Source organism: Electrophorus electricus, chromosome 1 (assembly GCF_041902795.1).
Source record: "Electrophorus electricus isolate QZ-2024a chromosome 1, ASM4190279v1, whole genome shotgun sequence".
NCBI classification, from domain to species: domain Eukaryota; kingdom Metazoa; phylum Chordata; class Actinopteri; order Gymnotiformes; family Gymnotidae; genus Electrophorus; species Electrophorus electricus.
Window position 1 is genome coordinate 30,065,511 of NC_137497.1, and position 72,089 is coordinate 30,137,599.

The 72,089-nt window shown below is 37.4% G+C and overlaps 3 protein-coding genes across 3 annotated transcripts; all 3 read right to left on the minus strand.

The window, feature by feature from the left end:
- Nucleotides 1-2,978: 2,978 nt before the first annotated feature.
- On the minus strand, nt 2,979-11,063 carry LOC145659635 (choline transporter-like protein 4). Its single transcript, XM_081722393.1, has 19 exons — nt 11,054-11,063; nt 9,966-10,014; nt 9,650-9,723; nt 9,454-9,532; nt 8,861-8,960; nt 8,474-8,562; nt 6,866-6,927; nt 6,484-6,606; nt 6,222-6,321; nt 5,827-5,919; nt 5,521-5,623; nt 4,983-5,242; nt 4,733-4,827; nt 4,543-4,646; nt 4,202-4,275; nt 3,873-3,943; nt 3,663-3,757; nt 3,346-3,430; nt 2,979-3,064 (listed from the first exon to the last, which is right to left on the minus strand). Exons 1-19 carry the CDS (start codon nt 11,061-11,063, stop codon nt 2,979-2,981), a joined length of 1,752 nt encoding a protein of 583 aa, XP_081578519.1.
- Nucleotides 11,064-19,310: 8,247 nt separating this feature from the next.
- Nucleotides 19,311-31,269, minus strand: LOC145659651 (choline transporter-like protein 4). The gene is made up of 15 exons (XM_081722395.1): nt 31,260-31,269; nt 27,875-27,944; nt 26,930-27,042; nt 26,548-26,670; nt 26,286-26,385; nt 25,891-25,983; nt 25,585-25,687; nt 25,047-25,306; nt 24,797-24,891; nt 24,607-24,710; nt 24,267-24,340; nt 23,938-24,008; nt 20,040-20,134; nt 19,702-19,786; nt 19,311-19,470 (listed from the first exon to the last, which is right to left on the minus strand). Exons 1-15 carry the CDS (start codon nt 31,267-31,269, stop codon nt 19,385-19,387), a joined length of 1,482 nt encoding a protein of 493 aa, XP_081578521.1. The 3' UTR covers nt 19,311-19,384.
- A 27,072-nt stretch (nt 31,270-58,341) lies between these two features.
- Nucleotides 58,342-66,600, minus strand: LOC145659654 (choline transporter-like protein 4). The gene is made up of 22 exons (XM_081722402.1): nt 66,591-66,600; nt 65,498-65,546; nt 65,182-65,255; nt 64,986-65,064; nt 64,400-64,499; nt 63,970-64,101; nt 63,691-63,751; nt 63,388-63,499; nt 63,211-63,294; nt 62,276-62,388; nt 61,894-62,016; nt 61,632-61,731; nt 61,237-61,329; nt 60,931-61,033; nt 60,388-60,647; nt 60,138-60,232; nt 59,948-60,051; nt 59,608-59,681; nt 59,281-59,351; nt 59,071-59,165; nt 58,732-58,816; nt 58,342-58,486 (listed from the first exon to the last, which is right to left on the minus strand). The coding sequence occupies exons 1-22, from the start codon at nt 66,598-66,600 to the stop codon at nt 58,401-58,403; spliced, it is 2,103 nt and encodes a 700-aa protein (XP_081578528.1). The 3' UTR covers nt 58,342-58,400.
- Between the last annotated feature and the right edge of the window lie 5,489 nt (nt 66,601-72,089).

Below are 72,089 nucleotides of genomic sequence, written 5' to 3' on the forward strand. Positions count from 1 at the left end.
TGGCACTCATATTAAAAATATGTATACAAATTATTTTCACATAAGTATGTAATATTAAATTCCTCCATTTAATATTTTTTAAATCAAAATATAATTAGTCAAAATATAACTAGTCAAAATATAATTACAGATGTCTTGAATTAGCATTATGTCTACTCAAACTGTAATTAGAGATGTACTGAATTAGCATTGTGTCTACTCAAACTGTATTTAGCCATATCTGGAATTAGCATTATGTCTACTCAAACTGTATTTAGAGATATCTTGAATTAGCATTATGTCAAATCACTTGAACCACTCTTCATGAAAAACATCAAATATAAAAGAAAAATGCTCAGTTCTGTCCAGACCCAACAAGTGCCTCACATATTCATTACTTAAAAATCCAGTGGACAAGCAAAAAAATTAAAATGCCAAATCTGAAGTGCCAAAATGTGCCTCTTACCTGCTGTCACATACTGTCAGTATGTAATAGCACCAGAAATCTTGTATACTGTTTGCTTAAGATGCTTGGTAACTGAGGACATGCTATTCTCTTCTGCACATGCCAAGTAACTTATTGGTGTGGTAGTTAAGTAATTTAAAAATGTTTTAGCTTCAAACATGTAATGGAAAGTCTGCGCAGGCCTTTGACATGTTACACAGAGAAATGACAATGATTAATTTGGGAAAATATCAGGAAATATAATTAATATATTACAAAATATAATAATTTCTATATCCTGAAGTGTGTGGTATCATCTAATTGAATCTAATGTGAAGTCCCTTGTAGCCAAACTAACATATTTGGACACAGCAAATTCAACACTAAGTGCCCTGATTCTTCAATACTTTTAGTTTTTTTATTATTATTTTTTTTTTACATGTTTCAGTTAAAGACATGTTTCAGTGAAAGAAAAAAAAATAATGTAGAGAGCAACTACGTCAGAACTACATCTCAATAATTCGAAGCTGTCTACACAAAGTCCTACTCAAATGCTTTACAGTGTTGCCAAATATACACTGCTTTGATTTTCACTGATATTTTGAACATCAGTGACCAATGACATTTACTGTGGGACCAAAATCAGACTTTGTACTGTGTCATTTTATGTATGTTGTCCATAATCAGTATTTAATTTTGTTTTGGTGTCAGTTATGGCCAGAGAAATCCAAAACCCAGTTCCTTTCACTGACATCTGCAGAATACCTCTGTGTGTAAGTCTGGTGAAGAGATGTTGAAATGAGGTGTGGTGTGATCCAGATAGTAAATGGAGAATCTAGAAAAGCACAATAGTTGGTTAGGTAGCACATTTTAGCACATTTGGATTCTGTTCATTTTAGGTGAACTGATCAGAAGGGAAACACCTTTATGCTGGGTAAAATTTTAAAATTGTGTTACATGCTGGAAATTAAAGTTCACAGCCATATCCAAGTTGTAAATACAATTCACAAGCTGAAGCTAACTATATCTTAGTGCACAGTACAACTAGCCACAGTGATATTAAATATTTGAATTCTTTCAAAACAGATGAATATATGGCTTTCTTCTTATAATTCAGTTTCTACCTTATTGTCATTTAAATTAGCCATTGATATTGCTGACAATTTGTTTTTTTTGCAGCATTGTAATTGTTTTATATATATAATGACTATCCATTACAGACCTTAAGGTTCCTTTTTTTTGTAAGAAGATACAATTAACCACTGGTAGAGACTGAGGATCAAACTTGTCCAAACAGGATTGTAATATAAGCATTCACATGGGGTTTTGTCACAATGTCCTTCACCATAGTATTTTTGCATTTTTCTTATTGCTGTTTTATGTTACATTAATAAATTATACATATATTTACATTTCTACTGTGAATCTTTTAAAGGGGGGCATGCCCATTGTAATGTCTCGTTTGTTTGGCCTAGGCCAAAAACTATTTTTCTGTTGGTTTTACTCTCATTTACCATTTTCAGCATTGGAAACAAAATGACTTTGTTGCATTTGGTGTTGATATTATTATGGTAGGCTTTAGTGGATGTACTAGTGTATATGTTAACAATTAGATACACACCACCAGCTGTCCTAAATCTTTGTGTTAAATATTTTACAGTGATACAAATGACCTAGATCCCTTCTAAAGTTCCAGTTATTACTGGCAACTATACCTTTGTCTTTAATTGCAAACCTGTCTTAATTGATTGGTATTAATCCTTATGAGAGAAAATCCAACCAGAAATGAAATATATTGGTTTAAAGTGAAAGTAATGAATGATGTACTGTACATTTTTAGTGCTGAGAACCAGTCTGTATAAATCATTTGAACTGGACATTTTTTCAAGGCATTGTCTTCTGTAAAAATTGCATTGTGTGAAAATCAAAATTACTCTAAGCCTGTTCAGAATGGTGCATGTATTGGTCATAACGGGCCATGTGGATGAGCTTATGACTTCATACGTGTGAAAAAAGAAAGGAAAATAGATTTCTGGGATTTTATATTCTTATTGTTTTTTTATCAACTGTTGTATCACATCATAAATGTATTCTATATGTTGTAAACGTTCACATATTTCATATATAAAATAGTATTCAGTTAATAAAGTAAGAAAATTTGCATTTAGCTCAGTCATTCCTACTAGTTTGTATACTCTCTATTATACTCAGAAATAAAAAAATAATATCGTAGCATACCATGGAATGTGATCTTTTATGCATAATCAGGAGTTGGCAAAGAACTAAAACTTCTCATAAACCCCACATTTAGGCACAAGCGTACTCCTACTCAGTGTTTACCAGAACATCCAGTGTGTGTCTGCTGTTTGGTCAAAACCAAATCAGTCCTGATAGAGGCCCCGTCAGCTGTCTTCTGAACATTACAGTAGCGATCAGAATGCTGAGCAGTTTTACAGCAACAAACAAAAAAAGACTAACATAAATGCTTGTTTGGTTTATTTATAAAAAGTATGGAAAAGGATGTGGTCGAAAGCTGTCTTTTTTTTAAGGCTCTTTAGGACTTATTGAGGATTCGCCACAGAGACCCGGACATGTAGTATGGTCTCAGCATGGTGCCCTCATTACGCTCCAGATCCTCCACTAGAGGAGACAAAAACATTACAGTGGAAGTGAAAACAATGTAGTCCTGTTGATTGGAATATATAGTAGCTTAAGACTGAAATGTGAGCTAATAATGTTTTTTATAATTCTACTCTCTCTGAAGTAAAGGGACTGGACCATGCAAGCTTTCAACTGTGTGCCCAGTGTCATGAACTGGTGGAATGAGTGTATGTGTGTGTGTGTGTGTGTGTGTGTGTGTGTGTGTGTGTGTGTGTGTGTGTGTGTGTGTGTGTGTGTGTGTGAGTGTGTGTGTGGCTTACAGAAGCAGAGAAAAAGGGTGTCCACACACATGCTGTACACACTGAAGAAGCCCTGAGCGATCAAGTAAGCTCCTGCCATCACCGTCTAAAAAAACAGCAGTAGTAGATATATACGCTGGGCCGTCAGTACTATAACAGGCACTGCTCTACAGAATAAATGTGTAAATCCTGGTTATTTATAAAGTGACTTTACAGTTGCTGTCATTAAACCCATTTATACAGTGTACTGAATATGCTGATGTTTTGATCTCACACAGAAGCAAGTGTCAGCACTTGAGTTTGTTCTGAGGTTATCCGACAGTGGAGGCAATACATACGATAACGGGCAACCAGTAGTAATGCAGCAGCTGAATCTGGAAATTGTCATCTGGCAGCCTGATTCTCCCAGAGAAGAAGAAGAAAGCCAGCAGACCTTACAGGGAATGTAGAAAACCCCCAGAGTTACCTTTTAAAATGTGTTGTACCTTTTAAATGTGATGAAGTGTAGTATGGGTAACATACACATGACTTCACACTGTATTTCTCACCCACTAATCCGACCACCAGCACCTTGCCGGAAAACAGCAGTGTGTCTGTAACACAGTCCAACACCACCACCCTGTGGACAGAGGGACATGGTCAAGGACAGCGTGCTAAACTTGAGCTAGAACAATTGGTACTCATATTAAAAATATGTATACAAATTATTTTCACATGAGTTTGTACTGATAAATTCCTCCATTTAATATTTTTGCCTTCAAAACAAGGAAATGGAAGTAATTTGTTCCACAACAGCAACATTAAATCATTCATATTCACACACAACCCCATACGTTCAATTATATGTACGAAACATCTCCTCTGTCTGAGGACTTACCGGTTAATATTTCTCCTCAAGAGCATATAAGCATTCTTGCCAGACACATGGAAATTGTTTCCATGTATAGCAATCTGTATATTATCAACCACAAACAGCATGTTGAGTCAGATTGTACACTCAGTAAATTTCACTAGTCATATGGACACAATTACATACTTTGATGCTATTACCACAAAGTGAAAAAAAACCCATATCATACTAATATACACCATACAGTTTTTCATTTAGTTTTTATCTAATACTCATACTAACGCTAGACAACCGATCACTGAAGACACATAAAAACAGTTATTTCAGCATCGATCATTTTTTTGTGTGCAGCTGGATATGAGACACACCATGATATAGGTGTTTCTGTGGAAGAACTTGAGGAATTTATCCAGGAACCAAAAGCAGCATTTGAGGGACATCATCACAAACTGACAACAGAAATTCCGGCAGTCTGTGGAGTAGACAATTGTGTCACATTACAGTTACAGACAGGAGAAAGCAGGACTAAGGTCATGAAGGTTTTATATATATTGTTACCTCTGAACCTATGGTCAAGATATTCCAGTAACATCCGAGGGACCTGGAATATGGTAAGGATGACAGCACCCAATGCTAAAGAGCCGACATGACACCTTGAAAAAAAGCAGTTTAGTAGACTTTAGAGGTGGGGAGCAGTTAGGACTCTGTACTAGGTTAGTAGTCACCAAACCAAGGGAATGTACTTTCGGGTGTGGCTGATATCAAAGCAATCGGAGCGGAGCAGGGATGAAACACGAGTGCTATGTACCCTAGTGTCCGGATGAAGGCTTGTAAGAGAGGGTACGGGGGAATGTCTGCTGGTTTACTGAAGGCCCAGTAGAAGGATGCGAAGGTACCGGCTAGTGTACACTGGCCCAGGGCGATGATGAAGTTCACGCACCAGAGGAAAGCCAGCAAATTATAGATCTGCAGGTAGGGTGCGATCCTTGAGAACAAGTCCGTGTCATCGTATTTAAAAAACACACAGCGCACAGATGGACAATCAGGATGGAGAGAAGCACTGAATTCCTGAAAAGAAACAAGAAGAAGACAACAACAACAGTATAAATAAAAGGAAAGAGATGTGAAATGAATCATTACCAGGCTATTGGAACATGTCAGTAATCTGAATGCGTCTAAAATAAGTCATTGTGAAGTATGAATATCATATGAATATCATATACATTCACCATATTATGTCTGTATGAAGCTGCAAATAGCGATATGTGAATGTTATACTATATATTTGAAAGGGAACAATATTACAGCTTGGATATATCGTGTGTGGGTGTGTGTAGGCGACTGACCTTGGGAATGCAAATCTCTGAGCCTGTGATAGAACTACAGTTGGCTATGGAGGAGTTGAGAGCAGCGACATGGTATACAGGAGCACCTGAAGTGGCCAAATACCTGAGGGCAGTAATGGTCAAGGACACAGCCTAACACACACACTCTACACACAAAATACTGACACAAGCACATTTTCAACAACAAACTACCAATACAATCCAAGCTACAGCACTAATTCAGTGGCGAGGACAGATATACAGTTACTGCCTTGCTTTGTTAGCAGGAAGTGAAGGTAGGTGAGAAGAGGAAGTGGCAGAGGATACAGGCTAGTGATTCCCCAGTAGGCCATGCTTATCACCACCAGCAGGAACGTCACCAAGGGGTAAGCCAGTGTGGTCGTCACACAACTCACCGCCCTACACACAGCACAGAGCACAAAAGGCCTCATGTAGCCTTAAGAGCACAAGAGAGCCTTTATACAGGCTGCCCCCGCGAAGTGGCTTTATATGAGTAATAATGTAGGAATGCCGAGACTGCACTGATTTGAAGAAAAATGTTAATGGGTTTCTTGTATCCAAGGTGATTTTCTGTTTATAAACAACAGCAACAACAACAAAAACAAGAAGGACATAGCAGATGGCTGACATTTGTTTAAAGAAATGCTGGCAATGGATATATTTACTACCGCCTATGTGTCTGAAGGCCTAAAAAGCTCTACCTGTTGGACTCTTTGATCAGTGCCAATGCAACAGATATTCTCCTCCCCCGATGTGTCAGGAAGAGTAAAATTACGAATTCCAAAAGACACAGGCTCACCACTGCCACATAAACACAAACACACAAAAATCATTCACATACAGCAACAGTATAAACCAAAGCCATGCGTCCATTCTCAGAAAAATTCCTTTCTTTACAACATGTTTGTTTCTACTTTATATACTGTCAATACATGTCTTGTGAGAAAATCTGATAGCCCTTACAGAAGAACAGCCACGTCTCTTTCACTTGAAGGTAGACAGAGAATTCTGAATTATAAGTAATGTCACCGAGGGTGAGTTTGGAGTGTCTGTAGTGGTTATATTCCCGGTAACAGTAGTAGATACCTGAGAAAGACAGAGTAGACAGCTTACATCCTCATTCACTAATCTAACCCCCTGCAATTTGTCTTTAAAATTAAGGGTCCCATGCAGAGTTCATACACTATAGGGCAGCAAATCAGTGCCAGTCATAGAACCATCCACAGTAATTTGGTATTTTCCTTGTTTCAGTGCAGCAGGAGACCATTCATGAAGGGCTTAATTATTACCCAGTGAGCTGGTCGCTAATGGCAGGTATGTTAAAACATGTATTGTACAGGCTTACCATACGCTGCAGCTACGAGCACTCCCACGATGAGAGCCAACAGTAGCACGAACATCAGATATCTCATAAGCAGGAGGAACATGAGGCTAACAACCATAGCAACCACCAGACCTCTGAGAGAGAGAGAGAGAGAGAGAGAGAGAGAGAGAGAGAGAGAGAAAAATATTTACTTAAAATGCATACAGAAAGTTTCAAATTTGTTGTGTATTACTCATCTTAAAATTGATTTAACTATTTTTCCTCATCAATCTAGATAAAATACTCCTCAACAAGAAAACAAACATTGGTTTTTATAATGTTTTGTACATTTATTTAAAATAAAAGTCTGAAATACTGCATTAACATACATATTGAGGTCTGTTGTTAAGACAGTTTTTATTGAGCTCTGTTGAATCCTACTTCTATCAATGGTCCCTGTAATTTTTTTTTTAACTTCATTAGGGTTCACCTGTGCTTCACTGAATTGACTGAACATAATCAGGGAAGGCAGAAATCTGTCTGTTTATGGACTCACAGTTCATAGTGTCTGAGTGAAGTTTGAAACCACAAACAGTCTCCCTAGATCTCGCTGGCCAGTATTATATGTAGTATTGTATTGCATATAGTATTGTATTCTATGCAGATTGATGAAGGAAAATCAACTGAAATCTTTCTGTATATATATATATATATATATACACACACACACACACACACACACACACACACACACACACACACACACACACACACACACAGACACACACACACACACACACACTATACAATGTCTGGGTGTAATACAATCTTGTATAAAACTAACTTACATTAATATCCAATACCATGATGTAGCAAAATCCTCAAAAATCCGTAACCCCACTGACTTAAAGTTGAATCCTGAAACAAGAGAGCTGCAAGCAAAAAATACTGGTCAGCAAAAGCAGCTTATAGATCAACACCAACCATCCATGCATATGTGTGTGTGAGTGTGTGTGAAGGATTACTCCATAGCACTCTTTATGTGCTTGACTGTTTCATCTACGGAAGCGAATCCAGGGAGAGAGAAGTCTGGAGGAATGTCCTGTAGTTCAAAGCTAGGCAGGCATTTCCCTAGTGCTGAGGGGAGAGAGACACAGAGAAACAGAAAAATAATATGACTGTAAAAATGAAACCTACTGACTTATGATGGCGGTAAATGCACAGTCCTGGTGGTTTGGTTATGTTTTAGTGCATAGCATAGTCAAACTGTTACAAAACAGGATGGACAAATAGACAGGTAGTTGTAAAGGTAATCCTGCTGTCTGTACCTGGTTTACTTGGGGTGTAGAAATACGGACAAAGCTCTTGATTGAGGATGTCTTGAACACTCTGTAGTAGAAATGCATGTGAAAATCTCATTAACATACTGAATCCTATGTATGTGTGATTGGCTTAACCAATGAATTAATTCCATCTACTTGGAACAAAGGGTTGCATATTGCAAAGACTTCTGATATGACAGATTCTGTTCTGTCAAGAGGGTGGTGAGGATTTATTTGCCAGCGATAAAGTTGGTTACATTGCTCATTTGCAGTGTGAGGTTTTACCAATGTGGTTTGGGCAAGGTCAAGTCTAGGATCACAATACTGCTGCTGAAAGAAGTCTTTAGGTAGGGCATCTGGGGCATACGCCTCTGGGGGCAACTTCCAGAACTCCGAAGGGCATTTTTTAACACAGACCTGCAAGCCAATGCACAAACACACAGAGTGAAGGAGATCTTATTTGAGCAGCTAAACACAGTGTTGCTTTTCATATTTATATCTACACTTCATTGTTCATTGCATGATACAGCAAAAGGCTCCTAAACCAAGCAACAAAAAGATACCCAAGCCCCCAGACTTACAAACTTGCATTCACATACTACATAATAAACTGTTTTGTAATAAATGAGTCTCATGTGCAGATTTCTAATAGGCTACATTCAAACGTGTTCAGCCTCTGTACAATTTCAACAGGAAATCTTTGTGGAAATCTCACTTGAGTGGTTGGACACTGGAGACCCTCTAGAGTGGCATCCATTTCTGTGGTTGCTCTGGCACACTTCAGAACGTCAAAGTAGAGGACATTTGGTTTGTCACTGAAACACAAGAGGATGCTGGAAACAAATGCAGCTTGACACATGAATATTAGCCAATTAAAGAAACTATTTTTATTCAGTTTTTTGAGGATGTGCATCAGGCTTCAGTGGTGTAGTCACACCATTACTCCCCTAAGTGTTCTTTCTTCTAGGGTGAGTTTGATTGGGGTAAACAATAAACTCCGTAGTGTTGTGACACTCCTAGACCTGAGTTTGGACCCTTTGTTTTAGAGGCAATCATTAAACATGTGTGATTTGATTGGGTCCACTTGTTGCTGTGAATTGCCAATCATGAAAATATTTAACCTAAAATCTAACCCATCTTGCACTGTTGCTCTTTAATGTATCCACATGATTTGAACCTGCACAGCTCCACTGTAATGCTAGTTCTACTCATTTGAGAGAATATTGACAGTGTTCCTTACATACTGAGTGTGCTGTTTTGGTATTCCTGTGAAGACATAAATACTAATCCAGTATGTGAGGGACTTACAAATTGACTCCAGATCCACAGAACATCCCAGTGGAATTCCGGGGCAACAGGACATGACGAGGGTCTCCATACAACAAAGCTGTGTTACAACCTCTGTTAGAAGGATATCTCACAAGCCATACATGTGTAAAAGACCTTTCTTATAAGCCCAGAATAATCATTTTTCCATGAAAGTGTAGTTGGAAATGTTTCTTACCCAGGATGCCAATAAGCATATAGCTGACAATGGCAGCCACAAAAGTCATACAGCAGATAATGTCTGTACAACTCCTGAAGAAAAACAAGAAGTATTGCTACACACTTGTATCATTTCAATTATGTAATAAAGTTATTTAGCTAAGTCAAATGAGTTTCAAATAAGTCTTAGTAGATCTATGGCCTTCATATATTTCTTGTATAGAGCTAATAACAGACATTCTGTGATCCATGATGTGTGTGCTTTAAATAGTTTACTAAAGTCAACTGATATGAAGGAGTAAATGGGAGGAACATTGAGAGATTTAAGGACTCACCTCTTGCTAACTGGTCCCCTGAAAAAAGGCTCATATGGGAAAGGTTCCCCTGAGAACATAGAATATAATGAGTTTAAACCTATGAAAAACATACATTCAGTCAGGTGTGTCTGAACTTTTGACTGGTACTCTATATTTTGTCTAACACATTTTATATACAGTTACATATTTTTATGACACCTTCTGTACACATATGCTTTTGATCTGATACATAGTTACAGATCGTACACTACATGAATGTTTTTAATATGAAGTAGACCTAGCAAGTATGTAAGAGCTATTATAATTTTAACATGAAATGTACATGATAGTTTTGTACAATGTTTTTTTGTTAACCATTGCATATGGCGTATGGGATTCTCATAAAATCTTTGGCATATGGATGGATATATCTGAAAAAACAAACAAACAAACAAAAAAAAAACACCTCACCATTATAATCCGGTTTCCTGACCATCGTACTCTTCCTCCTTGCACTTTCGATCACACAGAGTCCGCAATGTGTAATGTTACAGTAAAAAATATTCTTACATATGATACTCTGTTCTTATGACGCACACATTCCAGGTTATGGACACATTGTGACGTGTCACAGCACGTTCTCATTCTCAGCTCATCAACAAAGGCATCTTGGTCGCGAGCACCTGCCTTCCATGCTGTGCGATGCTCACACTCTGCTTGCTATGTCATGCGTCGGATATTTAGGCCTATACGCTTAAACTGTCCAAGGTTACTGTGCTTTTAACGTACTAAAAAAAGCTAAACAAATAATAAAATCATCTTTACATAATAATGTAACCTTAGGCTTGTCACCAAGATATAACCTGAGGCTAAATGACACGTCCCCCGTCCCCTCCCAAAACTACGTCTATGCGGCTGACAAATAATTTTTTGACAATTCTGAAAAAAAACTTTAAAGTCTGTAATGTATGCCAGAATAAATGAATGCTCCCAACTCCAATTTTTATCAGGAAGGACATGGACCCTGATTGATTGTTTATTTGAGATAAATAAAAGTCTGCAGTCAGTCTGCGCTTAAAAGAAGACTCTCCCGCCCCCAATCGAGTAACACTTTTAGTACATTTTACCGTCATTCATCGTCGAATCACAGGACGATCGCCGTGTGATTCGTCTGTTCGTCTGTCACTCAGAGCTGATCCATTTCTACGTGTGTTATTGATGAATTTGTGTGTCAATCTGTGTGAAACTAAACAATAAACAATCATGAAATCATTACGGCGTTCCCTTCACGTCGGATACATTTCCAAAAATGTTGTAAAACAAGTTTACAGCTGCTGAAGTTGCAGCAGTTTTGGAAAATAGCGGCGAAGGTAACGGAGCTTTAGAGCCTGAGGGTTTGATTCCTTTGATGAAGAAGAATACAAAAATAAAAGATATCGATGGCTAAATTTATATGATTTTACAATGTTGCTAACGAAACAACAGTGGATTAAGATAGCTACTATATATACTGCTTCTGTGAAAAATTAATGAAATTGATTTCTGATACACTTAGCACAGTAAAAATAATACAGTAAAGTACAGTGGGAAAACAAATCACACACACACACACACACACACACACACACACACACACACACACACACACACACACACATATATATATATATAATTATTGTCAAAGGTTTGTTTTTAAGCATGACAACAAAGAAAGTAATGCTTTCTGAAATTAACTTAAATTTCTTCTTTCATTCCAACAGATGAGAGGTTATTTTAGCCTTTGACTGAAGATAAGGCACATGCACTACACAAATTTTACTTCCTCAGCTCTAGTATATTTGTAGAGAAAGACAAAGAGAGAGTGTGTGTTTGTGTGTATGCATGTGTGTATCTGTCTCACATCTGTGGCCCTTTCATGCTCGGCAATCGGGCCTTCTACCAGAGGTCTGGAAGTTTTAGCTTTGCTGCTCCCAGGTTTGCACTCTTGTGGACTGAGATTGACAATGTCATTCTTGAGATCTGTTGAAGCTACTCCTCGAGCTTAGGAGTCACTGCCCCAGGTTCCCCTATCACCACTGGGACAACCTTGATGCTAACCCTCCACATTCTCTCTTCTTTCAGTCCCTGGTATTTTTGCAATTTCTCATATTGCTTCCTTTAGATGTTTCTATCACCACTACTGTTTTCTCTATCTTGTCCACTGTCTCAAGCATGACTACTGCAACAGCATATACCAGTTTCTTGGTTCCAGTTACACTGGTTACTGGTAATGTGCATATTGCAGCTTCATATCTGTTAGCACACTGTCTGATGACAACCAGTGACATCACTCGTCAACTTTCTGGAATTTCCAGAGCGACATTTTTGGGGTTTTTCCTTCAATTTACTTCAGTGAACATGTTATTTTAGTTTTAATTTACATGTGCATTTATTGTAGTATCTAAGATAATGTGAACTCTTTAGGGAGGTCTATTAGGTGGTGCTTGGCCTTTAAACCTATGACAACAAAGGAGACATTCTTATTTTTGTGACATGCTTTAAGATCTCGCCTATGGTAACTTTACCCTGGTAGAAGTATTCTATCGACTTTTTCAGCCATCAGCAGTAAGTCGTAGTCAGTGTCTCATTGACAGTCTTTGTGCTGCCTGTACAGGATGAAGCCCAATGACTTGCTAGAAGAGGTGCAGCTGCCTGTCCAACATTTTTCCTTCCGGAGCCCCGTCCTAAGCTCCGCCCCCACACTTCCAGAGGTGGCTGCAGAGCACAGCCAATCCAAGGACAGTTCCAAGTCCAATGTGTGAACAGCACACGCTTACACAGTGCCACTTTCGTACCCGTCCCGTTTGCTTCCATCTGGGATGACCGCAAATATTTAGCCAAATCACTTGAACCACTCTTCATTAAAAACATCAAATATAAAAGACAAATGCTCAGTACTGTCCAGACCCAACAAGTGCCTGACATATTCATTATCTAAAAATCCAGTGGACAAGCAAAAAAATTAGAATGCCAAATCTGAAGTGCCAAAATGTGCCTCTTACCTGCTGTCACATACTGTCAGTATGTATTAGGACCAGAAATCTTGTATACTGTTTGCTTAATTGAATCTCATGTGAAGTCCCTTGTAGCCAAACTAACATTTGGACACAGCAAATTCAACACTAACTGCCCTGATTCTTTTATACGTTTAGATTTTTTAATTATTATTATTATTTTTTTGACATGTTTCAGTTAAAGACATGTTTCATTGAAAGAAAAAAAAATAATGTAGAAAGCAACTACGTTGGAACTACATCTCAAGAATTCGAAGATGTCTACACAAAGTCCTACTCAAATGCTTTACAGTGTTGCCAAATATACACTGCTTTGATTTTCACTGATATTTTGAACATCAGTGACCAAAGGCAGTTACTGTGGGACCAAAATCATACTGTGTACTGTGGCATTTTATGTATGTTGTCCATAATCTGTATTTAATTTTGTTTTGGTGTCAGTTATGGCCAGAGAAATCCAAAACCCAAGTTCATTTCACTGACCTCTGCAGAATACCTCTGTGTGTAAGTCTGGTGAAGAGATGTTGAAATGAAGTGTGGTGTGATCCAGATAGTAAATGGAGAATCTAGAAAAGCACAATAGTTGGTTAGGTAGCACATTTTAGCACATTTTTTTTTGTAAATATTGATGAAGTATCACTGGAAAGGTCTTCACACTGGAACAGAGCCCTAGCATTCCCCAATTCAGTTTCAGTGGTTCAAGGGAACAACCAACCGGCTCTTGTTATTTAGTGCTACACCTTGTTTACATCTGAAATTTACATCAAGGTTCTTAAACGTGGCTCTCTATTTTGGATTCTGTTCATTTTAGGTGAACTGATCAGAAGGGAAACACCTTTATGCTGGGTAAAATTTTAAAATTGTGTTACATGCTGGAAATTAAAGTTCACATCCATATCCAAGTTATAAATACAATTCACAAGCTGAAGCTAACTATATCTTAGTGCACAGTATAACTAGCCACAGTGATATTTACTATTTTAATTCTTTCAAAACAGATGAATATATGGCTTTGTTTTTATAATTCAGTTTGTACCTTATTGTCATTTAAAATAACCATTGATATTGCTGACAATTTGTTTTTTTTTTGCAGCATTGAAATTGTTTTATATATATATATAATGACTATCAATTACAGACCACAAGGTTCCTTTTTTTTTTAATAAGAAGATACAAATAACCACTGGTAGAGACTGAGGATCAAACTTGTCCAAACAGGATTGTAATATTAGCATTCACAAGGTGTTTTGTCACAATGTCCTTCACCATAGTATTTTTGCATTTTTCTCATTGCTGTTTTATGCTACATTAATAAATTAAACATATATTTACATTTCTACTATGAATCTTTTAAAGGTGGGCTGGCCATTGTAATGTCTCGTTTGTTTGGCCTAGGCCAAAAACTATTTTTCTGTTGGTTTTACTCTCATTTAACATTTTCAGCATTGGAAACAAAATGGCTCTGTTGCATTTGGTGTTGATATCATTATGGTAGGCTTTAGTGGATGTACTAGTGTATATGTTAACAAATAGATGCACACCACCAGCTGTCCTAAATATTTGTGTTAAATATTTTACACTGATACAAATGAGCTAGATCCCTTCTAAAGTTCCAGTTATTACTGGCAACTATACCTTTGTCTTTAATTGAAAACCTGTCTTAATTGATTGGTATTAATCCTTATGAGAGAAAATCCAACCAGAAATGAAATATATTGGTTTAAAGTGAAAGTAATGAATGATGTACTGTACATTTTTAGTGCTGAGACCAGTCTGTATAAACCATTTGAACTGGACATTTTTTCAAGGCATTGTCTTCTGTAAAAATTGCATTGTGTGAAAATCAAAAGTACTCTAAGCCTGTTCAGAATGGTGCATGTATTGGTCATAACGGGCCATGTGGATGAGCTTATGACTTCATACGTGTGAAAAAAGAAAGGAAAACAGATTTCTGGGATTTTATATTCTTATTGTTTTTTTATCAACTGTTGTATCACATCATAAATGTATTCTATATGTTGTAAACGTTCACATATTTCATATATAAAATAGTATTCAGTTAATAAAGTAAGAACATTTGCATTTAGCTCAGTCATTCTTACTAGTTTGTATACTCTCTATTATACTCAGAAATAAAAAAATAATATCGTAGCATACCATGGAATGTGATCTTTTATGCATAATCAGGAGTTAGCAAAGAACTAAAACTTCTCATATACCCCACATTTAGGCACAAGCTTACTCCTACTCAATGTTTGCCAGAACATCCAGTGTGTGTCTGCTGTTTGGTCAAAACCAAATCAGTCCTGAAAGAGGCCCGTCAGCTGTCTTCTGAACATTACAGCAGCGATCAGAATGCTGAGCAGTTTTACAGTAACAAAGAAAAAAAGACTAACAAATGCTTGTTTGGTTTATTTATGAAAAGTGTGGAAAAGGATGTGGTCGAAAGCTGTCTTTTTTAAGGCTCTTTAGGACTTATTGAGGATTCGCCACAGAGACCCGGACATGTAGTATGGTCTCAGCATGGTGCCCTCATTACGCTCCAGATCCTCCACTAGAGGAGACAAAAACATTACAGTGGAAGTGAAAACAATGTAGTCCTGTTGATTGGAATATATAGTAGCTTAAGACTGAAATGTGAGCTAATAATGTTTTTTATAATTCTACTCTCTCTGAAGTAAAGGGACTGGACCATGCAAGCTTTCAACTGTGTGCCCAGTGTCATGAACTGGTGGAATGAGTGTATGTGTGTGTGTGTGTGTGTGTGTGTGTGTGTGTGTGTGTGTGTGTGTGTGTGTGTGTGTGAGTGTGTGTGTGGCTTACAGAAGCAGAGAAAAAGGGTGTCCACACACATGCTGTACACACTGAAGAAGCCCTGAGCGATCAAGTAAGCTCCTGCCATCACCGTCTAAAAAAACAGCAGTAGTAGATATATACGCTGGGCCGTCAGTACTATAACAGGCACTGCTCTACAGAATAAATGTGTAAATCCTGGTTATTTATAAAGTGACTTTACAGTTGCTGTCATTAAACCCATTTATACAGTGTACTGAATATGCTGATGTTTTGATCTCACACAGAAGCAAGTGTCAGCACTTGAGTTTGTTCTGAGGTTATCCGACAGTGGAGGCAATACATACGATAACGGGCAACCAGTAGTAATGCAGCAGCTGAATCTGGAAATTGTCATCTGGCAGCCTGATTCTCCCAGAGAAGAAGAAGAAAGCCAGCAGACCTTACAGGGAATGTAGAAAACCCCCAGAGTCACCTTTCAAAGTGTGTTGTACCTTTTAAATGTGATGAAGTGTAGTATGGGTAACATACACATGACTTCACACTGTATTTCTCACCCACTAATCCGACCACCAGCACCATGCTGAAAAACAGCAGTGTGTCTGTAACACATTCCAACACCACCACCCTGTGGACAGAGGGGCATGGTCAAGGACAGTGTGCTAAACTTGAGCTAGAACAATGAAACACATAAAAATGACTGATCAAAGTAGCCCTTTCTTGGCACTCATATTAAAAATATGTATACAAATTATTTTCACATAAGTATGTACTATTAAATTCCTCCATTTAATATTTTTTATATCAAAATATAATTAGTCAAAATATAACTAGTCAAAATATAATTAGAGATGTCTTGAATTAGCATTATGTCTACTCAAACTGTATTTAGAGATATCTTGAATTAGCATTATGTCAAATCACTTGAACCACTCTTCATGAAAAACATCAAATATAAAAGAAAAATGCTCAGTTCTGTCCAGACCCAACAAGTGCATCACATATTCATTACTTAAAAATCCAGTGGACAAGCAAAAAAATTAAAATGCCAAATCTGAAGTGCCAAAATGTGCCTCTTACCTGCTGTCACATACTGTCAGTATGTAATAGCACCAGAAATCTTGTATACTGTTTGCTTAAGATGCTTGGTAACTGAGGACATGCTATTCTCTTCTGCACATGCCAAGTAACTTATTGTTGTGGTAGTTAAGTAATTTAAAAATGTTTTAGCTTCAAACATGTAATGGAAAGTCTGCGCAGGCCTTTGACATGTTACACAGAGAAATGACAATGATTAATTTGGGAAAATATCAGGAAATATAATTAATATATTACAAAATATAGTAATTTCTATATCCTGAAGTGTGTGGTATCATCTAATTGAATCTAATGTGAAGTCCCTTGTAGCCAAACTAACATATTTGGACACAGCAAATTCAACACTAAGTGCCCTGATTCTTCAATACTTTTAGTTTTTTTATTATTATTATTTTTTTACATGTTTCAGTTAAAGACATGTTTCAGTGAAAGAAAAAAAAATAATGTAGAGAGCAACTACGTCAGAACTACATCTCAATAATTCGAAGCTGTCTACACAAAGTCCTACTCAAATGCTTTACAGTGTTGCCAAATATACACTGCTTTGATTTTCACTGATATTTTGAACATCAGTGACCAATGACATTTACTGTGGGACCAAAATCAGACTTTGTACTGTGTCATTTTATGTATGTTGTCCATAATCAGTATTTAATTTTGTTTTGGTGTCAGTTATGGCCAGAGAAATCCAAAACCCAGTTCCTTTCACTGACATCTGCAGAATACCTCTGTGTGTAAGTCTGGTGAAGAGATGTTGAAATGAGGTGTGGTGTGATCCAGATAGTAAATGGAGAATCTAGAAAAGCACAATAGTTGGTTAGGTAGCACATTTTAGCACATTTGGATTCTGTTCATTTTAGGTGAACTGATCAGAAGGGAAACACCTTTATGCTGGGTAAAATTTTAAAATTGTGTTACATGCTGGAAATTAAAGTTCACAGCCATATCCAAGTTGTAAATACAATTCACAAGCTGAAGCTAACTATATCTTAGTGCACAGTACAACTAGCCACAGTGATATTAACTATTTGAATTCTTTCAAAACAGATGAATATATGGCTTTCTTCTTATAATTCAGTTTCTACCTTATTGTCATTTAAATTAGCCATTGATATTGCTGACAATTTGTTTTTTTTGCAGCATTGTAATTGTTTTATATATATAATGACTATCCATTACAGACCATAAGGTTCCTTTTTTTTGTAAGAAGATACAATTAACCACTGGTAGAGACTGAGGATCAAACTTGTCCAAACAGGATTGTAATATAAGCATTCACATGGGGTTTTGTCACAATGTCCTTCACCATAGTATTTTTGCATTTTTCTTATTGCTGTTTTATGTTACATTAATAAATTATACATATATTTACATTTCTACTGTGAATCTTTTAAAGGGGGGCATGCCCATTGTAATGTCTCGTTTGTTTGGCCTAGGCCAAAAACTATTTTTGTGTTGGTTTTACTCTCATTTACCATTTTCAGCATTGGAAACAAAATGACTTTGTTGCATTTGGTGTTGATATCATTATGGTAGGCTTTAGTGGATGCACTAGTGTATATGTTAACAATTAGATGCACACCACCAGCTGTCCTAAATCTTTGTGTTAAATATTTTACAGTGATACAAATGACCTAGATTCCTTCTAAAGTTCCAGTTATTACTGGCAACTATACCTTTGTCTTTAATTGCAAACCTGTCTTAATTGATTGGTATTAATCCTTATGAGAGAAAATCCAACCAGAAATGAAATATATTGGTTTAAAGTGAAAGTAATGAATGATGTACTGTTCATTTTTAGTGCTGAGAACCAGTCTGTATAAACCATTTGAACTGGACATTTTTTCAAGGCATTGTCTTCTGTAAAAATTGCATTGTGTGAAAATCAAAATTACTCTAAGCCTGTTCAGAATGGTGCATGTATTGGTCATAACGGGCCATGTGGATGAGCTTATGACTTCATACGTGTGAAAAAAGAAAGGAAAATAGATTTCTGGGATTTTATATTCTTATTGTTTTTTTATCAACTGTTGTATCACATCATAAATGTATTCTATATGTTGTAAACGTTCACATATTTCATATATAAAATAGTATTCAGTTAATAAAGTAAGAAAATTTGCATTTAGCTCAGTCATTCTTACTAGTTCGTATACTCTCTATTATACGCAGAAATAAAAAAATAATATCATAGCATACCATGGAATGTGATCTTTTATGCATAATCAGGAGTTGGCAAAGAACTAAAACTTCTCATATACCCCACATTTAGGCACAAGCTTACTCCTACTCAATGTTTGCCAGAACATCCAGTGTGTGTCTGCTGTTTGGTCAAAACCAAATCAGTCCTGAAAGAGGCCCCGTCAGCTGTCTTCTGAACATTACAGTAGCGATCAGAATGCTGAGCAGTTTTACAGCAACAAACAAAAAAAGACTAACATAAATGCTTGTTTGGTTTATTTATGAAAAGTGTGGAAAAGGATGTGGTCGAAAGCTGTCTTTTTTTAAGGCTCTTTAGGACTTATTGAGGATTCGCCACAGAGACCCGGACATGTAGTATGGTCTCAGCATGGTGCCGTCATTACGCTCCAGATCCTCCACTAGAGGAGACAAAAACATTACAGAGGAAGTGAAAACAATGTAGTCCTGTTGATTGGAATATATAGTATCTTAAGACTGAAATGTGAGCTAATAATGTTTTTTATAATTCTACTCTCTCTGAAGTAAAGGGACTGGACCATGCAAGCTTTCAACTGTGTGCCCAGTGTCATGAACTGGTGGAATGAGTGTATGTGTGTGTGTGTGTGTGTGTGTGTGTGTGTGTAGCTTACAGAAGCAGAGAAAAAGGCTGTCCACACACATGCTGTACACACTGAAGAAGCCCTGAGCGATCAAGTAAGCTCCCGCCATCACCGTCTAAAAAACAGCAGTAGTAGATATACACGCTGGGCCGTCAGTACTATAACAGGCACTGCTCTACAGAATAAATGTGTAAATCCTGGTTATTTACAAAGTGACTTTACAATTGCTGTCATTAAACCCTTTGGTATCTAAAGAAAGAACCATTTATACAGTGTACTGAATATGCTGATGTTTTGATCTCACACAGAAGCAAGTGTCAGCACTTGAGTTTGTTCTGAGGTTATCCGACAGTGGAGGCAATACATACGATAACGGGCAACCAGTAGTAATGCAGCAGCTGAATCTGGAAATTGTCATCTGGCAGCCTGATTCTCCCAGAGAAGAAGAAGAAAGCCAGCAGACCTTACAGGGAATGTAGAAAACCCCCAGAGTTACCTTTTAAAGTGTGTTGTACCTTTTAAATGTGATGAAGTGTAGTATGGGTAACATACACATGACTTCACACTGTATTTCTCACCCACTAATCCGACCACCAGCACCATGCTGAAAAACAGCAGTGTGTCTGTAACACAGTCCAACACCACCACCCTGTGGACAGAGGGGCATGGTCAAGGACAGCGTGCTAAACTTGAGCTAGAACAATGAAACACATAAAAATGACTGATCAAAGTAGCCCTTTCTTGGCACTCATATTAAAAATATGTATACAAATTATTTTCACATAAGTATGTACTATTAAATTCCTCCATTTAATGTTTTTATATCCAAATATAATTAGTCAAAATATAACCAGTCAAAATATAATTAGAGATGTCTTGAATTAGCATTATGTCTACTCAATCTAATTAGCGATATCTTGAATTAGCATTATGTCTACTCATACTTTAATTAGAGATATATTGAATTTGCATTATGTCTACTCAAACTGTATTTAGCGATATTTTGAATTAGCATTATGTCTACTCAAACTGTAATTTCAGATGTCTTGAATTAGCATTATGTCTACTCAAACTGTATTTAGAGATATCTTGAATTAGCATTATGTCAAATCACTTGAACCACTCTTCATGAAAAACATCAAATATAAAAGAAAAATGCTCAGTTCTGTCCAGACCCAACAAGTGCCTCACATATTCATTACTTAAAAATCCAGTGGACAAGCAAAAAAATTAAAATGCCAAATCTGAAGTGCCAAAATGTGCCTCTTACCTGCTGTCACATACTGTCAGTATGTAATAGCACCAGAAATCTTGTATACTGTTGGCTTAAGATGCTTGGTAACTGAGGACATGCTATTCTCTTCTGCACATGCCAAGTAACTTATTGGTGTGGTAGTTAAGTAATTTAAAAATGTTTTAGCTTCAAACATGTAATGGAAAGTCTGCGCAGGCCTTTGACATGTTACACAGAGAAATGACAATGATTAATTTGGGAAAATATCAGGAAATATAATTAATATATTACAAAATATAGTAATTTCTATATCCTGAAGTGTGTGGTATCATCTAATTGAATCTAATGTGAAGTCCCTTGTAGCCAAACTAACATATTTGGACACAGCAAATTCAACACTAAGTGCCCTGATTCTTCAATACTTTTAGTTTTTTTATTATTATTTTTTTTTTACATGTTTCAGTTAGACATGTTTCAGTGAAAGAAAAAAAAATAATGTAGAGAGCAACTACGTCAGAACTACATCTCAATAATTCGAAGCTGTCTACACAAAGTCCTACTCAAATGCTTTACAGTGTTGCCAAATATACACTGCTTTGATTTTCACTGATATTTTGAACATCAGTGACCAATGACATTTACTGTGGGACCAAAATCAGACTTTGTACTGTGTCATTTTATGTATGTTGTCCATAATCAGTATTTAATTTTGTTTTGGTGTCAGTTATGGCCAGAGAAATCCAAAACCCAGTTCCTTTCACTGACATCTGCAGAATACCTCTGTGTGTAAGTCTGGTGAAGAGATGTTGAAATGAGGTGTGGTGTGATCCAGATAGTAAATGGAGAATCTAGAAAAGCACAATAGTTGGTTAGGTAGCACATTTTAGCACATTTGGATTCTGTTCATTTTAGGTGAACTGATCAGAAGGGAAACACCTTTATGCTGGGTAAAATTTTAAACTTGTGTTACATGCTGGAAATTAAAGTTCACAGCCATATCCAAGTTATAAATACAATTCACAAGCTGAAGCTAACTATATCTTAGTGCACAGTACAACTAGCCACAGTGATATTAACTATTTGAATTCTTTCAAAACAGATGAATATATGGCTTTCTTCTTATAATTCAGTTTCTACCTTATTGTCATTTAAATTAGCCATTGATATTGCTGACAATTTGTTTTTTTTGCAGCATTGTAATTGTTTTATATATATAATGACTATCCATTACAGACCATAAGGTTCCTTTTTTTTGTAAGAAGATACAATTAACCACTGGTAGAGACTGAGGATCAAACTTGTCCAAACAGGATTGTAAGATAAGCATTCACATGGGGTTTTGTCACAATGTCCTTCACCATAGTATTTTTGCATTTTTCTTATTGCTGTTTTATGTTACATTAATAAATTATACATATATTTACATTTCTACTGTGAATCTTTTAAAGGGGGGCATGCTCATTGTAATGTCTCGTTTGTTTGGCCTAGGCCAAAAACTATTTTTCTGTTGGTTTTACTCTCATTTACCATTTTCAGCATTGGAAACAAAATGACTTTGTTGCATTTGGTGTTGATATCATTATGGTAGGCTTTAGTGGATGTACTAGTGTATATGTTAACAATTAGATACACACCACCAGCTGTCCTAAATCTTTGTGTTAAATATTTTACAGTGATACAAATGACCTAGATCCCTTCTAAAGTTCCAGTTATTACTGGCAACTATACCTTTGTCTTTAATTGCAAACCTGTCTTAATTGATTGGTATTAATCCTTATGAGAGAAAATCCAACCAGAAATGAAATATATTGGTTTAAAGTGAAAGTAATGAATGATGTACTGTACATTTTTAGTGCTGAGACCAGTCTGTATAAACCATTTGAACTGGATATTTTTTCAAGGCATTGTCTTCTGTAAAAATTGCATTATGTGAAAATCAAAATTACTCTAAGCCTGTTCAGAATGGTGCATGTATTGGTCATAACGGGCCATGTGGATAAGCTTATGACTTCATACGTGTGAAAAAAGAATGGAAAATAGATTTCTGGGATTTTATATTCTTATTGTTTTTTTATGAACTGTTGTATCACATCATAAATGTATTCTATATGTTGTAAACGTTCACATATTTCATATATAAAATAGTATTCAGTTAATAAAGTAAGAACATTTGCATTTAGCTCAGTCATTCTTACTAGTTTGTATACTCTCTATTATACTCAGAAATAAAAAAATAATATCGTAGCATACCATGGAATGTGATCTTTTATGCATAATCAGGAGTTGGCAAAGAACTAAAACTTCTCATATACCCCAAATTTAGGCACAAGCTTACTCCTACTCAATGTTTGCCAGAACATCCAGTGTGTGTCTGCTGTTTGGTCAAAACCAAATCAGTCCTGATAGAGGCCCCGTCAGCTGTCTTCTGAACATTACAGTAGCGATCAGAATGCTGAGCAGTTTTACAGTAACAAACAAAAAAAGACTAACATAAATGCTTGTTTGGTTTATTTATGAAAAGTGTGGAAAAGGATGTGGTCGAAAGCTGTCTTTTTTTAAGGCTCTTTAGGACTTATTGAGGATTCGCCACAGAGACCCGGACATGTAGTATGGTCTCAGCATGGTGCCCTCATTACGCTCCAGATCCTCCACTAGAGGAGACAAAAACATTACAGAGGAAGTGAAAACAATGTAGTCCTGTTGATTGGAATATATAGTAGCTTAAGACTGAAGTGTGAGCTAATAATGTTTTTTTTAATTCTACTCTCTCTGCAGTAAAGGGACTGGACCATGCAAGCTTTCAACTGTGTGTGCCCAGTGTCATGAACTGCTGGAATGAGTGTGTGTGTGTGTGTGTGTGTGTGTGTGTGTGTGTGTGTGTGTGTGTGTGTCTCTGTGTGTGTGTGTGTGTGTGTGTGTGTGTGTGTGTGTGTGTGTGTGTGTGAGTTACCTTTTAAAGTGTGTTGTACCTTTTAAATGTGATGAAGTGTAGTATGGGTAACATACACATGACTTCACACTGTATTTCTCACCCAGTAATCCGACCACCAGCACCTTGCCGGAAAACAGCAGTGTGTCTGTAACACAGTCCAACACCACCACCCTGTGGACAGAGGGACATGGTCAAAGACAGCGTGCTAAACTTGAGCTAGAACAATTGGTACTCATATTAAAAATATGTATACAAATTATTTTCACATGAGTATGTACTGATAAATTCCTCCATTTAATATTTTTGCCTTCAAAACAAGGAAATGGAAGTAATTTGTTCCACAACAGCAACATTAAATCATTCATATTCACACACAACCCCATACGTTCAATTATATGTACGAAACATCTCCTCTGTCTGAGGACTTACCGGTTAATATTTCTCCTCAAGAGCATATAAGCATTCTTGCCAGACACATGGAAATTGTTTCCATGTATAGCAATCTGTATATTATCAACCACAAACAGCATGTTGAGTCAGATTGTACACTCAGTAAATTTCACTAGTCATATGGGCACAATTACATACTTTGATGCTATTACCACAAAGTGAAAAAAAACCATATCATACTAATATACACCATACAGTTTTTCATTTAGTTTTTATCTAATACTCATACTAACGCTAGACAACCGATCACTGAAGACACATAAAAACAGTTATTTCAGCATCGATCATTTTTTTGTGTGCAGCTGGATATGAGACACACCATGATATAGGTGTTTCTGTGGAAGAACTTGAGGAATTTATCCAGGAACCAAAAGCAGCATTTGAGGGACATCATCACAAACTGACAACAGAAATTCCGGCAGTCTGTGGAGTAGACAATTGTGTCACACTACAGTTACAGACAGGAGAAAGCAGGACTAAGTTCATGAAGGTTTTATATATATTGTTACCTCTGAACCTATGGTCAAGATATTCCAGAAACATCCGAGGGACCTGGAATATGGTAAGGATGACAGCACCCAATGCTAAAGAGCCGACATGACACCTTGAAAAAAAGCAGTTTAGTAGACTTTAGAGGTGGGGAGCAGTTAGGACTCTGTACTAGGTTAGTAGTCACCAAACCAAGGGAATGTACTTTCAGGTGTGGCTGATATCAAAGCAATCGGAACGGAGCAGGGATGAAACACGAGTGCTATGTACCCTAGTGTCCGGATGAAGGCTTGTAAGAGAGGGTACGGGGGAATGTCTGCTGGTTTACTGAAGGCCCAGTAGAAGGATGCGAAGGTACCGGCTAGTGTACACTGGCCCAGGGCGATGATGAAGTTCACGCACCAGAGGAAAGCCAGCAAATTATAGATCTGCAGGTAGGGTGCGATCCTTGAGAACAAGTCCGTGTCATCGTATTTAAAAAACACACAGCGCACAGATGGACAATCAGGATGGAGAGAAGCACTGAATTCCTGAAAAGAAACAAGAAGAAGACAACAACAACAGTATAAATAAAAGGAAAGCGATGTGAAATGAATCATTACCAGGCTATTGGAACATGTCAGTAATCTGAATGCATCTAAAATAAGTCATTGTGAAGTATGAATATCATATGAATATCATATACATTCACCATATTATGTCTGTATGAAGCTGCAAATAGCGATATGTGAATGTTATACTATATATTTGAAAGGGAACAATATTACAGCTTGGATATATCATGTGTGGGTGTGTGTAGGCGACTGACCTTGGGAATGCAAATCTCTGAGCCTGTGATAGAACTACAGTTGGCTATGGAGGAGTTGAGAGCAGCGACATGGTATACAGGAGCAACTGAAGTGGCCAAATACCTGAGGGCAGTAATGGTCAAGGACACAGCCTAACACACACACTCTACACACAAAATACTGACACAAGCACATTTTCAACAACAAACTACCAATACAATCCAAGCTACAGCACTAATTCAGTGGCGAGGACAGATATACAGTTACTGCCTTGATTTGTTAGCAGGAAGTGAAGGTAGGTGAGAAGAGGAAGTGGCAGAGGATACAGGCTAGTGATTCCCCAGTAGGCCATGCTTATCACCACCAGCAGGAACGTCACCAAGGGGTAAGCCAGTGTGGTCGTCACACAACTCACCGCCCTACACACAGCACAGAGCACAAAAGGCCTCATGTAGCCTTAAGAGCACAAGAGAGCCTTTATACAGGCTGCCCCCGCAAAGTGGCTTTATATGAGTAATAATGTAGGAATGCCGAGACTGCACTGATTTGAAGAAAAATGTTAATGGGTTTCTTGTATCCAAGGTGATTTTCTGTTTATAAACAACAGCAACAACAACAAAAACAAGAAGGACATAGCAGATGGCTGACATTTGTTTAAAGAAATGCTGGCAGTGGATATATTTACTACCGCCTATGTGTCTGAAGGCCTAAAAAGCTCTACCTGTTGGACTCTTTGATCAGTGCCAATGCAACAGATATTCTCCTCCCCCGATGTGTCAGGAAGAGTAAAATTACGAATTCCAAAAGACACAGGCTCACCACTGCCACATAAACACAAACACACAAAAATCATTCACATACAGCAACAGTATAAAGCAAAGCCATGCATCCATTCTTAGAAAAATTCCTTTCTTTACAACATGTTTGTTTCTACTTTATATACTGTCAATACATGTCTTGTGAGAAAATCTGATAGCCCTTACAGAAGAACAGCCACGTCTCTTTCACTTGAAGGTAGACAGAGAATTCTGAATTATAAGTAATGTCACCGAGGGTGAGTTTGGAGTGTCTGTAGTGGTTATATTCCCGGTAACAGTAGTAGATACCTGAGAAAGACAGAGTAGACAGCTTACATCCTCATTCACTAATCTAACCCCCTGCAATTTGTCTTTAAAATTAAGGGTCCCATGCAGAGTTCATACACCATAGGGCAGCAAATCAGTGCCAGTCATAGAACCATCCACAGTAATTTGGTATTTTCCTTGTTTCAGTGCAGCAGGAGACCATTCATGAAGGGCTTAATTATTACCCAGTGAGCTGGTCGCTAATGGCAGGTATGTTAAAACATGTATTGTACAGGCTTACCATACGCTGCAGCTACGAGCACTCCCACGATGAGAGCCAACAGTAGCACGAACATCAGATATCTCATAAGCAGGAGGAACATGAGGCTAACAACCATAGCAACCACCAGACCTCTGAGAGAGAGAGAGAGAGAGAGAGAGAGAGAGAGAGAGAGAGAAAAATATTTACTTAAAATGCATACAGAAAGTTTCAAATTTGTTGTGTATTACTCATCTTAAAATTGATTTAACTATTTTTCCTCATCAATCTAGATAAAATACTCCTCAACAAGAAAACAAACATTGGTTTTTATAATGTTTTGTACATTTATTTAAAATAAAAGTCTGAAATACTGCATTAACATACATATTGAGGTCTTTTGTTAAGACAGTTTTTATTGAGCTCTGTTGAATCCTACTTCTATCAATGGTCCCTGTAATTTTTTTTTAACTTCATTAGGGTTCACCTGTGCTTCACTGAATTGACTGAACATAATCAGGGAAGGCAGAAATCTGTCTGTTTATGGACTCACAGTTCATAGTGTCTGAGTGAAAGCCAAGTCATGAAGTTCAGAGAATTGTGTCAAGAATTGTGTCAAGACACAGATCAGGGGAAGGTTACAAGAAATATTCTGCAGCTTGGAAACTGCCCAAGATCACAGTAGCTTCCATCGTTCTCCAATAGAAGAAGTTTGAAACCACAAACAGTCTCCCTAGATCTCGCTGGCCAGTATTATATGTAGTATTGTATTGCATATAGTATTGTATTCTATGCAGATTGATGAAGGAAAATCAACTGAAATCTTTCTGTATATATATATATATACACACACACACACACACACACACACACACACACACACACACACACACACACACAGAGACACACACACACAGAGACACACACACACACACACACACTATACAATGTCTGGGTGTAATACAATCTTGTATAAAACTAACTTACATTAATATCCAATACCATGATGTAGCAAAATCCTCAAAAATCCGTAACCCCACTGACTTAAAGTTGAATCCTGAAACAAGAGAGCTGCAAGCAAAAAATACTGGTCAGCAAAAGCAGCTTATAGATCAACACCAACCATCCATGCATATGTGTGTGTGAGTGTGTGTGAAGGATTACTCCATAGCACTCTTTATGTGCTTGACTGTTTCATCTACGGAAGCGAATCCAGGGAGAGAGAAGTCTGGAGGAACGTCCTGTAGTTCAAAGCTAGGCAGGCATTTCCCTAGTGCTGAGGGGAGAGAGACACAGAGAAACAGAAAAATAATATGACTGTAAAAATGAAACCTACTGACTTATGATGGCGGTAAATGCACAGTCCTGGTGGTTTGGTTATGTTTTAGTGCATAGCATAGTCAAACTGTTACAAAACAGGATGGACAAATAGACAGGTAGTTGTAAAGGTAATCCTGCTGTCTGTACCTGGTTTACTTGGGGTGTAGAAATACGGACAAAGCTCTTGATTGAGGATGTCTTGAACACTCTGTAGTAGAAATGCATGTGAAAATCTCATTAACATACTGAATCCTATGTATGTGTGATTGGCTTAACCAATGAATTAATTCCATCTACTTGGAACAAAGGGTTGCATATTGCAAAGACTTCTGATATGACAGATTCTGTTCTGTCAAGGGGGTGGTGAGGATTTATTTGCCAGCGATAAAGTTGGTTACATTGCTCATTTGCAGTGTGAGGTTTTACCATTGTGGTTTGGGCAAGGTCAAGTCTAGGATCACAATACTGCTGCTGAAAGAAGTCTTTAGGTAGGGCATCTGGGGCATACGCCTCTGGGGGCAACTTCCAGAACTCCGAAGGGCATTTTTTAACACAGACCTGCAAGCCAATGCACAAACGCACAGAGTGAAGGAGATCTTATTTGAGCAGCTAAACACAGTGTTGCTTTTCATATTTATATCTACACTTCATTGTTCATTGCATGATACAGAAAAAGGCTCCTAAGCCAAGCAACAAAAAGATACCCAAGCCCCCAGACTTACAAACTTGCATTCACATACTACATAATAAACTGTTTTGTAATAAATGAGTCTCATGTGCAGATTTCTAATAGGCTACATTCAAACGTGTTCAGCCTCTGTACAATTTCAACAGGAAATCTTTGTGGAAATCTCACTTGAGTGGTTGGACACTGGAGACCCTCTAGAGTGGCATCCATTTCTGTGGTTGCTCTGGCACACTTCAGAACGTCAAAGTAGAGGACATTTGGTTTGTCACTGAAACACAAGAGGATGCTGGAAACAAATGCAGCTTGACACATGAATATTAGCCAATTAAAGAAACAATTTTTATTCAGTTTTTTGAGCATGTGTATCAGGCTTCAGTGGTGTAGTCACACCATTACTCCCCTAAATGTTCTTTCTTCTAGGGTGAGTTTGATTGGGGTAAACAATAAACTCCGTAGTGTTGTGACACTCCTAGACCTGAGTTTGGACCCTTTGTTTTAGAGGCAATCATTAAACATGTGTGATTTGATTGGGTCCACTTGTTGCTGTGAATTGCCAATCATGAAAATATTTAACCTAAAATCTAACCCATCTTGCACTGTTGCTCTTTAATGTATCCACATGATTTGAACCTGCACAGCTCCACTGTAATGCTAGTTCTACTCATTTGAGAGAATATTGACAGTGTTCCTTACATACTGAGTGTGCTGTTTTGGTATTCCTGTGAAGACATAAATACTAATCCAGTATGTGAGGGACTTACAAATTGACTCCAGATCCACAGAACATCCCAGTGGAATTCCGGGGCAACAGGACATGACGAGGGTCTCCATACAACAAAGCTGTGTTAGAACCTCTGTTAGAAGGATATCTCACAAGCCATACATGTGTAAAAGACCTTTCTTATAAGCCCAGAATAATCATTTTTCCATGAAAGTGTAGTTGGAAATGTTTCTTACCCAGGATGCCAATAAGCATATAGCTGACAATGGCAGCCACAAAAGTCATACAGCAGATAATGTCTGTACAACTCCTGAAGAAAAACAAGAAGTATTGCTACACACTTGTATCATTTCAATTATGTAATAAAGTTATTTAGCTAAGTCAAATGAGTTTCAAATAAGTCTTAGTAGATCTATGGCCTTCATATATTTCTTGTATAGAGCTAATAACAGACATTCTGTGATCCATGATGTGTGTGCTTTAAATAGTTTACTAAAGGTAACTGATATGAAGGAGTAAATGGGAGGAACATTGAGAGATTTAAGGACTCACCTCTTGCTAACTGGTCCCCTGAAAAAAGGCTCATATGGGAAAGGTTCCCCTGAGAACATAGAATATAATGAGTTTAAACCTATGAAAAACATACATTCAGTCAGGTGTGTCTGAACTTTTGACTGGTACTCTATATTTTGTCTAACACATTTTATATACAGTTACATATTTTATGACACCTTCTGTACACATATGCTTTTGATCTGATACATAGTTACAGATCGTACACTACATGAATGTTTTTAATATGAAGTAGACCTAGCAAGTATGTAAGAGCTATTATAATTTTAACATGAAATGTACATGATAGTTTTGTACAATGTTTTTTTGTTAACCATTGCATATGGCGTATGGGATTCTCATAAAATCTTTGGCATATGGATGGATATATCTGAAAAAACAAACAAACAAACAAACAAAAAAAAAACACCTCACCATTATAATCCGGTTTCCTGACCATCGTACTCTTCCTCCTTGCACTTTCGATCACACAGAGTCCTCAATGTGTAATGTTACAGTAAAAAATATTCTTACATATGATACTCTGTTCTTATGACGCACACATTCCAGGTTATGGACACATTGTGACGTGTCACAGCACGTTCTCATTCTCAGCTCATCAACAAAGGCATCTTGGTCGCGAGCACCTGCCTTCCATGCTGTGCGATGCTCACACTCTGCTTGCTATGTCATGCGTCGGATATTTAGGCCTATACGCTTAAACTGTCCAAGGTTACTGTGCTTTTAACGTACTAAAAAAAGCTAAACAAATAATAAAATCATCTTTACATAATAATGTAACCTTAGGCTTGTCACCAAGATATAACCTGAGGCTAAATGACACGTCCCCCGTCCCCTCCCAAAACTACGTCTATGCGACTGACAAATAATTTTTTGACAATTCTGAAAAAAAACTTTAAAGTCTGTAATGTATGCCAGAATAAATGAATGCTCCCAACTCCAATTTTTATCAGGAAGGACATGGACCCTGATTGATTGTTTATTTGAGATAAATAAAAGTCTGCAGTCAGTCTGCGCTTAAAAGAAGACTCTCCCGCCCCCAATCGAGTAACACTTTTAGTACATTTTACCGTCATTCATCGTCGAATCACAGGACGATCGCCGTGTGATTCGTCTGTTCGTCTGTCACTCAGAGCTGATCCATTTCTACGTGTGTTATTGATGAATTTGTGTGTCAATCTGTGTGAAACTAAACAATAAACAATCATGAAATCATTACGGCGTTCCCTTCACGTCGGATACATTTCCAAAAATGTTGTAAAACAATTTTACAGCTGCTGAAGTTGCAGCAGTTTTGGAAAATAGCGGCGAAGGTAACGGAGCTTTAGAGCCTGAGGGTTTGATTCCTTTGATGAAGAAGAATACAAAAATAAAAGATATCGATGGCTAAATTTATATGATTTTACAATGTTGCTAACGAAACAACAGTGGATTAAGATAGCTACTATATATACTGCTTCTGTGAAAAATTAATGAAATTGATTTCTGATACACTTAGCACAGTAAAAATAATACAGTAAAGTACAGTGGGAAAACAAATCACACGCGCACACACACACACACACACACACACACACACACATATATATATATATATATATATATATATATATATATATATATATATATATATATATATATAATTATTGTCAAAGGTTTGTTTTTAAGCATGACAACAAAGAAAGTAATGCTTTCTGAAATTAACTTAAATTTCTTCTTTCATTCCAACAGATGAGAGGTTATTTTAGCCTTTGACTGAAGATAAGGCACATGCACTACACAAATTTTACTTCCTCAGCTCTAGTATATTTGTAGAGAAAGACAAAGAGAGAGTGTGTGTTTGTGTGTATGCATGTGTGTATCTGTCTCACATCTGTGGCCCTTTCATGCTCGGCAATCGGGCCTTCTACCAGAGGTCTGGAAGTTTTAGCTTTGCTGCTCCCAGGTTTGCACTCTTGTGGACTGAGATTGACAATGTCATTCTTGAGATCTGTTGAAGCTACTCCTCGAGCTTAGGAGTCACTGCCCCAGGTTCCCCTATCACCACTGGGACAACCTTGATGCTAACCCTCCACATTCTCTCTTCTTTCAGCCCCTGGTATTTTTGCAATTTCTCATATTGCTTCCTTTAGATGTTTCTATCACCACTACTGTTTTCTCTATCTTGTCCACTGTCTCAAGCATGACTACTGCAACAGCATATACCAGTTTCTTGGTTCCAGTTACACTGGTTACTGGTAATGTGCATATTGCAGCTTCATATCTGTTAGCACACTGTCTGATGACAACCAGTGACATCACTCGTCAACTTTCTGGAATTTCCAGAGCGACATTTTTGGGGTTTTTCCTTCAATTTACTTCAGTGAACATGTTATTTTAGTTTTAATTTACATGTGCATTTATTGTAGTATCTAAGATAATGTGAACTCTTTAGGGAGGTCTATTAGGTGGTGCTTGGCCTTTAAACCTATGACAACAAAGGAGACATTCTTATTTTTGTGACATGCTTTAAGATCTCGCCTATGGTAACTTTACCCTGGTAGAAGTATTCTATCGACTTTTTCAGCCATCAGCAGTAAGTCGTAGTCAGTGTCTCATTGACAGTCTTTGTGCTGCCTGTACAGGATGAAGCCCAATGACTTGCTAGAAGAGGTGCAGCTGCCTGTCCAACATTTTTCCTTCCGGAGCCCCGTCCTAAGCTCCGCCCCCACACTTCCAGAGGTGGCTGCAGAGCACAGCCAATCCAAGGACAGTTCCAAGTCCAATGTGTGAACAGCACACGCTTACACAGTGCCACTTTCGTACCCGTCCCGTTTGCTTCCATCTGGGATGACCGCAAATATTTAGCCAAATCACTTGAACCACTCTTCATTAAAAACATCAAATATAAAAGACAAATGCTCAGTACTGTCCAGACCCAACAAGTGCCTGACATATTCATTATCTAAAAATCCAGTGGACAAGCAAAAAAATTAGAATGCCAAATCTGAAGTGCCAAAATGTGCCTCTTACCTGCTGTCACATACTGTCAGTATGTATTAGGACCAGAAATCTTGTATACTGTTTGCTTAATTGAATCTCATGTGAAGTCCCTTGTAGCCAAACTAACATTTGGACACAGCAAATTCAACACTAACTGCCCTGATTCTTTTATACGTTTAGATTTTTTAATTATTATTATTATTTTTTTGACATGTTTCAGTTAAAGACATGTTTCATTGAAAGAAAAAAAAATAATGTAGAAAGCAACTACGTTGGAACTACATCTCAAGAATTCGAAGATGTCTACACAAAGTCCTACTCAAATGCTTTACAGTGTTGCCAAATATACACTGCTTTGATTTTCACTGATATTTTGAACATCAGTGACCAAAGGCAGTTACTGTGGGACCAAAATCATACTGTGTACTGTGGCATTTTATGTATGTTGTCCATAATCTGTATTTAATTTTGTTTTGGTGTCAGTTATGGCCAGAGAAATCCAAAACCCAGTTCCTTTCACTGACCTCTGCAGAATACCTCTGTGTGTAAGTCTGGTGAAGAGATATTGAAATGAGGTGTGGTGTGATCCAGATAGTAAATGGAGAATCTAGAAAAGCACAATAGTTGGTTCGGTAGCACATTTTAGCACATTTTTTCTTGTAAATATTGATGAAGTATCACTGGAAAGGTCTTCAAACTGGAACAGAGCCCTAGCATTCCCCAATTCAGTTTCAGTGGTTCAAGGGAACAACCAACCGGCTCTTGTTATTTAGTGCTACACCTTGTTTACATCTGAAATTTACATCAAGGTTCTTAAACGTGGCTCTCTATTTTGGATTCTGTTCATTTTAGGTGAACTGATCAGAAGGGAAACACCTTTATGCTGGGTAAAACTTTAAAATTGTGTTACATGCTGGAAATTAAAGTTCACATCCATATCCAAGTTATAAATACAATTCACAAGCTGAAGCTAACTATATCTTAGTGCACAGTATAACTAGCCACAGTGATATTTACTATTTTAATTCTTTCAAAACAGATGAATATATGGCTTTGTTCTTATAATTCAGTTTGTACCTTATTGTCATTTAAAATAACCATTGATATTGCTGACAATTTGTTTTTTTTTTGCAGCATTGAAATTGTTTTATATATATATAATGACTATCAATTACAGACCACAAGGTTCCTTTTTTTTTTAATAAGAAGATACAAATAACCACTGGTAGAGACTGAGGATCAAACTTGTCCAAACAGGATTGTAATATTAGCATTCACAAGGTGTTTTGTCACAATGTCCTTCACCATAGTATTTTTGCATTTTTCTCATTGCTGTTTTATGTCACATTAATAAATTAAACATATATTTACATTTCTACTATGAATCTTTTAAAGGTGGGCTGGCCATTGTAATGTCTCGTTTGTTTGGCCTAGGCCAAAAACTATTTTTCTGTTGGTTTTACTCTCATTTAACATTTTCAGCATTGGAAACAAAATGGCTCTGTTGCATTTGGTGTTGATATCATTATGGTAGGCTTTAGTGGATGTACTAGTGTATATGTTAACAAATAGATGCACACCACCAGCTGTCCTAAATATTTGTGTTAAATATTTTACACTGATACAAATGAGCTAGATCCCTTCTAAAGTTCCAGTTATTACTGGCAACTATACCTTTGTCTTTAATTGAAAACCTGTCTTAATTGATTGGTATTAATCCTTATGAGAGAAAATCCAACCAGAAATGAAATATATTGGTTTAAAGTGAAAGTAATGAATGATGTACTGTACATTTTTAGTGCTGAGAACCAGTCTGTATAAATCATTTGAACTGGACATTTTTTCAAGGCATTGTCTTCTGTAAAAATTGCATTGTGAGAAAATCAAAATTACTCTAAGCCTTTTCAGAATAGTGCATGTATTGGTCATAACGGGCCATGTGGATAAGTTTATGCCTTCATACGTGTGAAAAAAGAATGGAAAATAGATTTCTGGGATTTTATATTCTTATTGTTTTTTTATGAACTGTTGTATCACATCATAAATGTATTCTATATGTTGTAAACGTTCACATATTTCATATATAAAATAGTATTCAGTTAATAAAGTAAGAACATTTGCATTTAGCTCAGTCATTCTTACTAGTTCGTATACTCTCTATTATACTCAGAAATAAAAAAATAATATCATAGCATACCATGGAATGTGATCTTTTATGCATAATCAGGAGTTGGCAAAGAACTAAAACTTCTCATATACCCCACATTTAGGCACAAGCTTACTCCTACTCAGTGTTTGCCAGAACATCCAGTGTGTGCCTGCTGTTTGGTCAAAACCAAATCAGTCCTGAAAGAGGCCCCGTCAGCTGTCTTCTGAACATTACAGTAGCGATCAGAATGCTGAGCAGTTTTACAGTAACAAACAAAAAAAGACTAACATAAATGCTTGTTTGGTTTATTTATGAAAAGTGTGGAAAAGGATGTGGTCGAAAGCTATCTTTTTTTAAGGCTCTTTAGGACTTATTGAGGATTCGCCACAGAGACCCGGACATGTAGTATGGTCTCAGCATGGTGCCCTCATTACGCTCCAGATCCTCCACTAGAGGAGACAAAAACATTACAGAGGAAGTGAAAACAATGTAGTCCTGTTGATTGGAATATATAGTAGCTTAAGACTGAAGTGTGAGCTAATAATGTTTTTTTTAATTCTACTCTCTCTGCAGTAAAGGGACTGGACCATGCAAGCTTTCAACTGTGTGTGCCCAGTGTCATGAACTGGTGGAATGAGTGTGTTTGTGTGTGTGCGTGTGTGTGTGTTTGTGTATGTGTGTGTGTGTGTGTGTGTGTGTGTGTGTGTGTGTGTGTGTGTGTGTGTGTGTGTGTAGCTTACAGAAGCAGAGAAAAAGGCTGTCCACACACATGCTGTACACACTGAAGAAGCCCTGAGCGATCAAGTAAGCTCCCGCCATAACCGTCTAAAAAAACAGCAGTAGTAGATATACACGTTGGGCCGTCAGTACTATAACAGGCACTGCTCTACAGAATAAATGTGTAAATCCTGGTTATTTACAAAGTGACTTTACAATTGCTGTCATTAAACCCTTTGATATCTAAAGAAAGAACCATTTATACAGTGTACTGAATATGCTGATGTTTTGATCTCACACAGAAGCAAGTGTCAGCACTTGAGTTTGTTCTGAGGTTATCCGACAGTGGAGGCAATACATACGATAACGGGCAACCAGTAGTAATGCAGCAGCTGAATCTGGAAATTGTCATCTGGCAGCCTGATTCTCCCAGAGAAGAAGAAGAAAGCCAGCAGACCTTACAGGGAATGTAGAAAACCCCCAGAGTTACCTTTCAAAGTGTGTTGTACCTTTTAAATGTGATGAAGTGTAGTATGGGTAACATACACATGACTTCACACTGTATTTCTCACCCACTAATCCGACCACCAGCACCATGCTGAAAAACAGCAGTGTGTCTGTAACACATTCCAACACCACCACCCTGTGGACAGAGGGGCATGGTCAAAGACAGCGTGCTAAACTTGAGCTAGAACAATGAAACACATAAAAATGACTGATCAAAGTAGCCCTTTCTTGGCACTCATATTAAAAAATATGTATACAAATTATTTTCACATGAGTATGTACTATTAAATTCCTCCACTTAATATTTTTTAAATCAAAATATAATTGTCAAAATATAACTAGTCAAAATATAATTAGAGATGTCTTGAATTAGCATTATGTCTACTCAAACTAATTAGAGATGTCTTGAATTAGCATTATGTCTACTCAAACTGTAATTAACAATATCTTGAATTAGCATTATGTCTACTCAAACTGTAATTAGAGATGTCTTGAATTAGCATTATGTCTACTCAAACTGTATTTAGAGATATCTTGAATTAGCATTATGTCAAATCACTTGAACCACTCTTCATGAAAAACATCAAATATAAAAGAAAAATGCTCAGTTCTGTCCAGACCCAACAAGTGCCTGACATATTCATTATCTAAAAATCCAGTGGACAAGCAAAAAAATTAGAATGCCAAATCTGAAGTGCCAAAATGTGCCTCTTACCTGCTGTCACATACTGTCAGTATGTATTAGCACCAGAAATCTTGTATACTGTTTGCTTAAGATGCTTGGTAACTGAGCACATGCTATTCTTATCTGAGCATGCAAAGTAACTTATTGGTGTGGTAGTTAAGTAATTTAAAAATGTTTTAGCTTCAAACATGTAATGGAAAGTCTGCGCAGGCCTTTGACATGTTACACAGAGAAATGACAATGATTAATTTGGGAAAATATCAGGAAATATAATTAATATATTACAAAATATAGTAATTTCTATATCCTGAAGTGTGTGGTATCATCTAATTGAATCTCATGTGAAGTCCCTTGTAGCCAAACTAACATTTGGACACAGCAAATTCAACACTAACTGACCTGATTCTTTCATACGTTTAGTTTTTTTTATTATTATTAATATTTTTTTTGACGTTTCAGTTAAAGACATGTTTCAGTGAAAGAAAAAAAAATAATGTAGAGAGCAACTACGTCGGAAGTACATCTCAAGATTTCGAAGCTGTCTACACAAAGTCCTACTCAAATGCTTTACAGTGTTGCCAGATATACACTGCTTTGATTTTCAATGATATTTTGAACAACAGTGACCAAAGGCAGTTACTGTGGGACCAAAATCATACTGTGTACTGTGGCATTTTATGTATGTTGTCCATAATCAGTATTTAATTTTGTTTTGGTGTCAGTTATGGCCAGAGAAATCCAAAACCCAGTTCCTTTCACTGACCTCTGCAGAATACCTCTGTGTGTAAGTCTGGTGAAGAGATGTTGAAATGAGGTTTGGTGTTATCCAGATAGTAAATTGAGAATCTAGAAAAGCACAATAGTTGGTTAGGTAGCACATTTTAGTACATTTTTTCTTGTAAATATTGATGAAGTATCACTGGAAAGGTCTTCAAACTGGAACAGAGCCCTAGCATTCCCCAATTCAGTTTCAGTGGTTCAAGGGAACAACCAAGCGGCTCTTGTTATTTAGTGCTACTCCTTGTTTACATCTGAAATTTACATGAAGGTTCTTAAAAGTGGCTCTCTATTTTGGATTCTGTTCATTTTAGGTGAACTGATCAGTGGGGAAACACCTTTATGCTGGGTAAAATTTTAAAATTGTGTTACATGCTGGAAATTAAAGTTCACATCCATATCCAAGTTATAAATACAATTCACAAGCTGAAGCTAACTATATCTTAGTGCACAGTATAACTAGCCACAGTGATATTAACTATTTTTAATTCTTTCAAAACAGATGAATATATGGCTTTGTTCTTATAATTCAGTTTCTACCTTATTGTCATATAAAATAGCCATTGATATTGCTGACAATTTCTTTTTTTTTTTTTTTGCAGCATTGTAATTGTTTTATATATATAATGACTACCCATTACAGACCACAAGGTTCCTTTTTTTTTATAAGAAGATACAATTAACCACTGGTAGAGACTGAGGATCAAACTTGTCCAAACAGGATTGTAATATTAGCATTCACAAGGTGTTTTGTCACAATGTCCTTCACCATAGTATTTTTGCATTTTTCTCATTGCTGTTTTATGTTACATTAATAAATTAAACATATATTTACATTTCTACTATGAATCTTTTAAAGGGGGGCTGGCCATTGTAATGTCTCGTTTGTTTGGCCTAGGCCAAAAACTATTTTTCTGTTGGTTTTACTCTCATTTAACATTTTCAGCATTGGAAACAAAATGGCTCTGTTGCATTTGGTGTTGATATCATTATGGTAGGCTTTAGTGGATGTACTAGTGTATATGTTAACAAATAGATGCACACCACCAGCTGTCCTAAATATTTGTGTTAAATATTTTACACTGATACAAATGAGCTAGATCCCTTCTAAAGTTCCAGTTATTACTGGCAACTATACCTTTGTCTTTAATTGAAAACCTGTCTTAATTGATTGGTATTAATCCTTATGAGAGAAAATCCAACCAGAAATGAAATATATTGGTTTAAAGTGAAAGTAATGAATGATGTACTGTACATTTTTAGTGCTGAGAACCAGTCTGTATAAATCATTTGAACTGGACATTTTTTCAAGGCATTGTCTTCTGTAAAAATTGCATTGTGTGAAAATCAAAATTACTCTAAGCCTTTTCAGAATAGTGCATGTATTGGTCATAACGGGCCATGTGGATAAGTTTATGCCTTCATACGTGTGAAAAAAGAATGGAAAATAGATTTCTGGGATTTTATATTCTTATTGTTTTTTTATGAACTGTTGTATCACATCATAAATGTATTCTATATGTTGTAAACGTTCACATATTTCATATATAAAATAGTATTCAGTTAATAAAGTAAGAACATTTGCATTTAGCTCAGTCATTCTTACTAGTTCGTATACTCTCTATTATACTCAGAAATAAAAAAAATAATATCATAGCATACCATGGAATGTGATCTTTTATGCATAATCAGGAGTTGGCAAAGAACTAAAACTTCTCATATACCCCACATTTAGGCACAAGCTTACTCCTACTCAATGTTTGCCAGAACATCCAGTGTGTGTCTGCTGTTTGGTCAAAACCAAATCAGTCCTGAAAGATGCCCCGTCAGCTGTCTTCTGAACATTACAGTAGCGATCAGAATGCTGAGCAGTTTTACAGTAACAAACAAAAAAAGACTAACATAAATGCTTGTTTGGTTTATTTATGAAAAGTGTGGAAAAGGATGTGGTCGAAAGCTGTCTTTTTTTAAGGCTCTTTAGGACTTATTGAGGATTCGCCACAGAGACCCGGACATGTAGTATGGTCTCAGCATGGTGCCCTCATTACGCTCCAGATCCTCCACTAGAGGAGACAAAAACATTACAGAGGAAGTGAAAACAATGTAGTCCTGTTGATTGGAATATATAGTAGCTTAAGACTGAAGTGTGAGCTAATAATGTTTTTTTTAATTCTACTCTCTCTGCAGTAAAGGGACTGGACCATGCAAGCTTTCAACTGTGTGTGCCCAGTGTCATGAACTGCTGGAATGAGTGTGTGTGTGTTTGTGTGTGTGTGTGTGTGTGTGTTTGTGTATGTGTGTGTGTGTGTGTGTGTGTGTGTGTGTGTGTGTGTGTGTGTGTAGCTTACAGAAGCAGAGAAAAAGGCTGTCCACACACATGCTGTACACACTGAAGAAGCCCTGAGCGATCAAGTAAGCTCCCGCCATAACCGTCTAAAAAAACAGCAGTAGTAGATATACACGTTGGGCCGTCAGTACTATAACAGGCACTGCTCTACAGAATAAATGTGTAAATCCTGGTTATTTACAAAGTGACTTTACAATTGCTGTCATTAAACCCTTTGGTATCTAAAGAAAGAACCATTTATACAGTGTACTGAATATGCTGATGTTTTGATCTCACACAGAAGCAAGTGTCAGCACTTGAGTTTGTTCTGAGGTTATCCGACAGTGGAGGCAATACATACGATAACGGGCAACCAGTAGTAATGCAGCAGCTGAATCTGGAAATTGTCATCTGGCAGCCTGATTCTCCCAGAGAAGAAGAAGAAAGCCAGCAGACCTTACAGGGAATGTAGAAAACCCCCAGAGTTACCTTTCAAAGTGTGTTGTACCTTTTAAATGTGATGAAGTGTAGTATGGGTAACATACACATGACTTCACACTGTATTTCTCACCCACTAATCCGACCACCAGCACCATGCTGAAAAACAGCAGTGTGTCTGTAACACATTCCAACACCACCACCCTGTGGACAGAGGGGCATGGTCAAGGACAGCGTGCTAAACTTGAGCTAGAACAATGAAACACATAAAAATGACTGATCAAAGTAGCCCTTTCTTGGCACTCATATTAAAAAATATGTATACAAATTATTTTCACATAAGTATGTACTATTATATTCCTCCACTTAATATTTTTTAAATCAAAATATAATTGTCAAAATATAACTAGTCAAAATATAATTAGAGATGTCTTGAATTAGCATTATGTCTACTCAAACTGTAATTAGAGATGTCTTGAATTAGCATTATGTCTACTCAAACTGTATTTAGAGATATCTTGAATTAGCATTATGTCAAATCACTTGAACCACTCTTCATGAAAAACATCAAATATAAAAGAAAAATGCTCAGTTCTGTCCAGACCCAACAAGTGCCTGACATATTCATCATCTAAAAATCCAGTGGACAAGCAAAAAAATTAGAATGCCAAATCTGAAGTGCCAAAATGTGCCTCTTACCTGCTGTCACATACTGTCAGTATGTATTAGCACCAGAAATCTTGTATACTGTTTGCTTAAGATGCTTGGTAACTGAGCACATGCTATTCTTATCTGAGCATGCAAAGTAACTTATTGGTGTGGTAGTTAAGTAATTTAAAAATGTTTTAGCTTCAAACATGTAATGGAAAGTCTGCGCAGGCCTTTGACATGTTACACAGAGAAATGACAATGATTAATTTGGGAAAATATCAGGAAATATAATTAATATATTACAAAATATAGTAATTTCTATATCCTGAAGTGTGTGGTATCATCTAATTGAATCTCATGTGAAGTCCCTTGTAGCCAAACTAACATTTGGACACAGCAAATTCAACACTAACTGCCCTGATTCTTTCATACGTTTAGTTTTTTTTATTATTATTTTTTTTTGACGTTTCAGTTAAAGACATGTTTCAGTGAAAGAAAAAAAAATAATGTAGAGAGCAACTACGTCGGAAGTACATCTCAAGATTTCGAAGCTGTCTACACAAAGTCCTACTCAAATGCTTTACAGTGTTGCCAAATATACACTGCTTTGATTTTCAATGATATTTTGAACAACAGTGACCAAAGGCAGTTACTGTGGGACCAAAATCATACTGTGTACTGTGGCATTTTATGTATGTTGTCCATAATCAGTATTTAATTTTGTTTTGGTGTCAGTTATGGCCAGAGAAATCCAAAACCCAGTTCCTTTCACTGACCTCTGCAGAATACCTCTGTGTGTAAGTCGCCGTGTGATTCGTCTGTTCGTCTATCACTCAGAGCTGATCCATTTCTACGTGTGTTATTGATGAATTTGTGTGTCAATCTGTGTGAAACTAAACAATAAACAATCATGAAATCATTACGGCGTTCCCTTCACGTCGGATACATTTCCAAAAATGTTGTAAAACAAGTTTACAGCTGCTGAAGTTGCAGCAGTTTTGGAAAATAGCGGCGAAGGTAACGGAGCTTTAGAGCCTGAGGGTTTGATTCCTTTGATGAAGAAGAATACAAAAATAAGAGATATCGATGGCTAAATTCATATGATTTTACAATGTTGCTAACGAAACAACAGTGGATTAAGATAGCTACTATATATACTGCTTCTGTGAAAAATTAATGAAATTGATTTCTGATACACTTAGCACAGTAAAAATAATACAGTAAAGTACAGTGGGAAAACAAATCACACACGCACACACACACACACACACACACACACACACACACATACACACACACATATATATATAATTATTGTCAAAGGTTTGTTTTTAAGCATGACAACAAAGAAAGTAATGCTTTCTGAAATTAACTTAAATTTCTTCATTCATTCCAACAGATGAGAGGTTATTTTAGCCTTTGACTGAAGATAAGGCACATGCACTACACAAATTTTACTTCCTCAGCTCTAGTATATTTGTAGAGAAAGACAAAGAGAGAGTGTGTGTTTGTGTGTATGCATGTGTGTATCTGTCTCACATCTGTGGCCCTTTCATGCTCGGCAATCGGGCCTTCTACCAGAGGTCTGGAAGTTTTAGCTTTGCTGCTCCCAGGTTTGCACTCTTGTGGACTGAGATTGACAATGTCATTCTTGAGATCTGTTGAAGCTACTCCTCGAGCTTAGGAGTCACTGCCCCAGGTTCCCCTATCACCACTGGGACAACCTTGATGCTAACCCTCCACATTCTCTCTTCTTTCAGTCCCTGGTATTTTTGCAATTTCTCATATTGCTTCCTTTAGATGTTTCTATCACCACTACAGTTTTCTCTATCTTGTCCACTGTCTCAAGCATGACTACTGCAACAGCATATATCAGTTTCTTGGTTCCAGTTACACTGGTTACTGGTAATGTGCATATTGCAGCTTCATATCTGTTAGCACACTGTCTGATGACAACCAGTGACATCACTCGTCAACTTTCTGGAATTTCCAGAGCGACATTTTTGGGGTTTTTCCTTCAATTTACTTCAGTGAACATGTTATTTTAGTTTTAATTTACATGTGCATTTATTGTAGTATCTAAGATAATGTGAACTCTTTAGGGAGGTCTATTAGGTGGTGCTTGGCCTTTAAACCTATGACAACAAAGGAGGCATTCTTATTTTTGTGACATGCTTTAAGATCTCGCCTATGGTAACTTTACCCTGGTAGAAGTATTCTATCGACTTTTTCAGCCATCAGCAGTAAGTCGTAGTCAGTGTCTCATTGACAGTCTTTGTGCTGCCTGTACAGGATGAAGCCCAATGACTTGCTAGAAGAGGTGCAGCTGCCTGTCCAACATTTTTCCTTCCGGAGCCCCGTCCTAAGCTCCGCCCCCACACTTCCAGAGGTGGCTGCAGAGCACAGCCAATCCAAGGACAGTTCCAAGTCCAATGTGTGAACAGCACACGCTTACACAGTGCCACTTTCGTACCCGTCCCGTTTGCTTCCATCTGGGACGACCGCAAATATTTAGCCAAATCACTTGAACGACTCTTCATTAAAAACATCAAATATAAAAGACAAATGCTCAGTACTGTCCAGACCCAACAAGTGCCTGACATATTCATTATCTAAAAATCCAGTGGACAAGCAAAAAAATTAGAATGCCAAATCTGAAGTGCCAAAATGTGCCTCTTACCTGCTGTCACATACTGTCAGTATGTATTAGGACCAGAAATCTTGTATACTGTTTGCTTAATTGAATCTCATGTGAAGTCCCTTGTAGCCAAACTAACATTTGGACACAGCAAATTCAAAACTAACTGCCCTGATTCTTTTATACGTTTAGATTTTTTAATTATTATTATTATTTTTTTGACATGTTTCAGTTAAAGACATGTTTCATTGAAAGAAAAAAAAATAATGTAGAAAGCAACTACGTTGGAACTTCATCTCAAGAATTCGAAGATGTCTACACAAAGTCCTACTCAAATGCTTTACAGTGTTGCCAAATATACACTGCTTTGATTTTCAATGATATTTTGAACATCAGTGACCAAAGGCAGTTACTGTGGGACCAAAATCATACTGTGTACTGTGGCATTTTATGTATGTTGTCCATAATCTGTATTTAATTTTGTTTTGGTGTCAGTTATGGCCAGAGAAATCCAAAACCCAGTTCCTTTCACTGACCTCTGCAGAATACCTCTGTGTGTAAGTCTGGTGAAGAGATGTTGAAATGAGGTGTGGTGTGATCCAGATAGTAAATGGAGAATCTAGAAAAGCACAATAGTTGGTTAGGTAGCACATTTTAGCACATTTTTTCTTGTAAATATTGATGAAGTATCACTGGAAAGGTCTTCAAACTGGAACAGAGCCCTAGCATTCCCCAATTCAGTTTCAGTGGTTCAAGGGAACAACCAACCGGCTCTTGTTATTTAGTGCTACACCTTGTTTACATCTGAAATTTACATCAAGGTTCTTAAACGTGGCTCTCTATTTTGGATTCTGTTCATTTTGGGTGAACTGATCAGAAGGGAAACACCTTTATGCTGGGTAAAATTTTAAAATTGTGTTACATGCTGGAAATTAAAGTTCACATCCATATCCAAGTTATAAATACAATTCACAAGCTGAAGCTAACTATATCTTAGTGCACAGTATAACTAGCCACAGTGATATTTACTATTTTAATTCTTTCAAAACAGATGAATATATGGCTTTGTTCTTATAATTCAGTTTGTACCTTATTGTCATTTAAAATAACCATTGATATTGCTGACAATTTGTTTTTTTTTGCAGCATTGAAATTGTTTTATATATATAATGACTATCAATTACAGACCACAAGGTTCCTTTTTTTTAATAAGAAGATACAATTAACCACTGGTAGAGACTGAGGATCAAACTTGTCCAAACAGGATTGTAATATTAGCATTCACAAGGTGTTTTGTCACAATGTCCTTCACCATAGTATTTTTGCATTTTTCTCATTGCTGTTTTATGTTACATTAATAAATTAAACATATATTTACATTTCTACTATGAATCTTTTAAAGGTGGGCTGGCCATTGTAATGTCTCGTTTGTTTGGCCTAGGCCAAAAACTATTTTTCTGTTGGTTTTACTCTCATTTAACATTTTCAGCATTGGAAACAAAATGGCTCTGTTGCATTTGGTGTTGATATCATTATGGTAGGCTTTAGTGGATGTACTAGTGTATATGTTAACAAATAGATGCACACCACCAGCTGTCCTAAATATTTGTGTTAAATATTTTACACTGATACAAATGAGCTAGATCCCTTCTAAAGTTCCAGTTATTACTGGCAACTATACCTTTGTCTTTAATTGAAAACCTGTCTTAATTGATTGGTATTAATCCTTATGAGAGAAAATCCAACCAGAAATGAAATATATTGGTTTAAAGTGAAAGTAATGAATGATGTACTGTACATTTTTAGTGTTGAGAACCAGTCTGTATAAATGATTTGAACTGGACATTTTTTCAAGGCATTGTCTTCTGTAAAAATTGCATTGTGTGAAAATCAAAATTACTCTAAGCCTGTTCAGAATGGTGCATGTATTGGTCATAACGGGCCATGTGGATAAGCTTATGACTTCATACGTGTGAAAAAAGAATGGAAAATAGATTTCTGGGATTTTATATTCTTATTGTTTTTTTATCAACTGTTGTATCACATCATAAATGTATTCTATATGTTGTAAACGTTCACATATTTCATATATAAAATAGTATTCAGTTAATAAAGTAAGAAAATTTGCATTTAGCTCAGTCATTCTTACTAGTTTGTATACTCTCTATTATACTCAGAAATAAAAAAATAATATCGTAGCATACCATGGAATGTGATCTTTTATGCATAATCAGGAGTTAGCAAAGAACTAAAACTTCTCATATACCCCAAATTTAGGCACAAGCGTACTCCTACTCAGTGTTTGCCAGAACATCCAGTGTGTGTCTGCTGTTTGGTCAAAACCAAATCAGTCCTGAAAGAGGCCCCGTCAGCTGTCTTCTGAACATTACAGTAGCGATCAGAATGCTGAGCAGTTTTACAGTAACAAACAAAAAAAGACTAACATAAATGCTTGTTTGGTTTATTTATGAAAAGTATGGAAAAGGATGTGGTCGAAAGCTGTCTTTTTTTAAGGCTCTTTAGGACTTATTGAGGATTCGCCACAGAGACCCGGACATGTAGTATGGTCTCAGCATGGTGCCCTCATTACGCTCCAGATCCTCCACTAGAGGAGACAAAAACATTACAGTGGAAGTGAAAACAATGTAGTCCTGTTGATTGGAATATATAGTAGCTTAAGACTGAAATGTGAGCTAATAATGTTTTTTATAATTCTACTCTCTCTGAAGTAAAGGGACTGGACCATGCAAGCTTTCAACTGTGTGCCCAGTGTCATGAACTGGTGGAATGAGTAGGTGTGTGTGTGTGTGTGTGTGTGTGTGTGTGTGTGTGTGTGTGTGTGTGTGTGTGTGTAGCTTACAGAAGCAGAGAAAAAGGGTGTCCACACACATGCTGTACACACTGAAGAAGCCCTGAGCGACCAAGTAAGCTCCCGCCATCACCGTCTAAAAAAACAGCAGTAGTAGATTTACAGGCTGGGCCGTCAGTACTATAACAGGCACTGCTCTACAGAATAAATGTGTAAATCCTGGTTATTTACAAAGTGACTTTACAATTGCTGTCATTAAACCCTTTGGTATCTAAAGAAAGAACCATTTATTCAGTGTACTGAATATGCTGATGTTTTGATCTCACACAGAAGCAAGTGTCAGCACTTGAGTTTGTTCTGAGGTTATCCGACAGTGGAGGCAATACATACCATAACGGGCAACCAGTAGTAATGCAGCAGCTGAATCTGGAAATTGTCATCTGGCAGCCTGATTCTCCCAGAGAAGAAGAAGAAAGCCAGCAGACCTTACAGGGAATGTAGAAAACCCCCAGAGTTACCTTTTAAAGTGTGTTGTACCTTTTAAATGTGATGAAGTGTAGTATGGGTAACATACACATGACTTCACACTGTATTTCTCACCCACTAATCCGACCACCAGCACCTTGCCGGAAAACAGCAGTGTGTCTGTAACACAGTCCAACACCACCACCCTGTGGACAGAGGGACATGGTCAAGGACAGCGTGCTAAACTTGAGCTAGAACAATTGGTACTCATATTAAAAATATGTATACAAATTATTTTCACATGAGTATGTACTGATAAATTCCTCCAGTTAATATTTTTGCCTTCAAAACAAGGAAATGGAAGTAATTTGTTCCACAACAGCAACATTAAATCATTCACATTCACACACAACCCCATACGTTCAATAATATGTACGAAACATCTCCTCTGTCTGAGGACTTACCGGTTAATATTTCTCCTCAAGAGCATATAAGCATTCTTGCCAGACACATGGAAATTGTTTCCATGTATAGCAATCTGTATATTATCAACCACAAACAGCATGTTGAGTCAGATTGTACACTCAGTAAATTTCACTAGTCATATGGACACAATTACATACTTTGATGCTATTACCACAAAGTGAAAAAAAAACCATATCATACTAATATACACCATACAGTTTTTCATTTAGTTTTTATCTAATACTCATACTAACGCTAGACAACCGATCACTGAAGACACATAAAAACAGTTATTTCAGCATCGATCATTTTTTTGTGTGCAGCTGGATATGAGACACACCATGATATAGGTGTTTCTGTGGAAGAACTTGAGGAATTTATCCAGGAACCAAAAGCAGCATTTGAGGGACATCATCACAAACTGACAACAGAAATTCCGGCAGTCTGTGGAGTAGACAATTGTGTCACATTACAGTTACAGACAGGAGAAAGCAGGACTAAGGTCATGAAGGTTTTATATATATTGTTACCTCTGAACCTATGGTCAAGATATTCCAGTAACATCCGAGGGACCTGGAATATGGTAAGGATGACAGCACCCAATGCTAAAGAGCCGACATGACACCTTGAAAAAAAGCAGTTTAGTAGACTTTAGAGGTGGGGAGCAGTTAGGACTCTGTACTAGGTTAGTAGTCACCAAACCAAGGGAATGTACTTTCGGGTGTGGCTGATATCAAAGCAATCGGAGCGGAGCAGGGATGAAACACGAGTGCTATGTACCCTAGTGTCCGGATGAAGGCTTGTAAGAGAGGGTACGGGGGAATGTCTGCTGGTTTACTGAAGGCCCAGTAGAAGGATGCGAAGGTACCGGCTAGTGTACACTGGCCCAGGGCGATGATGAAGTTCACGCACCAGAGGAAAGCCAGCAAATTATAGATCTGCAGGTAGGGTGCGATCCTTGAGAACAAGTCCGTGTCATCGTATTTAAAAAACACACAGCGCACAGATGGACAATCAGGATGGAGAGAAGCACTGAATTCCTGAAAAGAAACAAGAAGAAGACAACAACAACAGTATAAATAAAAGGAAAGAGATGTGAAATGAATCATTACCAGGCTATTGGAACATGTCAGTAATCTGAATGCATCTAAAATAAGTCATTGTGAAGTATGAATATCATATGAATATCATATACATTCACCATATTATGTCTGTATGAAGCTGCAAATAGCGATATGTGAATGTTATACTATATATTTGAAAGGGAACAATATTACAGTTTGGGTTTATAGTGTGTGGGTGTATGTAGGCGACTGACCTTGGGAATGCAAATCTCTGAGCCTGTGATAGAACTACAGTTGGCTATGGAGGAGTTGAGAGCAGCGACATGGTATACAGGAGCACCTGATGTGGCCAAATACCTGAGGGCAGTAATGGTCAAGGACACAGCCTAACACACACACTCTACACACAAAATACTGACACAAGCACATTTTCAACAACAAACTACCAATACAATCCAAGCTACAGCACTAATTCAGTGGCGAGGACAGATATACAGTTACTGCCTTGCTTTGTTAGCAGGAAGTGAAGGTAGGTGAGAAGAGGAAGTGGCAGAGGATACAGGCTAGTGATTCCCCAGTAGGCCATGCTTATCACCACCAGCAGGAACGTCACCAAGGGGTAAGCCAGTGTGGTCGTCACACAACTCACCGCCCTACACACAGCACAGAGCACAAAAGGCCTCATGTAGCCTTAAGAGCACAAGAGAGCCTTTATACAGGCTGCCCCCGCGAAGTGGCTTTATATGAGTAATAATGTAGGAATGCCGAGACTGCACTGATTTGAAGAAAAATGTTAATGGGTTTCTTGTATCCAAGGTGATTTTCTGTTTATAAACAACAGCAACAACAACAAAAACAAGAAGGACATAGCAGATGGCTGACATTTGTTTAAAGAAATGCTGGCAATGGATATATTTACTACCGCCTATGTGTCTGAAGGCCTAAAAAGCTCTACCTGTTGGACTCTTTGATCAGTGCCAATGCAACAGATATTCTCCTCCCCCGATGTGTCAGGAAGAGTAAAATTACGAATTCCAAAAGACACAGGCTCACCACTGCCACATAAACACAAACACACAAAAATCATTCACATACAGCAACAGTATAAACCAAAGCCATGCATCCATTCTTAGAAAAATTCCTTTCTTTACAACATGTTTGTTTCTACTTTATATACTGTCAATACATGTCTTGTGAGAAAATCTGACAGCCCTTACAGAAGAACAGCCACGTCTCTTTCACTTGAAGGTAGACAGAGAATTCTGAATTATAAGTAATGTCACCGAGGGTGAGTTTGGAGTGTCTGTAGTGGTTATATTCCCGGTAACAGTAGTAGATACCTGAGAAAGACAGAGTAGACAGCTTACATCCTCATTCACTAATCTAACCCCCTGCAATTTGTCTTTAAAATTAAGGGTCCCATGCAGAGTTCATACACTATAGGGTAGCAAATCAGTGCCAGTCATAGAACCATCCACAGTAATTTGGTATTTTCCTTGTTTCAGTGCAGCAGGAGACCATTCATGAAGGGCTTAATTATTACCCAGTGAGCTGGTCGCTAATGGCAGGTATGTTAAAACATGTATTGTACAGGCTTACCATACGCTGCAGCTACGAGCACTCCCACGATGAGAGCCAACAGTAGCACGAACATCAGATATCTCATAAGCAGGAGGAACATGAGGCTAACAACCATAGCAACCACCAGACCTCTGAGAGAGAGAGAGAGAGAGAGAGAGAGAGAGAGAGAGAGAGAGAGAGAGAGAGAGAGAGAGAAAAAAAAATATTTACTTAAAATGCATACAGAAAGTTTCAAATTTGTTGTGTATTACTCATCTTAAAATTGATTTAACTATTTTTCCTCATCAATCTAGATAAAATACTCCTCAACAAGAAAACAAACATTGGTTTTTATAATGTTTTGTACATTTATTTAAAATAAAAGTCTGAAATACTGCATTAACATACATATTGAGGTCTTTTGTTAAGACAGTTTTTATTGAGCTCTGTTGAATCCTACTTCTATCAATGGTCCCTGTAATTTTTTTTTTAACTTCATTAGGGTTCACCTGTGCTTCACTGAATTGACTGAACATAATCAGGGAAGGCAGAAATCTGTCTGTTTATGGACTCACAGTTCATAGTGTCTGAGTGAAAGCCAAGTCATGAAGTTCAGAGAATTGTGTCAAGAATTGTGTCAAGACACAGATCAGGGGAAGGTTACAAGAAATATTCTGCAGCTTGGAAACTGCCCAAGATCACAGTAGCTTCCATCATTCTCCAATAGAAGAAGTTTGAAACCACAAACAGTCTCCCTAGATCTCGCTGGCCAGTATTATATGTAGTATTGTATTGCATATAGTATTGTATTCTATGCAGATTGATGAAGGAAAATCAACTGAAATCTTTCTGTATATATATATATATATACACACACACACACACACACACACACACACACACACACACACAGAGACACACACACACACACACACACACTATACAATGTCTGGGTGTAATACAATCTTGTATAAAACTAACTTACATTAATATCCAATACCATGATGTAGCAAAATCCTCAAAAATCCGTAACCCCACTGACTTAAAGTTGAATCCTGAAACAAGAGAGCTGCAAGCAAAAAATACTGGTCAGCAAAAGCAGCTTATAGATCAACACCAACCATCCATGCATATGTGTGTGTGAGTGTGTGTGAAGAATTACTCCATAGCACTCTTTATGTGCTTGACTGTTTCATCTACGGAAGCGAATCCAGGGAGAGAGAAGTCTGGAGGAACGTCCTGTAGTTCAAAGCTAGGCAGGCATTTCCCTAGTGCTGAGGGGAGAGAGACACAGAGAAACAGAAAAATAATATGACTGTAAAAATGAAACCTACTGACTTATGATGGCGGTAAATGCACAGTCCTGGTGGTTTGGTTATGTTTTAGTGCATAGCATAGTCAAACTGTTACAAAACAGGATGGACAAATAGACAGGTAGTTGTAAAGGTAATCCTGCTGTCTGTACCTGGTTTACTTGGGGTGTAGAAATACGGACAAAGCTCTTGATTGAGGATGTCTTGAACACTCTGTAGTAGAAATGCATGTGAAAATCTCATTATCATACTGAATCCTATGTATGTGTGATTGGCTTAACCAATGAATTAATTCCATCTACTTGGAACAAAGGGTTGCATATTGCAAAGACTTCTGATATGACAGATTCTGTTCTGTCAAGAGGGTGGTGAGGATTTATTTGCCAGCGATAAAGTTGGTTACATTGCTCATTTGCAGTGTGAGGTTTTACCATTGTGGTTTGGGCAAGGTCAAGTCTAGGATCACAATACTGCTGCTGAAAGAAGTCTTTAGGTAGGGCATCTGGGGCATACGCCTCTGCGGGCAACTTCCAGAACTCCGAAGGGCATTTTTTAACACAGACCTGCAAGCCAATGCACAAACACACAGAGTGAAGGAGATCTTATTTGAGCAGCTAAACACAGTGTTGCTTTTCATATTTATATCTACACTTCATTGTTCATTGCATGATACAGAAAAAGGCTCCTAAGCCAAGCAACAAAAAGATACCCAAGCCCCCAGACTTACAAACTTGCATTCACATACTACATAATAAACTGTTTTGTAATAAATGAGTCTCATGTGCAGATTTCTAATAGGCTACATTCAAACGTGTTCAGCCTCTGTACAATTTCAACAGGAAATCTTTGTGGAAATCTCACTTGAGTGGTTGGACACTGGAGACCCTCTAGAGTGGCATCCATTTCTGTGGTTGCTCTGACACACTTCAGAACGTCAAAGTAGAGGACATTTGGTTTGTCACTGAAACACAAGAGGATGCTGGAAACAAATGCAGCTTGACACATGAATATTAGCCAATTAAAGAAACAATTTTTATTCAGTTTTTTGAGCATGTGTATCAGGCTTCAGTGGTGTAGTCACACCATTACTCCCCTAAATGTTCTTTCTTCTAGGGTGAGTATGATTGGGGTAAACAATAAACTCCGTAGTGTTGTGACACTCCTAGACCTGAGTTTGGACCCTTTGTTTTAGAGGCAATCATTAAACATGTGTGATTTGATTGGGTCCACTTGTTGCTGTCAATCATGAAAATATTTAACCTAAAATCTAATCCATCTTGCACTGTTGCTCTTTAATGTATCCACATGATTTGAACCTGCACAGCTCCACTGTAATGCTAGTTCTACTCATTTGAGAGAATATTGACAGTGTTCCTTACATGCTGAGTGTGCTGTTTTGGTATTCCTGTGAAGACATAAATACTAATCCAGTATGTGAGGGACTTACAAATTGACTCCAGATCCACAGAACATCCCAGTGGAATTCCGGGGCAACAGGACATGACGAGGGTCTCCATACAACAAAGCTGTGTTAGAACCTCTGTTAGAAGGATATCTCACAAGCCATACATGTGTAAAAGACCTTTCTTATAAGCCCAGAATAATCATTTTTCCATGAAAGTGTAGTTGGAAATGTTTCTTACCCAGGATGCCAATAAGCATATAGCTGACAATGGCAGCCACAAAAGCCATACAGCAGATAATGTCTGTACAACTCCTGAAGAAAAACAAGAAGTATTGCTACACACTTGTATCATTTCAATTATGTAATAAAGTTATTTAGCTAAGTCAAATGACTTTCAAATAAGTTTTAGTAGATCTATGGCCTTCATATATTTCTTGTATAGAGCTAATAACAGACATTCTGTGATCCATGATGTGTGTGCTTTAAATAGTTTACTAAAGTCAACTGATATGAAGGAGTAAATGGGAGGAACATTGAGAGATTTAAGGACTCACCTCTTGCTAACTGGTCCCCTGAAAAAAGGCTCATATGGGAAAGGTTCCCCTGAGAACATAGAATATAATGAGTTTAAACCTATGAAAAACATACATTCAGTCAGGTGTGTCTGAACTTTTGACTGGTACTCTATATTTTGTCTAACACATTTTATATACAGTTACATATTTTTATGACACCTTCTGTACACATATGCTTTTGATCTGATACATAGTTACAGATCGTACACTACATGAATGTTTTTAATATGAAATAGACCTAGCAAGTATGTAAGAGCTATTATAATTTTAACATGAAATGTACATGATAGTTTTGTACAATGTTTATTTGTTAACCATTGCATATGGCGTATGGGATTCTCATAAAATCTTTGGCATATGGATGGATATATCTGAAAAAACAAACAAACAAACAAAAAAAAAACACCTCACCATTATAATCCGGTTTCCTGACCATCGTACTCTTCCTCCTTGCACCTTCGATCACACAGAGTCCGCAATGTGTAATGTTACAGTAAAAAATATTCTTACATATGATACTCTGTTCTTATGACGCACACATTCCAGGTTATGGACACATTGTGACGTGTCACAGCACGTTCTCATTCTCAGCTCATCAACAAAGGCATCTTGGTCGCGAGCACCTGCCTTCCATGCTGTGCGATGCTCACACTCTGCTTGCTATGTCCTGCGTCGGATATTTAGGCCTATACGCTTAAACTGTCCAAGGTTACTGTGCTTTTAACGTACTAAAAAAAGCTAAACAAATAATAAAATCATCTTTACATAATAATGTAACCTTAGGCTTGTCACCAAGATATAACCTGAGGCTAAATGACACGCACCCCGTCCCCTCCCAAAACTACGTCTATGCGACTGACAAATAATATTTTGACAATTCTGAAAAAAACTTTAAAGTCTGTAATGTATGCCAGAATAAATGAATGCTCCCAACTCCAATTTTTATCAGGAAGGACATGGACCCTGATTGATTGTTTATTTGAGATAAATAAAAGTCTGCAGTCAGTCTGCGCTTAAAAGAAGACTCTCCCGCCCCCAATCGAGTAACACTTATAGTACATTTTACCGTCATTCATCGTCGAATCACAGGACGATCGCCGTGTGATTCGTCTGTTCGTCTGTCACTCAGAGCTGATCCATTTCTACGTGTGTTATTGATGAATTTGTGTGTCAATCTGTGTGAAACTAAACAATAAACAATCATGAAATCATTACGGCGTTCCCTTCACGTCGGATACATTTCCAAAAATGTTGTAAAACAAGTTTACAGCTGCTGAAGTTGCAGCAGTTTTGGAAAATAGCGGCGAAGGTAACGGAGCTTTAGAGCCTGAGGGTTTGATTCCTTTGATGAAGAAGAATACAAAAATAAAAGATATCGATGGCTAAATTTATATGATTTTACAATGTTGCTAACGAAACAACAGTGGATTAAGATAGCTACTATATATACTGCTTCTGTGAAAAATTAATGAAATTGATTTCTGATACACTTAGCACAGTAAAAATAATACAGTAAAGTACAGTGGGAAAACAAATCACACACACGCACACACACACACACACACACACACACATATATATATATATATATATATATAAAAATATATCAAACTGTAATTAGAGATGTACTGAATTAGCATTATGTCTACTCAAACTGTATTTAGCCATATCTGGAATTAGCATTATGTCTACTCAAACTGTATTTAGCCATATCTGGAATTAGCATTATGTCTACTCAAACTGTATTTAGAGATATCTTGAATTAGCATTATGTCTACTCAATCTAATTAGCGATATCTTGAATTAGCATTATGTCTACTCAAACTGTAATTAGAGATGTATTGAATTTGCATTATGTCTACTCAAACTGTATTTAGCGATATTTTGAATTAGCATTATGTCTACTCAAACTGTAATTAGAGATGTCTTGAATTAGCATTATGTCTACTCAAACTGTATTTAGAGATATCTTGAATTAGCATTATGTCAAATCACTTGAACCACTCTTCATGAAAAACATCAAATATAAAAGAAAAATGCTCAGTTCTGTCCAGACGCAACAAGTGCCTGACATATTCATTACTTAAAAATCCAGTGGACAAGCAAAAAAATTAAAATGCCAAATCTGAAGTGCCAAAAATGTGCCTCTTACCTGCTGTCACATACTGTCAGTATGTATTAGCACCAGAAATCTTGTATACTGTTTGCTTAAGATGCTTGGTAACTGAGGACATGCTATTCTCTTCTGAGCATGCCAAATAACTTATTGGTGTGGTAGTTAAGTAATTTAAAAATGTTTTAGCTTCAAACATGTAATGGAAAGTCTGCGCAGGCCTTTGACATGTTACACAGAGAAATGACAATGATTAATTTGGGAAAATGTCAGGAAATATAATTAATATATTACAAAATATAGTAATTTCTATATCCTGAAGTGTGTGGTATCATCTAATTGAATCCCCATGTGAAGTCCCTTGTAGCCAAACTAACATATTTGGACACAGCAAATTCAACACTAAGTGCCCTGATTCTTCAATACGTTTAGTTTTTTTTATTATTATTTTTTTTGACATGTTTCAGTTAAAGACATGTTTCAGTGAAAGAAAAAAAAAATAATGTAGAGAGCAACTACGTCAGAACTACATCTCAAGAATTCGAAGCTGTCTACACAAAGTCCTACTCAAATGCTTTACAGTGTTGCCAAATATACACTGCTTTGATTTTCACTGATATTTTGAACATCAGTGACCAATGGCATTTACTGTGGGACCAAAATCAGACTGTGTACTGTGGCATTTTATGTATGTTGTCCATAATCAGTATTTAATTTTGTTTTGGTGTCAGTTATGGCCAGAGAAATCCAAAACCCAGTTCCTTTCACTGACATCTGCAGAATACCTCTGTGTGTAAGTCTGGTGAAGAGATGTTGAAATGAGGTGTGGTGTGATCCAGATAGTAAATGGAGAATCTAGAAAAGCACAATAGTTGGTTAGGTAGCACATTTTCGCACATTTGGATTCTGTTCATTTTAGGTGAACTGATCAGAAGGGAAACACCTTTATGCTGGGTAAAATTTTAAAATTGTGTTACATGCTGGAAATTAAAGTTCACATCCATATCCAAGTTGTAAATACAATTCACAAGCTGAAGCTAACTATATCTTAGTGCACAGTATAACTAGCCACAGTGATATTAACTATTTTAATTCTTTCAAAACAGATGAATATATGGCTTTGTTCTTATAATTCAGTTTCTACCTTATTGTCATTTAAAATAACCATTGATATTGCTGACAATTTGTTTTTTTTGCAGCATTGTAATTGTTTTATATATATAATGACTGTCCATGACAGACCATAAGGTTCCTTTTTTTTTATAAGAAGATACAATTAACCACTGGTAGAGACTCAGGATCAAACTTGTCCAAACAGGATTGTAATATAAGCATTCACAAGGTGTTTTGTCACAATGTCCTTCACCATAGTATTTTTGCATTTTTCTGATTGCTATTTTATGTTACATTAATAAATTATACATATATTTACATTTCTACTATGAATCTTTTAAAGGTGGGCTGGCCATTGTAATGTCTCGTTTGTTTGGCCTAGGCCAAAAACTATTTTTCTGTTGGTTTTACTCTCATTTAACATTTTCAGCATTGGAAACAAAATGGCTCTGTTGCATTTGGTGTTGATATCATTATGGTAGGCTTCAGTGGATGTACTAGTGTATATGTTAACAAATAGATGCACACCACCAGCTGTCCTAAATCTTTGTGTTAAATATTTTACACTGATACAAATAACCTAGATCCCTTCTAAAGTTCCAGTTATTAGTGGCAACTATACCTTTGTCTTTAATTGAAAACCTGTCTTAATTGATTGGTATTAATCCTTATGAGAGAAAATCCAACCAGAAATGAAATATATTGGTTTAAAGTGAAAGTAATGAATGATGTACTGTACATTTTTAGTGCTGAGAACCAGTCTGTATAAACCATTTGAACTGGACATTTTTTCAAGGCATTGTCTACTGTAAAAATTGCATTGTGTGAAAATCAAAATTACTCTAAGCCTTTTCAGAATGGTGCAAGTATTGGTCATAACGGGCCATGTGGATGAGCTTATGACTTCATACGTGTGAAAAAAGAAAGGAAAATAGATTTCTGGGATTTTATATTCTTATTGTTTTTTTATCAACTGTTGTATCACATCATAAATGTATTCTATATGTTGTAAACGTTCACATATTTCATATATAAAATAGTATTCAGTTAATAAAGTAAGAACATTTGCAATTAGCTCAGTCATTCTTACTAGTTCGTATACTCTCTATTATACGCAGAAATAAAAAAATAATATCATAGCATACCATGGAATGTGATCTTTTATGCATAATCAGGAGTTGGCAAAGAACTAAAACTTCTCATATACCCCACATTTAGGCACAAGCGTACTCCTACTCAATGTTTGCCAGAACATCCAGTGTGTGTCTGCTGTTTGGTCAAAACCAAATCAGTCCTGAAAGACGCCCCGTCAGCTGTCTTCTGAACATTACAGCAGCGATCAGAATGCTGAGCAGTTTTACAGTAACAAAGAAAAAAATACTAACATAAATGCTTGTTTGGTTTATTTATGAAAAGTTTGGAAAAGGATGTGGTCGAAAGCTGTCTTTTTTAAGGCTCTTTAGGACTTATTGAGGATTCGCCACAGAGACCCGGACATGTAGTATGGTCTCAGCATGGTGCCCTCATTACGCTCCAGATCCTCCACTAGAGGAGACAAAAACATTACAGTGGAAGTGAAAACAATGTAGTCCTGTTGATTGGAATATATAGTAGCTTAAGACTGAAGTGTGAGCTAATAATGTTTTTTTTAATTCTACTCTCTCTGCAGTAAAGGGACTGGACCATGCAAGCTTTCAACTGTGTGTGCCCAGTGTCATGAACTGGTGGAATGAGTGTGTGTGTGTGTGTGTGTGTGCGTGTGTGTGTGTGTGTGTGTGTGTGTAGCTTACAGAAGCAGAGAAAAAGGGTGTCCACACACATGCTGTACACACTGAAGAAGCCCTGAGCGATCAAGTAAGCTCCCGCCATCACCGTCTAAAAAAACAGCAGTAGTAGATTTACACGCTGGGCCGTCAGTACTATAACAGGCACTGCTCTACAGAATAAATGTGTAAATCCTGGTTATTTACAAAGTGACTTTACAATTGCTGTCATTAAACCCTTTGGTATCTAAAGAAAGAACCATTTATACAGTGTACTGAATATGCTGATGTTTTGATCTCACACAGAAGCAAGTGTCAGCACTTGAGTTTGTTCTGAGGTTATCCGACAGTGGAGGCAATACATACGATAACGGGCAACCAGTAGTAATGCAGCAGCTGAATCTGGAAATTGTCATCTGGCAGCCTGATTCTCCCAGAGAAGAAGAAGAAAGCCAGCAGACCTTACAGGGAATGTAGAAAACCCCCAGGATTACCTTTTAAAGTGTGTTGTACCTTTTAAATGTGATGAAGTGTAGTATGGGTAACATACACATGACTTCACACTGTATTTCTCACCCACTAATCCGACCACCAGCACTTTGCCGGAAAACAGCAGTGTGTCTGTAACACAGTCCAACACCACCACCCTGTGGACAGAGGGACATGGTCAAGGAGAGCGTGCTAAACTTGAGCTAGAACAATTGGTACTCATATTAAAAATATGTATACAAATTATTTTCACATGAGTATGTACTGATAAATTCCTCCATTTAATATTTTTGCCTTCAAAACAAGGAAATGGAAGTAATTTGTTCCACAACAGCAACATTAAATCATTCATATTCACACACAACCCCATACGTTCAATAATATGTACGAAACATCTCCTGTCTGAGGACTTACCGGTTAATATTTCTCCTCAAGAGCATATAAGCATTCTTGCCAGACACATGGAAATTGTTTCCATGTATAGCAATCTGTATATTATCAACCACAAACAGCATGTTGAGTCAGATTGTACACTCAGTAAATTTCACTAGTCATATGGACACAATTACATACTTTGATGCTATTACCACAAAGTGAAAAAAAAACATATCATACTAATATACACCATACAGTTTTTCATTTAGTTTTTATCTAATACTCATACTAACGCTAGACAACCGATCACTGAAGACACATAAAAACAGTTATTTCAGCATCGATCATTTTTTTGTGTGCAGCTGGATATGAGACACACCATGATATAGGTGTTTCTGTGGAAGAACTTGAGGAATTTATCCAGGAACCAAAAGCAGCATTTGAGGGACATCATCACAAACTGACAACAGAAATTCCGGCAGTCTGTGGAGTAGACAATTGTGTCACACTACAGTTACAGACAGGAGAAAGCAGGACTAAGGTCATGAAGGTTTTATATATATTGTTACCTCTGAACCTATGGTCAAGATATTCCAGAAACATCCGAGGGACCTGGAATATGGTAAGGATGACAGCACCCAATGCTAAAGAGCCGACATGACACCTTGAAAAAAAGCAGTTTAGTAGACTTTAGAGGTGGGGAGCAGTTAGGACTCTGTACTAGGTTAGTAGTCACCAAACCAAGGGAATGTACTTTCGGGTGTGGCTGATATCAAAGCAATCGGAGCGGAGCAGGGATGAAACACGAGTGCTATGTACCCTAGTGTCCGGATGAAGGCTTGTAAGAGAGGGTACGGGGGAATGTCTGCTGGTTTACTGAAGGCCCAGTAGAAGGATGCGAAGGTACCGGCTAGTGTACACTGGCCCAGGGCGATGATGAAGTTCACGCACCAGAGGAAAGCCAGCAAATTATAGATCTGCAGGTAGGGTGCGATCCTTGAGAACAAGTCCGTGTCATCGTATTTAAAAAACACACAGCGCACAGATGGACAATCAGGATGGAGAGAAGCACTGAATTCCTGAAAAGAAACAAGAAGAAGACAACAACAACAGTATAAATAAAAGGAAAGAGATGTGAAATGAATCATTACCACATAAGGCTATTGGAACATGTCAGTAATCTGAATGCGTCTAAAATAAGTCAGTGTGAAGTATGAATATCATATGAAAATCATATACATTCACCATATTATGTCTGTATGAAGCTGCAAATAGCAAAATGTGAATGTTATACTATATATTTGAAAGGGAACAATATTACAGCTTGGATATATAGTGTGTGGGTGTGTGTAGGCGACTGACCTTGGGAATGCAAATCTCAGAGCCTGTGATAGAACTACAGTTGGCTATGGAGGAGTTGAGAGCAGCGACATGGTATACAGGAGCACCTGATGTGGCCAAATACCTGAGGGCAGTAATGGTCAAGGACACAGCCTAACACACACACTCTACACACAAAATACTGACACAAGCACATTTTCAACAACAAACTACCAATACAATCCAAGCTACAGCACTAATTCAGTGGCGAGGACAGATATACAGTTACTGCCTTGCTTTGTTAGCAGGAAGTGAAGGTAGGTGAGAAGAGGAAGTGGCAGAGGATACAGGCTAGTGATTCCCCAGTAGGCCATGCTTATCACCACCAGCAGGAACGTCACCAAGGGGTAAGCCAGTGTGGTCGTCACACAACTCACCGCCCTACACACAGCACAGAGCACAAAAGGCCTCATGTAGCCTTAAGAGCACAAGAGAGCCTTTATACAGGCTGCCCCCGCGAAGTGGCTTTATATGAGTAATAATGTAGGAATGCCGAGACTGCACTGATTTGAAGAAAAATGTTAATGGGTTTCTTGTATCCAAGGTGATTTTCTGTTTATAAACAACAGCAACAACAACAAAAACAAGAAGGACATAGCAGATGGTTGACATTTGTTTAAAGAAATGCTGGCAATGGATATATTTACTACCGCCTATGTGTCTCAAGGCCTAAAAAGCTCTACCTGTTGGACTCTTTGATCAGTGCCAATGCAACAGATATTCTCCTCCCCCGATGTGTCAGGAAGAGTAAAATTACGAATTCCAAAAGACACAGGCTCACCACTGCCACATAAACACAAACACACAAAAATCATTCACATACAGCAACAGTATAAACCAAAGCCATGCATCCATTCTTAGAAAAATTCCTTTCTTTACAACATGTTTGTTTCTACTTTATATACTGTCAATACATGTCTTGTGAGAAAATCTGATAGCCCTTACAGAAGAACAGCCAAGTCTCTTTCACTTGAAGGTAGACAGAGAATTCTGAATTATAAGTAATGTCACCGAGGGTGAGTTTGGAGTGTCTGTAGTGGTTATATTCCCGGTAACAGTAGTAGATACCTGAGAAAGACAGAGTAGACAGCTTACATCCTCATTCACTAATCTAACCCCCTGCAATTTGTCTTTAAAATTAAGGGTCCCATGCAGAGTTCATACACTATAGGGCAGCAAATCAGTGCCAGTCATAGAACCATCCACAGTAATTTGGTATTTTCCTTGTTTCAGTGCAGCAGGAGACCATTCATGAAGGGCTTAATTATTACCCAGTGAGCTGGTCGCTAATGGCAGGTATGTTAAAACATGTATTGTACAGGCTTACCATACGCTCCAGCTACGAGCACTCCCACGATGAGAGCCAACAGTAGCACGAACATCAGATATCTCATAAGCAGGAGGAACATGAGGCTAACAACCATAGCAACCACCAGACCTCTGAGAGAGAGAGAGAGAGAGAGAGAGAGAGAGAGAAAAATATTTACTTAAAATGCATACAGAAAGTTTCAAATTTGTTGTGTATTACTCATCTTAAAATTGATTTAACTATTTTTCCTCATCAATCTAGATAAAATACTCCTCAACAAGAAAACAAACATTGGTTTTTATAATGTTTTGTACATTTATTTAAAATAAAAGTCTGAAATACTGCATTAACATACATATTGAGGTCTGTTGTTAAGACACTTTTTATTGAGCTCTGTTGAATCCTACTTCTATCAATGGTCCCTGTAATTTTTTTTAAACTTCATTAGGGTTCACCTGTGCTTCACTGAATTGACTGAACATAATCAGGGAAGGCAGAAATCTGTCTGTTTATGGACTCACAGTTCATAGTGTCTGAGTGAAAGCCAAGTCATGAAGTTCAGAGAATTGTGTCAAGAATTGTGTCAAGACACAGATCAGGGGAAGGTTACAAGAAATATTCTGCAGCTTGGAAACTGCCCAAGATCACAGTAGCTTCCATCATTCTCCAATAGAAGAAGTTTGAAACCACAAACAGTCTCCCTAGATCTCGCTGGCCAGTATTATATGTAGTATTGTATTGCATATAGTATTGTATTCTATGCAGATTGATGAAGGAAAATCAACTGAAATCTTTCTGTATATATATATATATACACACACACACACACACACACACACACACACACACACACACACACACACACACACACACACACACACAGAGACACACACACACACACACACACTATACAATGTCTGGGTGTAATACAATCTTGTATAAAACTAACTTACATTAATATCCAATACCATGATGTAGCAAAATCCTCAAAAATCCGTAACCCCACTGACTTAAAGTTGAATCCTGAAACAAGAGAGCTGCAAGCAAAAAATACTGGTCAGCAAAAGCAGCTTATAGATCAACACCAACCATCCATGCATATGTGTGTGTGAGTGTGTGTGAAGGATTACTCCATAGCACTCTTTATGTGCTTGACTGTTTCATCTACGGAAGCGAATCCAGGGAGAGAGAAGTCTGGAGGAACGTCCTGTAGTTCAAAGCTAGGCAGGCATTTCCCTAGTGCTGAGGGGAGAGAGACACAGAGAAACAGAAAAATAATATGACTGTAAAAATGAAACCTACTGACTTATGATGGCGGTAAATGCACAGTCCTGGTGGTTTGGTTATGTTTTAGTGCATAGCATAGTCAAACTGTTACAAAACAGGATGGACAAATAGACAGGTAGTTGTAAAGGTAATCCTGCTGTCTGTACCTGGTTTACTTGGGGTGTAGAAATACGGACAAAGCTCTTGATTGAGGATGTCTTGAACACTCTGTAGTAGAAATGCATGTGAAAATCTCATTAACATACTGAATCCTATGTATGTGTGATTGGCTTAACCAATGAATTAATTCCATCTACTTGGAACAAAGGGTTGCATATTGCAAAGACTTCTGATATGACAGATTCTGTTCTGTCAAGGGGGTGGTGAGGATTTATTTGCCAGCGATAAAGTTGGTTACATTGCTCATTTGCAGTGTGAGGTTTTACCATTGTGGTTTGGGCAAGGTCAAGTCTAGGATCACAATACTGCTGCTGAAAGAAGTCTTTAGGTAGGGCATCTGGGGCATACGCCTCTGGGGGCAACTTCCAGAACTCCGAAGGGCATTTTTTAACACAGACCTGCAAGCCAATGCACAAACGCACAGAGTGAAGGAGATCTTATTTGAGCAGCTAAACACAGTGTTGCTTTTCATATTTATATCTACACTTCATTGTTCATTGCATGATACAGAAAAAGGCTCCTAAGCCAAGCAACAAAAAGATACCCAAGCCCCCAGACTTACAAACTTGCATTCACATACTACATAATAAACTGTTTTGTAATAAATGAGTCTCATGTGCAGATTTCTAATAGGCTACATTCAAACGTGTTCAGCCTCTGTACAATTTCAACAGGAAATCTTTGTGGAAATCTCACTTGAGTGGTTGGACACTGGAGACCCTCTAGAGTGGCATCCATTTCTGTGGTTGCTCTGGCACACTTCAGAACGTCAAAGTAGAGGACATTTGGTTTGTCACTGAAACACAAGAGGATGCTGGAAACAAATGCAGCTTGACACATGAATATTAGCCAATTAAAGAAACAATTTTTATTCAGTTTTTTGAGCATGTGTATCAGGCTTCAGTGGTGTAGTCACACCATTACTCCCCTAAATGTTCTTTCTTCTAGGGTGAGTTTGATTGGGGTAAACAATAAACTCCGTAGTGTTGTGACACTCCTAGACCTGAGTTTGGACCCTTTGTTTTAGAGGCAATCATTAAACATGTGTGATTTGATTGGGTCCACTTGTTGCTGTCAATCATGAAAATATTTAACCTAAAATCTAACCCATCTTGCACTGTTGCTCTTTAATGTATCCACATGATTTGAACCTGCACAGCTCCACTGTAATGCTAGTTCTACTCATTTGAGAGAATATTGACAGTGTTCCTTACATACTGAGTGTGCTGTTTTGGTATTCCTGTGAAGACATAAATACTAATCCAGTATGTGAGGGACTTACAAATTGACTCCAGATCCACAGAACATCCCAGTGGAATTCCGGGGCAACAGGACATGACGAGGGTCTCCATACAACAAAGCTGTGTTAGAACCTCTGTTAGAAGGATATCTCACAAGCCATACATGTGTAAAAGACCTTTCTTATAAGCCCAGAATAATCATTTTTCCATGAAAGTGTAGTTGGAAATGTTTCTTACCCAGGATGCCAATAAGCATATAGCTGACAATGGCAGCCACAAAAGCCATACAGCAGATAATGTCTGTACAACTCCTGAAGAAAAACAAGAAGTATTGCTACACACTTGTATCATTTCAATTATGTAATAAAGTTATTTAGCTAAGTCAAATGACTTTCAAATAAGTTTTAGTAGATCTATGGCCTTCATATATTTCTTGTATAGAGCTAATAACAGACATTCTGTGATCCATGATGTGTGTGCTTTAAATAGTTTACTAAAGTCAACTGATATGAAGGAGTAAATGGGAGGAACATTGAGAGATTTAAGGACTCACCTCTTGCTAACTGGTCCCCTGAAAAAAGGCTCATATGGGAAAGGTTCCCCTGAGAACATAGAATATAATGAGTTTAAACCTATGAAAAACATACATTCAGTCAGGTGTGTCTGAACTTTTGACTGGTACTCTATATTTTGTCTAACACATTTTATATACAGTTACATATTTTTATGACACCTTCTGTACACATATGCTTTTGATCTGATACATAGTTACAGATCGTACACTACATGAATGTTTTTAATATGAAATAGACCTAGCAAGTATGTAAGAGCTATTATAATTTTAACATGAAATGTACATGATAGTTTTGTACAATGTTTATTTGTTAACCATTGCATATGGCGTATGGGATTCTCATAAAATCTTTGGCATATGGATGGATATATCTGAAAAAACAAACAAACAAACAAAAAAAAAACACCTCACCATTATAATGCGGTTTCCTGACCATCGTACTCTTCCTCCTTGCACTTTCGATCACACAGAGTCCGCAATGTGTAATGTTACAGTAAAAAATATTCTTACATATGATACTCTGTTCTTATGACGCACACATTCCAGGTTATGGACACATTGTGACGTGTGAAGTCACAGCACGTTCTCATTCTCAGCTCATCAACAAAGGCATCTTGGTCGCGAGCACCTGCCTTCCATGCTGTGCGATGCTCACACTCTGCTTGCTATGTCATGCGTCGGATATTTAGGCCTATACGCTTAAACTGTCCAAGGTTACTGTGCTTTTAACGTACTAAAAAAAGCTAAACAAATAATAAAATAATCTTTACATAATAATGTAACCTTAGGCTTGTCACCAAGATATAACCTGAGGCTAAATGACACGCACCCCGTCCCCTCCCAAAACTACGTCTATGCGACTGACAAATAATTTTTTGACAATTCTGAAAAAAAACTTTAAAGTCTGTAATGTATGCCAGAATAAATGAATGCTCCCAACTCCAATTTTTATCAGGAAGGACATGGACCCTGATTGATTGTTTATTTGAGATAAATAAAAGTCTGCAGTCAGTCTGCGCTTAAAAGAAGACTCTCCCGCCCCCAATCGAGTAACACTTTTAGTACATTTTACCGTCATTCATCGTCGAATCACAGGACGATCGCCGTGTGATTCGTCTGTTCGTCTGTCACTCAGAGCTGATCCATTTCTACGTGTGTTATTGATGAATTTGTGTGTCAATCTGTGTGAAACTAAACAATAAACAATCATGAAATCATTACGGCGTTCCCTTCACGTCGGATACATTTCCAAAAATGTTGTAAAACAAGTTTACAGCTGCTGAAGTTGCAGCAGTTTTGGAAAATAGCGGCGAAGGTAACGGAGCTTTAGAGCCTGAGGGTTTGATCCCTTTGATGAAGAAGAATACAAAAATAAAAGATATCGATGGCTAAATTTATATGATTTTACAATGTTGCTAACGAAACAACAGTGGATTAAGATAGCTACTATATATACTGCTTCTGTGAAAAATTAATGAAATTGATTTCTGATACACTTAGCACAGTAAAAATAATACAGTAAAGTACAGTGGGAAAACAAATCACACACACACACACACACACACACACACACACACACACATATATATATATATATATATATATATATATATATATATATATATATATAATTATTGTCAAAGGTTTGTTTTTAAGCATGACAACAAAGAAAGTAATGCTTTCTGAAATTAACTTAAATTTCTTCTTTCATTCCAACAGATGAGAGGTTATTTTAGCCTTTGACTGAAGATAAGGCACATGCACTACACAAATTTTACTTCCTCAGCTCTAGTATATTTGTAGAGAAAGACAAAGAGAGAGTGTGTGTTTGTGTGTATGCATGTGTGTATCTGTCTCACATCTGTGGCCCTTTCATGCTCGGCAATCGGGCCTTCTACCAGAGGTCTGGAAGTTTTAGCTTTGCTGCTCCCAGGTTTGCACTCTTGTGGACTGAGATTGACAATGTCATTCTTGAGATCTGTTGAAGCTACTCCTCGAGCTTAGGAGTCACTGCCCCAGGTTCCCCTATCACCACTGGGACAACCTTGATGCTAACCCTCCACATTCTCTCTTCTTTCAGTCCCTGGTATTTTTGCAATTTCTCATATTGCTTCCTTTAGATGTTTCTATCACCACTACTGTTTTCTCTATCTTGTCCACTGTCTCAAGCATGACTACTGCAACAGCATATACCAGTTTCTTGGTTCCAGTTACACTGGTTACTGGTAATGTGCATATTGCAGCTTCATATCTGTTAGCACACTGTCTGATGACAACCAGTGACATCACTCGTCAACTTTCTGGAATTTCCAGAGCGACATTTTTGGGGTTTTTCCTTCAATTTACTTCAGTGAACATGTTATTTTAGTTTTAATTTACATGTGCTTTTATTGTAGTATCTAAGATAATGTGAACTCTTTAGGGAGGTCTATTAGGTGGTGCTTGGCCTTTAAACCTATGACAACAAAGGAGACATTCTTATTTTTGTGACATGCTTTAAGATCTCGCCTATGGTAACTTTACCCTGGTAGAAGTATTCTTTCGACTTTTTCAGCCATCAGCAGTAAGTCGTAGTCAGTGTCTCATTGACAGTCTTTGTGCTGCCTGTACAGGATGAAGCCCAATGACTTGCTAGAAGAGGTGCAGCTGCCTGTCCAACATTTTTCCTTCCGGAGCCCCGTCCTAAGCTCCGCCCCCACACTTCCAGAGGTGGCTGCAGAGCACAGCCAATCCAAGGACAGTTCCAAGTCCAATGTGTGAACAGCACACGCTTACACAGTGCCACTTTCGTACCCGTCCCGTTTGCTTCCATCTGGGATGACCGCAAATATTTAGCCAAATCACTTGAACCACTCTTCATTAAAAACATCAAATATAAAAGACAAATGCTCAGTACTGTCCAGACCCAACAAGTGCCTGACATATTCATTATCTAAAAATCCAGTGGACAAGCAAAAAAATTAGAATGCCAAATCTGAAGTGCCAAAATGTGCCTCTTACCTGCTGTCACATACTGTCAGTATGTATTAGGACCAGAAATCTTGTATACTGTTTGCTTAATTGAATCTCATGTGAAGTCCCTTGTAGCCAAACTAACATTTGGACACAGCAAATTCAACACTAACTGCCCTGATTCTTTTATACGTTTAGATTTTTTAATTATTATTATTATTTTTTTGACATGTTTCAGTTAAAGACATGTTTCATTGAAAGAAAAAAAAATAATGTAGAAAGCAACTACGTTGGAACTACATCTCAAGAATTCGAAGATGTCTACACAAAGTCCTACTCAAATGCTTTACAGTGTTGCCAAATATACACTGCTTTGATTTTCACTGATATTTTGAACATCAGTGACCAAAGGCAGTTACTGTGGGACCAAAATCATACTGTGTACTGTGGCATTTTATGTATGTTGTCCATAATCTGTATTTAATTTTGTTTTGGTGTCAGTTATGGCCAGAGAAATCCAAAACCCAGTTCCTTTCACTGACCTCTGCAGAATACCTCTGTGTGTAAGTCTGGTGAAGAGATATTGAAATGAGGTGTGGTGTGATCCAGATAGTAAATGGAGAATCTAGAAAAGCACAATAGTTGGTTCGGTAGCACATTTTAGCACATTTTTTCTTGTAAATATTGATGAAGTATCACTGGAAAGGTCTTCAAACTGGAACAGAGCCCTAGCATTCCCCAATTCAGTTTCAGTGGTTCAAGGGAACAACCAACCGGCTCTTGTTATTTAGTGCTACACCTTGTTTACATCTGAAATTTACATCAAGGTTCTTAAACGTGGCTCTCTATTTTGGATTCTGTTCATTTTAGGTGAACTGATCAGAAGGGAAACACCTTTATGCTGGGTAAAACTTTAAAATTGTGTTACATGCTGGAAATTAAAGTTCACATCCATATCCAAGTTATAAATACAATTCACAAGCTGAAGCTAACTATATCTTAGTGCACAGTATAACTAGCCACAGTGATATTTACTATTTTAATTCTTTCAAAACAGATGAATATATGGCTTTGTTCTTATAATTCAGTTTGTACCTTATTGTCATTTAAAATAACCATTGATATTGCTGACAATTTGTTTTTTTTTTGCAGCATTGAAATTGTTTTATATATATATAATGACTATCAATTACAGACCACAAGGTTCCTTTATTTTTTAATAAGAAGATACAAATAACCACTGGTAGAGACTGAGGATCAAACTTGTCCAAACAGGATTGTAATATTAGCATTCACAAGGTGTTTTGTCACAATGTCCTTCACCATAGTATTTTTGCATTTTTCTCATTGCTGTTTTATGTCACATTAATAAATTAAACATATATTTACATTTCTACTATGAATCTTTTAAAGGTGGGCTGGCCATTGTAATGTCTTGTTTGTTTGGCCTAGGCCAAAAACTATTTTTCTGTTGGTTTTACTCTCATTTAACATTTTCAGCATTGGAAACAAAATGGCTCTGTTGCATTTGGTGTTGATATCATTATGGTAGGCTTTAGTGGATGTACTAGTGTATATGTTAACAAATAGATGCACACCACCAGCTGTCCTAAATATTTGTGTTAAATATTTTACACTGATACAAATGAGCTAGATCCCTTCTAAAGTTCCAGTTATTACTGGCAACTATACCTTTGTCTTTAATTGAAAACCTGTCTTAATTGATTGGTATTAATCCTTATGAGAGAAAATCCAACCAGAAATGAAATATATTGGTTTAAAGTGAAAGTAATGAATGATGTACTGTACATTTTTAGTGCTGAGAACCAGTCTGTATAAATCATTTGAACTGGACATTTTTTCAAGGCATTGTCTTCTGTAAAAATTGCATTGTGAGAAAATCAAAATTACTCTAAGCCTTTTCAGAATAGTGCATGTATTGGTCATAACGGGCCATGTGGATAAGTTTATGCCTTCATACGTGTGAAAAAAGAATGGAAAATAGATTTCTGGGATTTTATATTCTTATTGTTTTTTTATGAACTGTTGTATCACATCATAAATGTATTCTATATGTTGTAAACGTTCACATATTTCATATATAAAATAGTATTCAGTTAATAAAGTAAGAACATTTGCATTTAGCTCAGTCATTCTTACTAGTTCGTATACTCTCTATTATACTCAGAAATAAAAAAATAATATCATAGCATACCATGGAATGTGATCTTTTATGCATAATCAGGAGTTGGCAAAGAACTAAAACTTCTCATATACCCCACATTTAGGCACAAGCTTACTCCTACTCAGTGTTTGCCAGAACATCCAGTGTGTGTCTGCTGTTTGGTCAAAACCAAATCAGTCCTGAAAGAGGCCCCGTCAGCTGTCTTCTGAACATTACAGTAGCGATCAGAATGCTGAGCAGTTTTACAGTAACAAACAAAAAAAGACTAACATAAATGCTTGTTTGGTTTATTTATGAAAAGTGTGGAAAAGGATGTGGTCGAAAGCTATCTTTTTTTAAGGCTCTTTAGGACTTATTGAGGATTCGCCACAGAGACCCGGACATGTAGTATGGTCTCAGCATGGTGCCCTCATTACGCTCCAGATCCTCCTCTAGAGGAGACAAAAACATTACAGAGGAAGTGAAAACAATGTAGTCCTGTTGATTGGAATATATAGTAGCTTAAGACTGAAGTGTGAGCTAATAATGTTTTTTTTAATTCTACTCTCTCTGCAGTAAAGGGACTGGACCATGCAAGCTTTCAACTGTGTGTGCCCAGTGTCATGAACTGGTGGAATGAGTGTGTTTGTGTGTGTGCGTGTGTGTGTGTTTGTGTATGTGTGTGTGTGTGTGTGTGTGTGTGTGTGTGTGTGTGTGTGTGTGTGTAGCTTACAGAAGCAGAGAAAAAGGCTGTCCACACACATGCTGTACACACTGAAGAAGCCCTGAGCGATCAAGTAAGCTCCCGCCATAACCGTCTAAAAAAACAGCAGTAGTAGATATACACGTTGGGCCGTCAGTACTATAACAGGCACTGCTCTACAGAATAAATGTGTAAATCCTGGTTATTTACAAAGTGACTTTACAATTGCTGTCATTAAACCCTTTGGTATCTAAAGAAAGAACCATTTATACAGTGTACTGAATATGCTGATGTTTTGATCTCACACAGAAGCAAGTGTCAGCACTTGAGTTTGTTCTGAGGTTATCCGACAGTGGAGGCAATACATACGATAACGGGCAACCAGTAGTAATGCAGCAGCTGAATCTGGAAATTGTCATCTGGCAGCCTGATTCTCCCAGAGAAGAAGAAGAAAGCCAGCAGACCTTACAGGGAATGTAGAAAACCCCCAGAGTTACCTTTCAAAGTGTGTTGTACCTTTTAAATGTGATGAAGTGTAGTATGGGTAACATACACATGACTTCACACTGTATTTCTCACCCACTAATCCGACCACCAGCACCATGCTGAAAAACAGCAGTGTGTCTGTAACACATTCCAACACCACCACCCTGTGGACAGAGGGGCATGGTCAAAGACAGCGTGCTAAACTTGAGCTAGAACAATGAAACACATAAAAATGACTGATCAAAGTAGCCCTTTCTTGGCACTCA

Bases quoted from the DNA above. Each gene is read 5' to 3' on its own strand.
- LOC145659654 (XM_081722402.1), bottom strand. The intron at 64,500-64,985 runs GTAAGTCCCTCA...CTTGTGTTTCAG, and splicing joins TGTGGATCTGGAGTCAATTT to TGACAAACCAAATGTCCTCT. The intron at 58,487-58,731 runs GTAAGCTACACA...TGTCTCCTCTAG, and splicing joins CACCCTTTTTCTCTGCTTCT to TGGAGGATCTGGAGCGTAAT.
- LOC145659651 (XM_081722395.1), bottom strand. The intron at 24,711-24,796 runs GTAACAATATAT...TCTACTCCACAG, and splicing joins TCTTGACCATAGGTTCAGAG to ACTGCCGGAATTTCTGTTGT. The intron at 24,009-24,266 runs GTAAGTCCTCAG...CTCTGTCCACAG, and splicing joins TTGAGGAGAAATATTAACCG to GGTGGTGGTGTTGGACTGTG.
- LOC145659635 (XM_081722393.1), bottom strand. The intron at 4,647-4,732 runs GTAACAATATAT...TCTACTCCACAG, and splicing joins TCTTGACCATAGGTTCAGAG to ACTGCCGGAATTTCTGTTGT. The intron at 3,065-3,345 runs GTAAGCCACACA...TGTCTCCTCTAG, and splicing joins CACCCTTTTTCTCTGCTTCT to TGGAGGATCTGGAGCGTAAT.